The sequence below is a fragment of the Mobula hypostoma genome, chromosome 13, assembly GCF_963921235.1.
Source record: "Mobula hypostoma chromosome 13, sMobHyp1.1, whole genome shotgun sequence".
NCBI lineage: Eukaryota > Metazoa > Chordata > Chondrichthyes > Myliobatiformes > Myliobatidae > Mobula > Mobula hypostoma.
In genome coordinates, this window is record NC_086109.1 from 76,719,548 (window position 1) to 76,791,636 (window position 72,089).

General features: G+C 40.9%; 1 protein-coding gene across 1 annotated transcript; it reads right to left on the reverse strand.

The window, feature by feature from the left end:
- Nucleotides 1-18,917: 18,917 nt before the first annotated feature.
- leo1 (LEO1 homolog, Paf1/RNA polymerase II complex component) lies at nucleotides 18,918-58,018 on the reverse strand. The gene is made up of 12 exons (XM_063066530.1): nucleotides 57,880-58,018; nucleotides 32,799-33,536; nucleotides 30,771-30,878; nucleotides 30,550-30,641; nucleotides 27,900-28,045; nucleotides 26,250-26,334; nucleotides 25,981-26,075; nucleotides 24,655-24,789; nucleotides 23,569-23,704; nucleotides 23,228-23,414; nucleotides 20,915-21,012; nucleotides 18,918-19,156 (listed from the first exon to the last, which is right to left on the reverse strand). The coding sequence occupies exons 1-12, from the start codon at nucleotides 57,935-57,937 to the stop codon at nucleotides 19,055-19,057; spliced, it is 1,980 nt and encodes a 659-aa protein (XP_062922600.1). The 5' UTR covers nucleotides 57,938-58,018; the 3' UTR covers nucleotides 18,918-19,054.
- Between the last annotated feature and the right edge of the window lie 14,071 nt (nucleotides 58,019-72,089).

A 72,089-nucleotide genomic window follows, 5' to 3' on the forward strand; every position in this document is an offset into this window, starting at 1 on the left:
TTAAATCATTAAAGGACAATGGAGAAGGGCAGGGGATTGCAGAGTGGTTTGAACAGTTATGGGTCCTGAAGCGAGGGGCTGTGATGGTTTGCGTGCTTATGGAAAGCCCTATACAATTGGCAAAGAACTTACTCTTCCAGCAGTAAGGGAGTTTCTGAGGATGGTTTTGCACAAGTCACCAGACCAAATAATAAAAGCAATTCTACTCAGTAACAATTCTGTTCAAAGACGAATAAATGATATGTCTGATAATACTGAAGACACATTGTGCAACATACTTACTATAGGACAACAGAATTTTCTGTGCAGTTGGATGAATCAACATTGTCAAGCAACAAATCTTTGTTTCTTGATTGGGTTTGCTTCATAAAAGATAAAAACATGGTCCAAGAGTTGTTAATTGCAAGGGACTAGAAACAGATATGAAGGGGGGAGTCAATATTTCAGGTTGTAGAGCTATTCTTCAAAGAGAAGAACATTCTACTCACCAACATTCTTGCTTGTGAAACAGACAGGGCACCACCAATGACAGGATGCCATAGTGGGGGTTACTAGTCTCTTGGAGAAAGCTGTACCTAACATAATTACCATTCACTGTGTAATTCACAGACAACACCTTGTTGCAAAAAAATCTGTGATCAGCTCCACAAATCATTAAATACTGCTATCACAGTTGTAAACAAAGTCAAGTCACATCCTCTCAATTCTGAACTATTGAATGATGAACAGTTTGAACATTTGCTGTTGCACATAGAAGTCAGATGGCTCTCAAAAGGAAACGATTTGAGATGCATTTATGCACTTTTTGAAAGTACGATAAAATTCTTCGCAGACTCAAATGTTTCTTTCAGTAACCAACACAAGAATATGAGCCATGATATTGCTTATTTGTCACAGTTATTTACAAATTTTAATGAGATCAATCTTAAATTGCAAGGAAATTATGTGAATCTTATCAAAGTCAAATCAGCTGTCTCCACTTTTCTGTCCAAGTTAACTCTACTTAAGTGCAACATTGGCTGTCACGACCTTTTCCAGTTTCCAAGCCTCTCCGAGTTGGAAGAGAAAGAGAGAATACCTGATGATGATTTTCAAATACACTGCACCCACTTGGGTGAGGTGAATAAAAACACGTTAGAGAAATTTCAGGATCTTCTCTTGATCCAAATTCCAGATTGGGTAATAAGTCCATTACTGAAAACTTGTAATGAGGAATTAACAGGAAGGATGGAGGAAGAACTGATCTTGTTACAAAATGACAATAAGCTGAAGCTGAGGTTCACAAAATTATTTAAAGACTTTTGGCTGCAGAAAGAAATCTTTGAACGCTATCCTGCACTGTGGAAAAAGTTCAAGATGTTCCTTATTGCCAACATCATGTTTCATGGAGGACGATTTCAGTGCAGTCGCTCAACTTCTTTCAAAGCAACAAAACAGACTGCAAATTACTGAACATGGGGATCTGAAACCCCTTCTGAGTGCCATTCAGCCTGATGTTGAGAAATTGTATCATTGCACCAAGCCTATCCATCTCATTGAAAGGTGAAAAAGCAATGAAGCAGTGAATAGTTGGACCACTAATGTACAAAAATTGTTGATGAAAATCATTTTAATGTTATTCAATTACTTCATTTGTCACTTTAAATGGATTTGAATATTATTTGCAATTGTTTGCCACTGCTTTGAATTTGCAGATCCTAATTTCTTTCATTATGTATCTGTAAATCAAAATTCTTTATGGTTTTTATCCAATGGCCAGAAAGGGAAAAGGGAGGTACTGGGGATGTGATCTGGGAGCCAAGGGGTTGGTTACCCAAAAAAGTTTGGAAACCACTTACCTACAGCTTTGAATAAAATAGGGCAGCACAGTAACATAGCGGTTAGGCAATCACTTTACAGTGCTAGAGATCACCCATTGGGGTTTGATTCCTGCTATCGTCTGTAAAGAGTTTGCATGTTCTCCCCATAACCACAGTGGTTTACTCTGGGTGTCCCAGTTTCATCCCACATTCCAGAGATATAAAGTTAGGGTTAGTGAGTTGCAGGCATGCTACCTGAGCGTCCGAAGCATGGTGACACTTGTGGGCTGCTCAACGTAATCACTGCTGATTTGATTTGATGCAAACAACGCATTTCACTATACGTTTTGATGTACATGTGACATATTAAGCTAATCCTTAAAATCATTATCTAATCATTATCACAACATTAACTGTTGAGTATTGTGTATAAATTCTGGCCAGATTTCCAGTTTAAAGTCTGCTAGATTGGCTGTTGACCATTTTGAATGCCCTGAGATTATGAAAGGTACTATTATCTATGCAAACCTTGTTCCCTTCCTCCACCCACATACTCCCAACACTTTAGGACAGTATTTGCCACATTTATCTGACATGATCAGACTACCGAGAGATACTAAGAGTTAAACACATTTGAAAGCATTTGCTCTTGCTTTGTAAATGTTTTGTAAATGTATTTCTTAACATTAAACAAATACAAAGATAGCTCTGTATCCTGTCTGTAATGCACTTACAACATAAAGATCTGTAGACTGATAGCTCAGGTTCAGTGGTCATCCAACATGGACTTCATTCATAAAGAAAACGGTGTGTATAAATTGACTCCATTAAAGTGTTATGGAACTGTACTGACTCATAGAATTAATTCAAGAACAATGCAGAATCTGTGCGGGGACAAGGGTGAAGCAAATTATGGTTGGTTCCTATTTTTCTTTTAGTATCACACTGGATAATAATCTAAAGACAACATAAATTCACACATGAAACTAACCCGTTATTCACTGTTGAAAAAAGATGGAAGGGTGGAACTGTAACGGTTTATTTGCACTTGGAATTTCCTGTTGATTCATTGTGGTTTCTGCTGCAGTGGTTTCCTTCACAATTGGGTTACAATTATATAGAATAAAGGAAATATTTCAAAAGGAAATTTCTTCTCAGAATTCCACCAAAAAAAAAGACAGCCAATAAGTAGGCCAATGTGAAAATCTTTAACTTATTCCATCTCAAAGATCTTCACTACAATAATCATTTATTTTCTGAATACATCAAAAATAATTACCACCATGATGAGGACAGGATTTTCAAAGTTACCTGTAACACAATAGAATCCTAGTGTAGTGAGTCAAACAATTTAACAATTGAAGTGATTGTTCATGCTTGTTTTCATTTCCTCTCTGTTACAGCTACTGCAAAGTATTTTTATTAGGTTTGTAAGGAAAGGTGCACAATAGTTGATTGTTATTGCCACAAATTCTTATGCTCTTGACTGTTTTATAGTGTTTCTTAACAGACAAAGCCAGTCAACGATTCCAATAGCTGGCCTATTAATTCCATCTTTGTCAAAATTCTTATTTTAATATAGTTTTAATTTCAGGGATGGAGGCAAGGATGCAAGTTTTTTTCCCAGTTAGTCACAAAGAAAGAAATATATCCTAGCTTCCATCTCTGAGTTGGACTAATTACAACATCAGGGTATACTGGTACAGTGATGGACATCACTGCAGGAGATCTCCAACATTCAACCAGCTTCAGCTGATTCATCAATGACCTGCATTCACATTAAGATCAAAAGGGGGAAATGTTCATTCAGAATTGAACAATGTTCACCTCCCTTCACAACTGATCTTATGATGCAGCTCAGGCTTTCAGGCAGCCAGGTCTGGATAATATTCAGGCTTGGCAAAGTAAATGTAGTATTCTCACCACAGAAGTGCCGGACAGGGACCACCTACAACCAGACAAGATTAATTTGCTTCCAAGTAAACATGGAATTGTGAAGGGACGAGTTCAAATTTAAACAAAGTAGCTGGGGAATTTAAGTTCAGTAAGGGTCATTGTGAACCTAAGACAGTTACTTCACAAAGAAGTTTGGTTCATCAATCCCCTTCACTGTAAGATTTTTACCTTACCTTGTCTGCCTTCTTCACCTACAGATCCACAACAGTGTGGATCACTGAAATGGCCCAGCAAGGCATTCAGTCCTAGTGCTGTGCAATTATTACCCAGTTACACCCATAACCTCTAAAAAAGATTGTTAAAACTTCTTAAATTGTGAATCTTCTTAGTAACCAAGATGGTTTAAAGTTAATACTTCCTTACAGCTGAATACATTATAACAGAGTATAAACTTGCATTGATAAAAATGGGAGAGTGACCTAACGAATCTGGACTAAATTCTTTATTTTTTCATTTACAAGTCATGGACAGTGCTAATATCTATTGTCCATTATTAATTGCACCAGAACTGAGAAGGCCAACCACAGTGATGGATCTGGACACAGAGGCCAGCTAGCATATCAGGTATTAGAAAACCAAATGATTTTATAACAAGCAGGTAGGTTTATGGTTACCAAAGCTGAGACTTTTTCAATTCTCAATTTAGTTAATTACTTGAATCAAAATTCTGCAATTGCCATGGTGGAATTTAATCAAAGGTGCAACTTTCTAGTTGTTAATACACTATTTATTAACTTAATCACAATGCTTCCGTTAATCCATAACAATACTACTGTATTTCCTTTCTCTTTTCTTTTTTTTAAGAAGTTTAAGGTTAAAGTCAGAGTGTCACTGAAGACTAACAAACTTGTACTGAAGTTTGTTCTGTTGGAAGCTATCCTGACTGGTTGCGTCGTGGTCGGTGCAGCAATTCAAATGTGCAGGAATGCAAGAAGCTGCAGAGTAGTGAACTCAATACGGTGCACCCCTCCCCACTATCAGTCACGACACACTGCCTCAGGAAGGCAACAGCATTTTCTCCAGGTGCTCCAGTTTCCTCCCATAGTCCAAAGAAATACAGGTTAGTAGGTTAATTGGTCATTGTAAGTTGCCCTGTGATTAGGCTGGAGTTAAATTGGTGGGTTGCTGGGTGGTGTGGCTCATTAGGCCAGAAGGGTCTGTTCCACTCTGTATCTCTAAATGAAATAAATCAATCAATCAACCAAGGTATTTTCTCACAACTACCATTGGGCAGGAGGTACAGTGTCTGAAGTCCGACACCACAATGCTCAAGAAAGCTACCTCCCTTCAGCCATTCAGTTCTTGAACCAACCTGCATAACCCAACCTTCACTACCCAGTTTAGCAACATAACGGCCACTTTAACCACTTTGCACTAGATTGAGTTTTGTTCTAATTCTGCTTTCTTGTAAAAATGTTTTTTTGTGAATACTCCTCATCCGATGTTATGTGCCAATGATGCCTGTTGCTCAACTTTGATGTTATTCCTTCAAAGCCTACTTCTATTGTCAAGTAACCTGCTTCCATAAAATTATGAAAGCTATCACTACATCCTCATTTAATTTTGAATTATGTATTCAAAGAACATCCTGTGACATCTGGAAAAACTGAAGCAACCTAAAGCTATAGTAGAATTATCATATGCAGTTGCTGATTATCTATTAGAGGCTAAAGTGAGCAAAACCTTGAATGAAAAATTTATTATCCGTGGATGATGTTTTGATTTATTAGAATGGAACTTGTACTCCAAGGAGAAACTGAAGTATTCCCTGGAATCTAGATGGTTAAGAGATGACTGGATTGAAATTTCCAAAAGATCGAAAGGAAACAATAGTTTGGAGAAACTAAAGGTATTTTGACTGGCTGGCTAGTGTAGAAAATGGGGGAGGGCTGAGGAATGATCTAATAATGAAGCTTTTTGAGATGTAACATTTCCATTTACAAAAGCTGGTTAAAGTTTTGAATTATTTTCCACAAACAAAAATTGAAGCTGGACACAAGTACTTAATTTTAAATCTGAGTGATTTGGTTTTGTTAACCAACTAGGTCATAGAATATGGGGCAATGATGGATACTTAAGATTCTCATGAATGGTACAGCAAACTCAAAAAGGTTTCAAAGATCTATAACAAAAAGATAGTTTGAGCCAGAATATTTGAGCAATTTTGCCTTATAATGTTGAATCTTAATTTAAAAAAAACTATTGTTAACACTAAGGAACTAAAGTATGCAACTAGTTCCCTTATCTATGGGTGGGATAGGAAGGAGCTGAATCGAAACAGTATTACCTTACTGGGCAAAAGATGCAGTGTTCTGACTAATCCATACAACACTGCCATCTGGAGGCAATACAACTACTGTCATAGTCCAGACAAAGTTTGATTCTCAAGGTCATTGAAGAACAGATTTCACTAGAAAATGGAGGACATAGCATACAGCAATAACAATTAAAATTCTGCAGTCCCATCTCGTAAAAACTGCATTTGTTTCATAAACCAATGTGAGGAACACAATCCCAGAAAGCTGATTTTAAAAATCAGACAAAATTATACTTCAGTCATTATATTTCTGTGATAAATATTGTATTGATACCAGCTGGAGATGCTTCTGAATTAGTTCTACCTGCCTTCCTTGTTCCTACTATCAGGAACTACCATCTATCTTCTACAATTCTTGTAACAGAAATTGGGAAGGGGAAGAACTTAAGTTTTCTACCTACAAATGAAGCTTGCATAATTCCAGATCCAAATCGAGAGTGGGCTTCCCGGTCTGTACATCCAAACTCACACAGTGGCTGTGTGTACCTCCCTAGAGCACATGGACTCTAATGCTATGTGAAAATGAATGTCTGGGGGATGCTAGTTCTGTTAAAAGTAAGTTTGATTTAAACAAGCCATATAAGAATGGCTAGACTAAGAAAGAAAAATACAATGACCTTTGCAACCAATAAAGTCCTTTTGAATGTAATAGCTGTTGTAAGAAATGCAATAGTGAATCCTATAAAATGATAGAAGGAAATGACTAAACTTTTCTTTTTAATACTAAGATTAATAACGGTACAGTAGCGTAGCAGTTAGCGCATCTCTTCACAACACCAATCTGGGTTCAATTCCCACCGCTGCCTGCAAGTTCTCCCCATGACCACATGTGGGTTTCCTCTGGGTTCTCCAGTCTTCTCCCACATTCCAAAGGCATATGGTTATGGTTAGTAAGTTGTGGGCATGTTACTGTATGTTGGTGCCAGAATTGTGGCAACACTTGCCCAGCACAATCCTCAGTTATTTGACTTGTCAAAGGACACATTTCACTGTGTGTTCCAATGTACGTGTGACAGACAAAGCTAGCCTTTAAAAAGTCTTTAATGGAAAGTCAGCAGAGATAACCCGAGAAAGCAATTAATCAAATGCTGGAAACATGAAACAAAAACAATTGATGGAAGGTCATGGAATGAAAAGGTTAATTCTGCTTCTCTCTCCACATAAGCTGTCTTACTTGTTGAGGACTTTTAGGGCTTTATTTCTACACATGGGATAACTTCCCTACTATTCTTGAATAAAGTGCCATAAGATATTTTATTTATAAATGAGTCAGGAGACGTGGTCATGGATAAACACTTCAACAGCATCCCTTGGAACACTTCAACGCCATCTCAGGACTGTGCTGAAATGTCAGCCTAGTTTTTTAAAAAAATCATCTTTGGAATAGGAATTGGAACAAAGCCCTTTGGTTCAGACGAAAGAATGGTATCGATAGACAAACAATAAATTCTGCAAATCTACTGATTACAGTTATGCTTACATGAGATACCACAGCCCTCTGCAATAAACATTTTGTAAAACCTTTAGCAGGAAGTATTATCTGAAAATTACAACTTTCATTGTAAAAACCTATCCATTATTAAACCAGGCTCACCACTTTGTTAATTCCACATTATTTCACCAAACAGTATCATCTGATGACAGTCATTGCAAATGATTGCTGCTATTTATTCTCTACCCAGGTATTACACTGTATACATAAGCAAGCTTATTGCAGACCTTCTTCTGCCTTGTATGACTGAACATTATGCAAGTGTGGTTTAGCCAGATTCCCTACCCCATGTGACATCACTTTCCAACCAGTTATAGAAAATTCCTCATCGATATACATGGAAACTATACTTAAAATTTCAAAGTACATCACTACATAATTCAAAGGAGTTTCTGTCATTGTACACAGTGGGAAAAACATCATGGGTTTTAACTGAAAACTGACTCAGAGCCTTTTAAAATAACAAGGAAGATGTTGTCGCCACTTGCACAGGAGCATACGAGGGGTGATTGATTAAGTTTGTGGCCTAAGGTAGAAAGAGTCAATTTTAGAAAACCTAGCACATTTATTTTTCAACGTAGTCGCCTCCTACATTTACACACTTAGTCCAGCGGTCGTGGAGCATACGGATCTTGGACCTCCAGAAAGTGTCCACAGCAGGGACAATTGATAAGTTTGTGGCCTAAGGCAGAAGGAGATGAGTTATACAGCTCTCGTTACGTGCACATGCAGTTCAACTCTTTCAGTGTTTATGCAGAAAGTCTGAAGTTAATAACTCATCAGGGATGATTGATAAGTTTGTGGCCTAAGGTAGACGATGAGTTATTAACTTCAGACTTTCTGCATAATCACTGAAAGAGTTGAACTGCACGTGCATGTAACGAGAGCTGTATAACTTATCTCCTTCTACCTTAGGCCACAAACTTATCAACCACCCCTGCTGTGGACACTTTCTGGAGGTCCAAGACCGTACACTCCATGACAGCTCAACTAAGTGTGTAAATGTAGGAGGGTACCATGTTGAAAAACAAATGTGCTAGGTTTTCTGAAATTGACTCCTTCTACCTTAGGCCACGAACTTATTGATTACTCCTTGTCTATTCATCAGTAATAAACCGCAGTCTTTCCAATAGATTTGCCAATAGAATATCAGTGTTTTGAAGCAACTATGGTTTTTAAAAATCAAAAATTTGGCACACACACACATCAGTGCCTCCTTACTGTCCATATTATTTTTCCAATAATTAGACTCTAAATTTTGCTTTCTCAATTTTACAAACTACTAGTACCATTTCCCTGGATGTACTGGAAATGGCCAATGACAAACAGTCCTAAAATCACAGCAGTATTTTTTTTTAAATATACTACATGAAAATTACCAATGATGCATATACACTATATACAGAATATACACTCTGTGACCACTTTATTAGATACACCTGCTTGTTTCTGCAAATATCTAATTAGCCAATCATGTGGCAGCAACTCAAAGCATAAAAGGACAAAACCCTTCAAGTTCAGTTATTATTCAGACCAAATATCAGCACGGGGAAGAAATGAGACTTTGACCATGGAATGATTGTTGGCACCTGACAGGGTGGTTTGAGTATCTCAGAAACTGCTGATCTCCTGGGATTTTCATGCACAACAGTTTCTAGAGTTTACAGAGAATGGTGTGGAAAAAAACAAAATAACATCCGGTGAGTGGCAGTTCTGTGTGTGAAAACATCTGGTTAATGAGATGTTAGAGGAGAATGGCCAAGCTGGTTCAAAATGACACTAACTCAAATAACCACATCAAAAGACCATCTCTGAATGTATAACACATTGAACCTTAAAGTGGATGGGCTACCGCAGCAGAAGACAACACTGGATTCCACGCCTAGCTAATAAAGTGGCCACTGAGTATATATTCCTGGCTAAATATTCAACAAACTAAATTATAAACACCGACAAGCCTATATGGCTGTTGAAACACTGATGTTAACTCTGGCAATCATACAATACAATAAATGATACATTTGTAGTTTCTGCACAAACTCCACTTACAGATAATTCATGGCATAGAAGAGGCATTTCACCCATCACTTCCAACCAGGCTAGTTACTGCCTGGGTCAAGAACCTGCCAGTAAAAGTAACCTCATCCTGTTTGACATCTAGAAAAAAAACTCACGAGGAAGGTTGGAAGGTTCTCTACTTCCACATTTGTTCCACAGATCACATGAAGCTTGCTGATATTTATCCCAATCTATTTTTAAAAGGGAGCTAATGAACTTAGAAATCTCAAGGTCACAGACAGCTGAGGAAAGTAGTCATGAGTGTAATGAGTGTGACCTACAGAACAGAGAATCTTTGTACTTTAATGGGCATGATGACACAGTCTGTTGGCATTCTAGCATGCCCTGTTTCATAAGCTGGTGGAATGCAAATCCTGTGCTTCTTTACAAATACTTTCTCATACATATTTACAGTCTATTATTGTGCCTACTAGGTTGACTGGCACAGTAGGATCTATTGTTACTGTACATTTTTTTAAACAAAGGTAATCAATAAAAAACTGTGTATAACTATACTAAAACTATCCTTTTGTTCTTATTGTAACAATAGAACAAGTAAATGCTGCAACCCCTTTCCAGTTCTGGCATTCAATTGATACCAAGGCATCTACAAAAATCAATGAAAGTAGAACTGAAATAAAACCATATAATGTTACCTGAATCTTTGGTCTATATTATTGTTATATGTCACACGTGAGTATTCAGGTCCAATGAATCTGTCAGTTACATGTCAGAATAATTAGTTTTTTGATACTATTTTTCTATTAAAAAGTAATAAAAATGGCTTGATCTGATTTTTGATTCATTGTTATACTATGATTTGTTTTACAGTAACCGATTTTTAAAATACTCATCAGAATATTCATGGTTTAAGGGTTACAACATACTTCCCAAAAAAGTGAAACCTTAAGCATCTGCCCTCTGTATTTGTTGATAATTTACTCTAACGGATTCAAATTGGGAGACCGGTAGGATGTTTGGGTAATTTCATTATAATCCCTAAAGTAAAGTAGATTAGTTTAGAACATCTTGAAAGTATAATCGGCGAGCTACAGTTATCCAGACTCCACCATTGATGGTCCCAAGCCTGGCTGTGAAAGGAGGAGAGCCGATTATAGGGTTAGCAACTCCATCCCATAAAAGCCCAGTGTTGCAGAAACGGCAACAGAAGCTCCAAAGGCCTCATTTCTGGGAGAGGCAGGATCTTTGACAGGCTTTACCAGGGGAGAATTTGGAAGACTGGCCCAGAGCCAAGGACTCCAGTGAGCTTTTGTCGGCAGGGTAAAGGGTTTAAGAAGATGATTCACCCTGTATGTTTTACCATCCACCAGGAGTCAGGGTGGTTGTGAGGCTCCACCATTATTATCACTACTGCAGGTTCAATTTTATCACAAGCAATTATCAGAGAATCAAATAGGTTCTTCTTTGCCACCATGACAAAACACAATTAAAAAAAACTTTCATTTCCATATGAACCATACATAATATTCACTGCATAGCTCAGACATGTTAAGAAACAAATTTGCCTTCAGTATTATTTGCATAAACAAATTCTTCCTTGACTTAGCGTCAAAGGTACTGTAGGTAACTACACATTTTAAACGAAAGTCAAGGGGACAGCAATTTCAGCACAGATAGAATAATACCAGTTTAACTAGACTAGCTTGATTAAGAACATTGTTAAAAAAAGCACAGTCTGATTACTGAGAGGAACAGCTCATGCCCTGACAGTTCACAGCTGCTCAATCAACTACAAGTACTGGAGGAATATTAGCAACTCAAGAGGCTTGCTGATGGTAAAGCCAAGTCCCTACTGTATCAACTAAAAGCACATTTGTCCAACAACTTTTTAAAGCCTTGCCTGATGTCAAAGCAAAGGTTTACTACCTAGGACTGCAATTAACATTGTGGAAACATCAAAGTGGCACCATCTGAACCAACATGTTTTCTGCCAATCCGTCATCTTCCGCGGTTTGTTCACGGTGTTGTAATTCCTTGCTTAATACCATTCCAAGAGCAATACAAGTACAAGAGTTATATTGCAGTTTAGGAAAGCATATGAAGAGATTGCTGAAATGTTGGTAAACTATTAATGCAATGCTTAGTTAAAAATAATCTCACTTGACCCAATTGCCCCAAAAGTACAGTAAAAAAAAAGATTCATTTGAGGTCACACTAGATGCGTTCTATTCTCCAAAACATCAGAATTTCCATATTTATTTGCAAATCTTGAAGGTTGGTCACCCCTTTCGAATCTACCTTTTAAAACTCCATTACTAATACTGGAATGTGGAGAACATAACCCTGATAAATATGCAGACTTATTGCGTGAAACAACATCATTCGTGCCTAATTAAACATAATTTTCAGTCAAATTTATACTTTGAAAACAGTAAACCTAGTTGAACAAATCTGTTTTATAAACTGCAAATAAAAATAACCAACTTATAGTCATGTCTATCATAAAACACGGTCATTAAGTGAATGATTTAAAGTGAAAAGGTTAAAATCCTCTAAAGTTCATCAACATTTTTGTGCTAATTATATATTTAATGCCATATTCAATAATGGAATCACCTAAATACATACTCTCACAGATGAAAGGAACATGTTTCTACAGATATGAAGTCACATATATGTATCATGAACACAGTACTTTAGTTGCAAACAGGCCTAAAGCACTGTATCATTTCAATCATTTGGATTCCATTCACATTTTATTGCACTTTCATGGAGGCTAGTTGTTTGGATTACCAAATCCAATTACTATAATCTCTTTGGTTACACTTTTGAAATCTCTCACACAATAATCAGTATCAGAATCTGGTTTATTACCACCAGAAATGTTAACTTAGCAGTAGCAGTACAATGCAATATGTAATATGGAAAGAATAAAGTAAATAACCAAATCAATCACAGTAAGTATATATATGCATATTAAATAGATATATAATCTAATATCGATGGTGGCATTCAGACCAGTCAGTGATTGCTCCCAATGGAGGCCACTGTTCAGACCAGGCATGAGTTCTGAGTCACGGAAGGACTGTTCGATTTTCTAAGATTTATGTGATTGGACTGTACTTTATATTGGTCTCCTTCAGTCCTTGGGCGTTTTTTTCTTGAGGCCGATTGGAGGGTGGGTGATCTGTAAATTCTTTGTTTGTGAGTATGGAGGGGGGGAATAGGGGGTTTTGATGCTACTGTTGTTGTTCTTTTTTGCAAGTAAGGGGGTTGGTTGCTTTTTTTCTCTGCAGGGGAGGGGGGCAGGATTGTATTATTGCTGTTTTTTTCCTGTGGGGAGCAGGTCAGGGATTGTTATTGTTGTGTTTTTTTCTATGGGAGGGGTGGGGGATTCTGGGGTCTGCAAGCTTTGATTCTTTTACTTTTTCATGGCTATTTCATGGCTATCTGGAGAAGACAAATACCAGAGTTGTATTGTACATGCATACTTTGACAATAAAATGTACCTTGATTAAAAATAGCACAAAACAGAAATAACATATATAAAAAATGTGAGGTAGTTTTCATGGGTTCAATGTCCATTTAGGAATCGGATGGCAGAGGGGAAGAAGCTGTTCCTGAATCGCTGAGTGTGTGCCTTCAGGCTTCTGTATCTTCTTCCCAACGATAACAACGAGAAGAGGGCATGTCTTGGGTGATGGAGGTCTTTAATAATGGACATTGCCTTTCTGAGACACCGGTACTTGAAGATGTCTTGGATACTATGGAGGCTAGTACCCAAGACGGAGCTAATTTTACAACTTTCTGTAGCTTCTTTTAAGTCCTGTGCAGTAGCCCCCCACACCAGACAGCAATGCACCCTGTCAGAATGCTCTCCACGGTACACCTATAGAAGTTTTGTGAGTATTTTAGGTGACAAATTGAATCTCTTCAAACACCAAATAAAATATAGCCACTGTTTTGCCTTCTTTATAGCTACATCAATATGTTTGATCCTCAGAGGCCTTGACACCCAGGAACTTGAAATTGCTCACTCTCTCCACTTCTGAAACTCTAAGAGGATTGGTTCATAATCCCTTGTCCTACCCTTCCTGAAGTCCACAATCAGCTCTATTGTTTTACTGGCAGTGAGTGCAAGGTTGTTCCTGCGACACCACTCAACTAGCTGGTATATCTCGCTCTTGTACACCATAGAAACCATAGAAAGTACAGCACAGAAACAGGCCTTTTGGCCCTTCTTGGCTGTGCTGAACCATTTTCTGCCTAGTCCCACTGACCTGCACACAGACCATATCCCTCCATACACCTCCCATCCATGCATCTGTCCAATTTATTCTTAAATGTTAAAAAAGAACCCGCATTTACCACCTCGTCTGGCAGCTCATTCCATACTCCCACCACTCTCTGTGTGAAGAAGCCCCCCCAATGTTCCCTTTAAACTTTTCCCCCCTCACCCTAAACCCATGTCCTCTGGTTTTTTTCTCCCCTTGCCTCGGTGGAAAAAGCCTGCTTGCATTCACTCTATCTATACCCATCATAATTTTATACCTCTATCAAATCTCCCCTCATTCTTCTACGCTCCATGGAATAAAGTCTCAACCTATTCAACCTTTCTCTGTAACTGAGTTTCTCAAGTCCCGGCAACATCCTTGTAAACCTTCTCTGCACTCTTTCAACCTTTTTTATATCCTTCCTGTAATTTGGTGACCAAAACTGAACACAATACTCCAGATTCGGCCTCACCAATGCCTTATACAACCTCATCATAACATTCCAGCTCTTATACTCAATACTTCGATTAATAAAGGCCAATGTACCAAAAGCTCTCTTTACGACCCTATCTACCTGTGACGCCACTTTTAGGGAATTTTGTATCTGTATTCCCAGATCCCTCTGTTCCACTGTACTCCTCAGTGCCTTACCATTAACCCTGTATGTTCTACGTTGGTTTGTCCTTCCAACGTGCAATACCTCACACTTGTCAGTATTAAACTCCATCTGCCATTTTTTAGCCCATTTTTCCAGCTGGTCCAAGTCCCTCTGCAGGCTCTGAAAACCTTCTTCACTGTCTACTACACCTCCAATCTTTGTATCATCAGCAAACTTGCTGATCCAATTTACCACATAATCATCCAGATCATTGATATAGATGACAAATAACAATGGACCCAGCAGATCCCTGTGGCACACCACTAGTCACAGGCCTCCACTCAGAGAAGCAATTCTCTACCAACATTCTTTGGCTTCTTCCATCGAGCCAATGTCTAATCCAATTTACCACCTCTCCATGTATACCTAGCGATTGAATTTTCCTAACTAACCTCCCATGCGGGACCTTGTCAAAGGCCTTACTGAAGTCCATGTAGACAATATCCACTACCTTCCCTTCATCCACTTTCCTGGTAACCTCCTCGAAAAACTCCAATAGATTGGTCAAACATGACCAACCACACATAAAGCCATGTTGACTCTCCCTAATAAGTCCCAGTCTATCCAAATGCTTGTAGATTCTGTCTCTTAGTACTCCCTCCAATAACTTACCTACTACCGACGTTAAACTTACTGGCCTATAATTTCCCAGATTACCTTTCGATCCTTTTTTAAACCACGGAACAACATGAGCCACTCTCCAATCCTCCGGCACCTCACCTGTAGACAGCGACATTTAAAATATTTCAGCCAGGGCCCCTGCAATTTCAACACTAGTCTCCTTCAAGGTCCGAGGGAACACCCTGTCAGGTCCCGGGGATTTATCCACTTTAACTTTCCTCAAGACAGCAAGGACCTTCTCCTTTTCGATCTGTACAGTTTCCATGATCTCACTACTTGTTTCCCTTAATTCCACAGACTTCATGCCAGTTTCCTTAGTAAACACAGATGCAAAAAACCTACTTAAGATCTCCCCCATTTCCTTTGGTTCTGCACATAGCCGACCACTCTGATCTTCAAGAGGACCAATGTTATCCCTTACAATCCTATTGCTCTTAATATACCTGTAAATGCTCTTTGGATTATCCTTCACTTTGACTGCCAAGGCAACCTCATGTCTTCTTTTAGCCCTCCTGATTTCTTTCTTAAGTATTTTCTTGCACTTCTTATACTCCTCAAGCACCTTATTTACTCCCTGCTTCCTATACACGTCATACAACTCCCTCTTCTTCTTTATCAGAGTTGCAATATCCCTTGAGAACCAAGGTTCCTTATTCCTATTCACCTTGCCTTTAATCCTGACAGGAACATACAAATTCTGCACTCTCAAAATTTCTGCTTTGAAGGCTTCCCAACTACCAATCACATCCATGCCAGAGAACAACCTGTCCCAATCCACGCTTTTTAGATCCTTTCTCATTTCTTCAAATTTGGCCTTCTTCCATTTAAGAACCTCAACCCTAGGACCAGATCTATCCTTGTCCATGATCAAGTTGAAACTAATGGTGTTATGATCACTGGAACCAAAGTGCTCCCCTACACAGACTTCTGTCACTTGTCCTAACTCGTTTCCTAACAGGAGATCCAATATTGCATCCCCTCTAGTTGGTCCCTCTATATATTGATTTAGAAAACTTTCCTGAACACATTTTACAAACTCTAAACCATCTAGACCCCTAACAGTATGGGAGACCCAATCAATATATGGAAAATTAAAATCCCCTACCACCACAACTTTATGTTTCCTGCAGTTGCCTGCTATCTCTCTGCAGATTTGCACTTCCGATTCTCTTTGACTATTGGGTGGTCTGCAATACAATCCCACTAAAGTGGCCATACCTTTCCTGTTTCTCAGCTCCACCCACAAGGACTCAGTAGACAAGCCCTCTATTCTGTCCTGCCTGAGCACTGCTGTAATATTTTCCCTAACAAGCAATGCAACTCCACCACCTTTCATTCCTCTGCCTCGATCACATCTGAAACAACGGAACCCTGGAATATTAAGCTGCCAGTCCTGCCCCTTCTGTAGCCAAGTTTCACTAATTGCTACAACGTCATAATTCCACGTGTCAATCCACGCCCTCAACTCATCCGCCTTCCCCGCAATACTCCTAGCATTGAAATATATACACCTCAGAAGATTTTTACCACCACTCACAACCTTTCTATTAGTGGATTTGCTTGAACTTTTAACATCATTTATTTTCACCCCAGCCACACTGTCAGCTCTGGTACTGTGGTTCCCATCCCCCTGCAAATCTAGTTTAAAGCCCCCCCAATAGCATTAACAAACCTCCCTGAAAGGATATTGGTCCCCCTGTAGTTCAAGTGTAGCCCGTCTCTCTTGTACAGGTCCCACCTGCTCCAGAAGAGGTCCCAATTATCCTGAAATCTGAAACCCTGCTCCCTACACCAGTTCCTCAGCCACTTGTTCATCCTCCAGAGCATCCTATTCCTACCCTCACTGGCATGTAGCACAGGTAGCAATCCTGAGATTACCACCCTCGAGGTCCTGCTTTTCAACTTCCTACCAAGCTCTCTATACTCACTTTCCAGGACCTCCTCACTCTTCCTTGCTATGTCATTGGTACCGATGTGCACCACGACATCTGGCTGATCACCCTCCCACTTCAGAATGTCATGCAATCGATCAGAGACATCCTTGACCCTGGCACCTGGGAGGCAACAAACCATCCTGGATTCTCTGTCACAACCACAGAACCTCCTATCTGCACCTCTAACTATCGAGTCCCTCTCATTTTCATCCAAAATACTGCCAACAATGGCAGAATTTATAAGCAGATTTATAGATTGCATTTGAGCTATACCAAACCACATAGTCATGGGTATAGTGGGAATAGAGCAGTGGGCCAAGCACACACCCGAGGTGTTGCAGTATTGATAACCAGCAAGGAGGAGATATTATCACCAATCCGCACAGATTGTGGTCTTCCAATTGGGAAGTCAAGAATCTAATTGCAGAGGGAGATACAGAGGCCCAGGTTCTGTAGCTTATCAATCAGGACTGTGGGAATGATGGCATTAAAGCTGAGTTATAGTCAATGAACAGCATCCTGACATGGGTACTGTCCAGGTGATCTAAGGCCATGTGAAGGGTCATTACGTTTGTATATGCCGTAGACCTATTGTGGCGATAGGCATATTACAGTGGGACCAGGTCCTTTGCTGCGGCGGGACTTGATTTTGGCCATGACCAACCTCTCAAAGCATTTCACCACTGTAGATGTAAGTGCTACTGGTCATTAAGGAAGCTCACACTACTCTTCTTAGGCCCTGGTATAATTCTGGCCTTTTTGAAGCAGGTGGGAACTTCCAACCACAGCAGTGAGAGGTCGAAAATGTCCTTAAATACTCCAGCCAGTTGGTAGGCACAAGTTTTCAGAGTCTTACCAGGTACTCTATCGGGCCCTGCTGCCTTGCGAGTGTTCAACCTCCTGAAAGACAGCCTCCGAGAAAGCATCACCGGGTGCAGCAGGAATCTTCACAGCTGTAGTTCTATTCTCCCTTTCAAAGCGGGCATTGAAGGCATTGAGCTCATCTGGTAGTGAAGCATCACTGCCAATCATGCTATTGGGTTTCACACTATAGGAAGTAATGTCCTACAAACCCTGCCAGAGTTAACAGTTGGAATGTTCTTCCAACATATACTATTTTATATTCATTTTTTTAAATCAATGTGATGAGACAGTGGGAGGAAAAAAAATCAGACAAGAGTAGGACAAGACTTGTAAAAATTGTAAGGGATAGTTTTTACTTCAATAACCAAAGACCGAGTAGAAAAGACTGAGGGGAAAGAAAGAATAGAAAACAAGGAAATCTGTAGGGAAAAGCTAAAAACACTGGACAAACTCAGCAATTCAGGCAACATTACAGAGGGAAATGGACAGTTGACACTTTGGGTCAAGTCTGGTTCAGATGAAGGGTCTAGACCCAAAACACTGAATGTCCATTTCCCTCCAGCAGTTTGATTTCTGCTCCAGGTTCCAGCACCCGCAGTCTGTTGGTCCCTAGTTTCCTTAGCAATTTTAGAGAGAATCAGCTGGTAATTTGAATAACTGCAGCATGTATGTATCTATAACTGATAGAGGAAACAAAATCATAACCACATTGAGCATTACGCAGGATAGACCAAGATCTGATCAAACCTCAATTTACCAATTGGCAGAGCAGACTTAAGAAGTGGTTTGATCTCCTCCTGTTCCTACCTCTGATGTCCTTAGGTAAATCTATAAGGAAGCATGGAAGGTACAGTTGATCTGTCATTTGTTTTAACTGGCAGTCCTGACTCGCTTCTAAAATTGTAAGGCATAACCTTTACTTCAATAACCAAAAGAAAGATCATCAAAAATATATTTTTATACAAAAGATTTAATTTTTGTGTCTTGGTACATACATGAACCAACAAATTACAAATTATTACCAAAATTATCCAAAATCAAAAATCAGACAACATAGCTACTTACAAAATAACTGTACAAGTTAATGTCTGCTGACAAAAGCCATTTGACTCAGGCAATCTTACTCATCTTCCTCTTCATCACTAATCACATATTTCTTTGCTCGTTTGTTGGAACCTTTGTCATCATTTTCGGCTTTTCTCTTTCCAGAATTTTCAGTTTCCTAATATTTAGGGAGAGGGGTAGAAAGAGTAGGGTTTGGAAAAAAGATAGATAAAAATGAATCATACAAGCTGCTAAAATATTTATTTGTATTGATAGGTGGTATAAAGTATTTTCTAAGTCATTGATATGAATCATAAAGTACATTACAAGAACAGCAGTGAAACTCTGATAATCCACAACACTGGTGGAACTGTACTGGCAGATTTTCAGAACTATAGGATTATTATAACCAAAGCACACTTTTATTTCACTTTAACATTTTAGACAATGGTATGGTACACGTTCCAGTGAACCTGCTGAGTTTACCAAGAGTAAGAAATGTAGAAACATTTCCAGACTAGTAACAATCCTGCCTAGGTATCTGACCCTCTGGTGCTCTAGACCACAACTCAAGCTCCAGCCTACAGTCCAGATGCTAGCCCTGGCTGTACTCTCAACACCCAACTCTGACTGCACATATCGCTTACTCCAACTCTCAGTCAGGGCTAATGAGCCAGATGCGAAACCATCAGGATTTCCACAGCTTGACTGTATCTAGTAAGAGTGTTTCGATGGTCAAGGATTTTCTTTTGGTACTGCATGTTGAAAGATGAAAGAAACAAAATCCTTAAAAATATATGGTAAAATTGCTTGCTGCCTAATTCAGCCTTGCACTATTTAGCCACTGTACTGATATTCATTACACATGTTGGACACTGTCCCTCTAGGAAATCTCAAAAATTAGTTTGTAGTCCTTGTTAGATACTTAGAAGTATCAACTCAGCTGGCTCCCAGATTTCCAACAAAACAAATAGGGGTACATAGCAGGTAGAAGGCCTTAGATTTTTTTATCTGAATACATCCTTGATACAATTCAATAATGAAATAAGTAACTATTTAATCAATGATTTTGGTTAATTCTGATCACATTTAAATAGTTAAATAATTAACTATTTAATATGATCAAGATGAATTAAAAATTGAACTTCCAGATTAAATAGCAAATTCAGCATTTAATTTTGTTAAAATTATCATAAACAATGGATAATTTCTTTAAGATCCAAATTTAAAATGCTATTAAAACATTACATTTCACAATTTATATCCATTTCATTTCCTACTATCATCTTCTCACCAGCTCCATAACTACACAGAAAGAGATGGCTCAGCCACTTACTGAAAACTAATATTGTCTGTTCAGGCAGAAAACAGCGTCTTATAGAGAAATACTGTATAAAGTACTGAATAAAAAGTAATTCCCCTCCCTCCTTACCAAAATAGATCAATTCTAATTACAACTATCAGAGAACAGGCTCAAAACCTAACCCAGCTTAGCTGTATGAATATTGAATGGTCCACACACAGATTTGTTTTCCATAATGAGTGAGTCTCATTACGTCTTAAAGTACAACTTCAAGTATTCCGCGCAGTACACGATTTTGTATCATATGTGTTGCATTAATAAATAAACTGACAAATATATTAAATGCTTCTTCATGAAGCTTCATCTAAATAAATGTTACACATCAAGTGAGGTCACTTAATACATTTTCATTTAATTTTAACCATTTGGATTTTATCTGCAAAACTCTGAATGGTCTAAATGTAAAACCCTAATCAAAGATGGCAAGCTCTTGATCAATATTTAAAATTAAAAAGCAGTCTTCAATCAATGAAGATGGATAATAATTGCCTTACTCTAAAAAATAAATCTGCAGTAACTATTTATAGTTGCATTTTAAAATTAGAATACCCCATGCCATTTCTCCATACAAACCTCATCACTGTCAAGCTTCTTGGCTTTCAAGAGCCTCTGTGCTTTGTCATCATCAGACCCTTCATCACTGTCTGAGGAATAAATACGGGCGCGCTCCTCTGAAATAGATTGAACACGTCCATATTAAACTAGATATTTATAACACTCATTGATATTTGTAAATATGATGACAAAGAAATGTAACTCCAATAACAAAGTGTAATTTAAAATTTAGTATTTGCTGGCTCGTATTAACAGTATATGAAACAAAACTGAAATTCAACATTATCTAGTACTAATCACAAAAGTGCATTTCTGAATAAACACTTCTACCATGAGGACTGTGCTGTACACCTGGACTACCTCCTATCTTCTCTGCTGTCCCTATTTCTCAATGTTTATCTGAAGTTACCTACTGAATTCCTACACTAAAATCCATTGTTCTGCTTTTTTGATGTGCTTCCTGTTTATCTAAACTGCTATTTCTTTATTTCGGTCATCTCCCCTTCGTTTTTCCTGGATGAAGTTCCATTGCTCACTTTAAACAAGCTGCTTTTACAATGGTTTTGTAAATGAAACTCAATTTGCTTTTTGGTCCATTGTTCATCTTCAAATCTAAATCAAATACCGCCCCTTTGTTGTCTCCCATACTAGACCTTTGGAGCCTTCCTGGAACAAAACTGTCTCTCCACTGACCTGAAAACTACCTCACACCACTGATTGCATCAGCTCTCTGCGACAGTCTAACTGTTGGAAGTATCCTTACCCTTTTCACTTAAATATTTGATCCAAGGTCCCCGTACCCCGTTCAATCTCTAACAGCTGCTTAATCTAACGTCCTCCTGATATTCTCCACAGAGATTAACTTCAAACTGGATATGCCGGAAAACTAGTTATATCAGCCAGGTCACTGAGTTTACATATAACGAGCAAATTTCGCAAGAAGGACTTAGTGGAGAGAAAAGTCTGTAACAAAATGTGCATATGTGAATTGAATGCAATTAACTTGGTTAATAAATTCAATATTCTGTTATTAATATCAGAAATACAGCAACTGACAATCTGTTATGGGACATTAGTAGACTAGGTTAAAATAATGTCACATGAATTTGTCAACTACTCACATGCTGTCATACAGCAGAACTTCACCTTGAGTTCTAAAAACTCGTTTAGTCTTTTGAATTTTTGATAAACATTCACAGCTTAAAACGTTCTTGCTAACATTAATTACCTATTTGTATGCATGCTTGAACAGAACTGCAGTTGAGGTGTGGAAGAACCAGCACATAAATTTGCTTGAAGTACACTAGCACAAGGTGAAGCTGTCTGCTTAGCACACCTCTTTGCAATAATGTCTGTAAACCACTCACTCACAGAATGGTAGTGGGAGCAGGTAATCTGTGGAACTAAGATAGAAATTGTGCATGGGTGGGGTTTGGGAATGGGTTGAAGAAGAGGCAAAAAAGATCTATAGGATATTTCCTGGACTTATGATCTTCCTGGCCCAAGAAAATCCACTGTTCTGAGCTGCCTGCAGACTTAATCTCTTAAATGTATCTGTTTGTTGACTGTACAGCTCCATATGGTGCAGTGCACGCCACCTAGTGGAAACATATTATTGTATCAGGATCCTGTTTTATGTTTTAAGTGAGTCCCAGTTGCTTCAAAGCTTGTCTAAAATTTCAGTGGACTGGATGTTTGTGAGAACAAGGATGGAAGCCGGTGGACGGAAAAATTACGTTTGGATAAGTTTCTTTCTACTGTTTTCCACCACTAGCTTCAATTAATTAAAAAACAATATTACAATTTCAAATTTTTCAAAACAATTGCATTAATTCTAATCTGCTTTTCACATCAATAAAAATGCTAAGTCACTGAACAATAACCAGCCTCTTCCTATAATTAACTTTCTTGTGAAAAATAGGGGTAGGATTCCTACTTCAACAAACATGCTTGTTTGTTTATAACAGTTAGCCACCCACAACTGAAATTAGCCATATACTCCAATGCTTTTCACTCCAATAGCTCCAATGTTGCTATTTTTCAGTTGAGAGATTTTTGATTTCTTTCTCTATTTAAAAATAATCCACCAAAATAAAGCACTGAAATAGGATATAGATTCTGAAATCAAAATGTGATCTGCAACAGTAATTTGGCTTGTACACATTGAGGCACAGAGTAACTACATGGAAACTGATGAAAAGCGTAATAAGCAAAATATTCTGTAAACACAAAGACCATCTTCCCATCTAGAAATGGATTATAGGTATGGAAAGCTTTGCCTCAGAGCTCTGAATGAACATTCTACTACTTAGTTTGAGTTATTGCCCTTACCTCTAATTCCTCCTTTGTACTTGTTTTTGATGGCTGCAAGGCTTATGGTTTCATCACCATCTTCCTCCTCATCATACCGATCAGGTTCCAGATAGGAGGAGCTAAGGCCTCGTTGACTCTGCTTCTCCCTCATTCTACGTTGCTGAGATTCTCTTCTGATAGATGCCCTAAGACGTTCCTCCTCTTTCTGCCAAAAGTAAAAACAATTTCAGTTTTGTAAAGATGCAAATGTGAATTTTAACAATGATAAATCTATTGTTTATCCAATTCCTGCATCTGCCTAAAAAAGCTGGCAACGTCATTTCAAAATCCCTCATCGGTGCATGATCAGCTTTACTTACCTTTATCATTTCAGAACGCTGGGATTCAGGATCTCTGCCGGCTATGGGAAGGATTCGAATCTTTTGGGTCTTTGAACATCTATCTGCCAGAGACAGAGTCATCTTTCTGTGGGTAGCACTATCTGTGGAATGAGGCCTGTGGTACATTAGAACAAAACAGGTTTAGCATAACCCCATTTATCTACCATTTAGAATATTACATTAATTTGAGTGTAATTAAACACCGACTGCCAACTGGATTGCCATCCACTGACTTACAGCTGAGAAGCAGGTTAACAAAGTTAATAATAGATTTGGTTGTAGTTCTTGTAGTGATCTTGCCTCATGAGCTATCTCAGTTCATCCACGAAGACGTGTCAGTGGACAAACATAGAGAACATCAGGCACTATAAAATTTTCCAAAGCGATGAATAGACATTTATGAAGTAATGTGGAGCGGGGGGAGGGGGGCGGGGGGGGCAGGGGGTAAACTGGACAAAGGTTACATTTGCAAAGGTAGTTTGGGAAACTTGGGAAACCTATGGTTTACTTACTTCTGTAAACACTTTTGCTTAGTCATATTAACAAATGAAATCCAACATTACTGTTGTGAACAACACACATAAAAGTTGCTGGTGAACGCAGCAGGCCAGGCAGCATCTCTAGGAAGAGGTGCAGTCGACGTTTCAGGCCGAGACCCTTCGTCAGTACTCTTACTGTTGTGAATCTTAGGATAGCATTAGTGAGTAAAGTGGTTAATTTCATTAGTTAAACAGCCTGAAGAATGACAACATATGATGGTGTCAAACATCACAATTAAAGTTAAATTTACAATGTAATCTTTTTCAGGTTATGGTTGAAAATTGAAGATTCAAGTTTATTTAATTGTTTTCAAATTTTCAAATTCTCCTGTACTGTTAATTTTAGCAGAACAATTTCCATTGCAAGGACAGTTTTAAAAATGTAAGTTTACTTTCAGCAAATACTTCTGTTAAACATTCACTTAATAAATTCATATATGTTACATAATGTTTTTATAGTGGTTTATTAGCATTTAATAGTAATTACAGGTTTTTATCTTTAATTTTTTTAAAGAGATCAACATACCTGAATGTAAGCTTGGTTTTGAAGACTGCTTGACCTTGCAAACCAGTCCCCTGTCTAATAAATAGATGGTTATGGTCCCCTTGAAGTGGAGCCTTGTAGACATCAAAAACTTCATTTCCCAGATGCAAGGACATACTACAATATAAAAAATGATGATACCTTAATTATTTATGCACCAACTGAGATTTACTTCTTTAAATAAAATAAAATTCAATGACCCATGAAATTCTATGTTAAGTACAAAATATTCCAGTGATAGTTCAGTACATCTCCAACTGGATTATACGATTAAAAAATTACATAATATTAAAATCCCAATACACTTTTTTAATAATGTTACATACTTTAATAAATTTTCTAGTAAAGCCAGGGAGATTAAATGGCGTACAAGCAACAGGCATTGGTGATATAAAGGGAGTACAAGAAATGAGGTGTCACTGTGTTTAGAAGAAGAGTGAGAAATGGGGTCCCAGAGCATTTTAGAGAGGATGCAGGAAATGAGAGCACAACTCATGCCATCAGAAGTGCAGGAAGCAACACTCAACGGGTCAGGTGCTATACCACCAGAATTTCCCAACAACTAGGCTGTGTATTATCAGATTTTTACAGTATACCATCTAAAAACTAATATTGAGCCAGATGCTATACCACCAAAATTTCCCAACAATTAGGCTGTGTGTTATCAGATTTTTTACAGTATACCATCTAAAAACTAATATATAAAGTGAGGAATAGTATTTCCAAGCTGCTTTTGCCTCCTTTTAGCTGCTGAATTTGCCAAAACTGAGAAACTCATGTGTAAACCTACACAGCCAATTAAATCAGAGCCTTCCAGTCTCTAAAAAAATAACCAGCTAAGCTATTTTTGAGGAAGCTTTGGTTACCTACCCAGTGTCTTGTGCTGTAGAAATGAGATGTTGTCTGATAGAGGTAGTTGCATATTTCTAGAATTTAGAAATCTCAGCCTATCCCCCTAACTTTGCTGTTAAAATGAAATCATAATCTATTCTTTGAAACTTACTTCTCTCTTCTTGTCTCCTGCTCTTGCTTTCAATTTACAGCAGGCACACATACGTGTGCTTATTTTTTAAACAAGGAAGTTTCACTCAACATTACTGGTACCTATCTATCCAGGTAAAATAAATATACTGTCTATTTAGAATTCTTCAAAGTGTGTAAAATGACAAGAAATAATTGGCAAATTTAAAGCAAGATCCACAGAAGAAAACAGAATTCTTTACTTATATCGACATGATAAAACTGTAAATATTGCAGTTTTTACCTCTTTGTCAGAGGCACTAAATAGGTAAAATAAATGTTACCAACCTTCCATCTGACCATTTTACTATTCGAGCATTACTTTCACGGACATCATTTCCTTCTTCATCCTTGCGTATTCGCCAGCGAATTGTGTTTTCTACCTGTGACCAGGAAACATTTGATTTTAAGGGTTAACATCACAGGTGTGGTCTTGAAGAGGGGACTCAGTCCATTCTCAAACCAACCTTTAAAACTACACACAGCAAATTCATAGCAATCAGCTAAATTTGCTAATTACTTTGCTGTGGAATGTGAGATATGGTGGTAGGTATTACCTTTAGCTTAAGCCTTGTTCTACCCTCTTCATCCAACATCTCTTCATCTTCAAATTCATCTTCATAGTACTGAGGGTCAAATGGTCTTAAAATAAACAGAAAGGTGGATGCTTGTAGATAATAATTTGAAAAATGAGTACTGCCATAGTTATTAAAAGATGCCCTCAAATAAGATAGCAAGAATTATGTATAATAACCTTAATGTATTCTGTGCAAACTAAGAGGGAAAAATTAAATTTATTTCACACATATCCAAGTTAATTTCTAATTCACAGTAAATGCTTCTGAATTTAATTGGTTTTAGCCATCTGTGAATGAGCATGTTAAAATATATTTTTTTTAAAAGTCAAATCAGACCTAAGTCATAACACTACCACAAAACATTCTACTTTGTGTTATCAAGTGAAAAGTGCAAAAGAACATTTAATGTTAAATAATGCCATGTAGTAAAAGGAAATTTTCATTGAACTCACAACTTACTTGTGCCAGCAAATATATTTGTATCATTAGACAAAGGATTGCTATCAAATACAGATTTTACAACCTCTACAAGCATACTGAAATGTTTTTATATGGTATTGAAATAGGTAAGAATGATATTCTGCATATATTCGACATGAAAAAACAATCAACAAGAAAATGTTAATCCATATAGAAAAAGGCCTGGAGTTACATAACAGCCTTCATGGATCAGGAAATCCCAAAACACTACACATTCAAAGAGACTTTGTGGGGTATGGTCATTATTACAAACAGCAAGGCTCTGCAAACACAAATGACCAAATAATATGCTTAGTGACATTTGTATGCTAGGTGCAGTGCCCTTTGAAGATAAATATGAAGGTGGCAATAAAGCTTCATTTTAACTCTGTATTAGAAAAGTGGTGACCCTGACTGTGGAGCACACTTAGTAATGGACTAAAGAGTGATAATGGATTGCATGCTCAAGCGTCTGGATGATAATTTTAACAAAGGACCTGTTGACTCAAAGGGCAAAAAATAAAATAGAAGTTACAGCAACTCTAATTCATACTTTGCATGGCTCCAATTATATCTCCACTTGAGGACTATGTTCAGCTTTGGGCATCAACATACATTAAAGAACTGAAGACCTAGATGCAATTTGAAGAGCCAATCGCTAACAAAGGACTTAAGTAAAAAAGACATTCAGCTTTCAAAAGAAGTAGTAAGAAAAAACCTTGCCAATTTTACATCGCACACTGAATGGATTACTGGAGGAGAGAATGGAATCAAAATTATGTAAGAATCAGTAAATAAAATCTTGGGGCTGGTCGGTCGTGTAGTGGCATCGGTACTGTATTTTGAGGCAGATGGTCCTGAGTTCAAATCCAGCCGGGTCCCAACCTTGGACAGCAGCAGCATCTGCACGGAAGAAAGGCCTGGCAATCTACTTCTGTATCTTGCCATAAAAACCCTATGGAGAACCACGGCATCCGTAGGGTCGCCATGAGTCAACAACACTTAGCAACAAGATAAAACCTTAAGAGAAAAACTCTAAAATATTTTCGGACAACTCAAAATGGGCTAAGCAGGATTCTGCTTGTACATTACAATTGAAAACATGTGAGTTATTGATCCGTAAAATCATTATAGTATTTGAGAAAATGTCAGAATACAAATCTGAAGTACCTGGGTTCCACACTGAGGAAGTTAGGCAGTTTAACAAAATACAGATCATTTCCTAAATCAGTGTTCACTTTGGGAATCTCTACTTCTATCCGTGTTTCTGGAATTGGTTCCTCTTCGGCATGATCCTGATCCATGTCATATTCATCCTGAAGCAAGTACACAATCATTAAAAGATGGGACAGGTGGGGTATGAAAGTATAACTACACAAAATATCAAATGCCAGCACTTAGTGGTAACATTGTCATTATCAGTAAAACAACTAAAATGCTGTTTCCATAATTTCAATTTAAGGAAAAGAATTATTGACTAGTTAACAGTTTAACAAAATCAAATAATAAGGTGCCTTTATTCAATGCCAGGTGAAAAGCCTTGTTTGGCTTTTGTAGTGATAATCTTGATTTCGAGCCCTGTGCTTTAACATTTTACTAATCAAAGAAACTTATTTTCCTCTAAAACTTTCATAACCTTAAATATCCTTTCACAATCAACAGCTATATTTTTAAAAAGGAACTTTCCTTCATAATAAGCAAATGATACAACTTCAGAGAACTATCCTATATAATGAGGTATTCAGAACTTCCCATTTCTCATATTCCTTTATGACAGAGAATGCCATTCAGCTCATCAAATCCATGCCAGCTCCCTGAGCAATCTGATCAAGCCCTCCCCTCCCTTTATTGACATACAGTGCAGAGTAGACCCTTCCAGCCCTTCAAACAGCACTGCTCAGCAATCCAATTTAATCTTAGCCTAATTACAGAACAATTTCGACCATAAGACTACAAGACACAGGAGCAGAATTAGGCCATTCAGCCTATCAAGTCTGTTCCACCATTTCATCATGGTTGATCTTGGATCCCACTCAACCCCACACGCCTGCTTTCTCGCCATATCCTTTGATGCCCTGACCGATCAGGAAACGATCAACTTCCGCCTTAAATATACCCACCGACTTGGCCTCCAGTCTGTGGCAGAGCATTCCACAGATTCACAGTTTACCATGACCAATTAACCTACTGACCGGTACATCTTTGGAACACGGGAAGAAAGTGGAGCACCCGGAGGAAACCCATGCAATCACGGAGAGTACACCCAAACTCCTTACAGGCAGCAGCAGGAATTGAACCTGGGTCGTTGGTACCATGAAGCATCATGCTAACACTATGCTATTCTGGCTGCTACTTCCTACTTGTCTGCCATCTATCTAAATTTCTCTTCATCGACAAATCTCTTCCATAGATGCTGCCTGGCCTGCTGAGTTCCTCCAGCATTTTGCGTGTGTTGCTTGGATTTCCAGCATCTGCAGATTTTCTCTTGTCTGTGATTCAATTAAATGTATCCTTTTTTGCATACAACACATATGCTACCACCCACGCTGGACCACTACAATTTGCCTGCTGACAAAACCAATCAACAAATGATGCCACAGCCACAGCACTACACACTGTCCTCACACACCTGGAGAAGAGGGATGCTTATGTTAGAATTCTGTTCTTTGACTACAGTTCAGCATTCTGTAATATGGTTCTGTCAAAGAACCATAATTCCCCACAGGCCCGACAAGAAGCTCAGAAACCTCAGCCTTCACCCCACCTTGTGCAGCTGGATCCTGGACTACCTGTTGGATTGCCAACAGGTGGTAAGGATAGGCTCTCTTAACACAGAAGCCCCCCAGAGCTGTGTCCTGCACCCCCCCCCACTCACTATAGACCCATGACTCTGTTGCCATGCACAGCTCCAATCTGCTGATCAAATTAGCAGATGGCACGGCACTGATGGGCCTTATTTCCAACAATGATGAGACAGCCTACAGAGCAATCAACGTTCTGACACAGTGGTACCAAGAAAATAACCTCTCCCTCAATGTCGAAAAAACAAAGGAGTTGATCATGGATTACAGGAGGAACAGAGACAGGCAAACCGTTATTGACATCAATGGGACTGTAGTTGAGAGAGTGAGTAGTTTGAAGTTCCTCGGTATACACGTCACTGAGGATCTCACCTGGACTATACATACCGGCTGCCTGGCAAAAAAGGCACAACAGCACCTCTTTCGCCTCAGACAGCTGAAGAGGTTTGGCATGACTTCCCAGATTCTCAGGACTTTCTACAGGGGCACCATTGAGGGCGCCCTTACTGGCTGTTGTCATTGCCTGGTACAGGAACTGCACTACCCTCAATCTCGGGGCACTGCAGAGAGTGGTGCGGACAGCCCAGAGCCTCTGTGGATGTAAACTTTCCTCTACTCAGGACATTTACAGCAGCAGGTGCGTAAAAAGGGCCCGAAGGGTCATCAGGGACTTCAGCCACCCCAACCACACACCGGTTCAGCTGCATCTGTTTGGCAAACAGTACCGCAGCATTAAGGTCAGCACCAACAGGCTTCGCGGCAGCTTCTTTCACCAGGCCATCAGATTTATCAATACACATTGATCTGATTGCTTATCTGACTGTACATCAAACTGACAGTACATACACATACAAAACAATTCTGTATACAATTTTAGTGCTTGGGCAATATCCTCCCACATTTCCCCTCTTTATTTGCTTGTACATTGTGATGGAGACACAACATAAGGATTTCCACTCCCTTGGATACAAGGGAAAAAATAAATAAATAAATAGTTTACATTTTAAAAAATTACTTACTGCGGGTTGGCCTGGAGTGGGAGGTTTCTCACCTTCACTGTCAGATGAAATATCATCTGCACCTCCAAAAAGATCATCTCCATCTATTTTATCTGTAACACAGTCATAGCACCAACACACTCAGGAAAATAATACAATATCACAGCTGGTAATGCCAACCTTCTTTTAAATAAATTGAAAGTGTACGTAGCAGAGAGTGAACGCATGTTGAAGAATGTTACCTTTATCTTTCACATTGCTGTCAGAGTCAGAATCTGAAGCAATTGTTTTCTTCGGCCTGTGTCTAACTACTTCTTCATCACTATCGCTGCCTCTTGCAGATCCTGTAACTGAAATTGAGAACTGTTTAAAAGAACAACCTCTTGATATTGATGCTCATCTTATTGATGCAGTTAGAGCAATGAGTTCATTACAGTAGTGATCACAAGTGCAGGGCTGCTTACAATCAAATTTTGAGAGCACAGTTCTATGAGTTTGTGAATACTGAAAGGTAGTCATGTTTCACCCACTTGAAATTTTGAAAATGTATTTAAAAAATAATACTCCTTAATGTAAGTGATAAATGTAAATTAAGCAGAGAGCAAATTATTTAAATAATTTTGAGCTATAGAATCATAAATATTGCCTCATAGATATGCTTCATTTACAAATTCTTGAAGAACCTTTGATGAGCCAAATGATACAACGAAGCCAGTTGAAAAGAAAAAGATAAAATAATAGCCAGATATTGCAATTGGTGGTGAGCATCATTGCTCATCACGTTCCTCAAAGGCAGACTCTGACCAAAGGCAAGGTTTCTCTTTCACACTACCTGCTGCTGTCAGGAGGCAGTCCAAGAAGACCCCTGCTACCCAGCTGTTGATGATCAGAAAATAACATGATGGAATTCCCACAGGCATAAACTCAAACACCACTTCTAATTAATAAATAAAGATTGGAACAAACACATATAATTAATCCAGAAACAAAGAATTCCTAAAGAAAACTAAAATTCTTTCCATTTTGAAATATTTTGTGAAGAAATCAAAATAAACCTACAAAAGTTTTTTTTGGGGATTATATGATTTATAACACCATTAAGATCTATCATGGCCTGTGTGACTAAGCATTAAAAATGTCAGAGTATTTTAAACATAGAAACATAGAAAATAGGTGCAGGAGTAGGCCATTCGGCCCTTCGAGCCTGCACCGCCATTCAGTATGATCATGGCTGATCATCCAACTCAGAACCCCGCCCCAGCCTTCCCTCCATACCCCCTGACCCCCGTAGCCACAAGGGCCATATCTAACTCCCTCTTAAATATAGCCAATGAACTGGCCTCAACTGTTTCCTGTGGCAGAGAATTCCACAGATTCACCACTCTCTGTGTGAGGAAGCTTTTCCTAATCTCGGTCCTAAAAGGCTTCCCCTTTATCCTCAAACTGTGACCCCTCGTTCTGGACTTCCCCAACATCGGGAACAATCTTCCTGCATCTAGCCTGTCCAATCCCTTTAGGATTTTAGTTAAAGTAGAATGCTGTGACTGTGGCATCGATGCTTGCAAAGAGCAGGCTTGTGGAGATGCTGAGTCACTGACAACAGCTTCAGCATTTCTGCTTTCTTCAAAGTGTGTGTGCAAAGCACAAAGTTTTATGAAGCAAAGACAGGAACTGATGACAGTCGTGTTATTACCATTGGAAAATCTAGGTCAGAAACACCAATTTCTGAGACTACTCAAGTACTGTAAAAGGTAATATTAAAGCTAAATTCTGAGTTGTGGCCAAAACAAACCAAGATTCCAATCTCTTGTGATAGTGGATAGAGATGAAAAGCTGATGACTTCAAAGAACTTGAAACCACAAGAAGAGAACTGCACAGTGCTATAGAAAGGAAGTGGTGATTCTGTTAGAGATTATTAACATGACTCAACAGGACTATCCAGACAGGATATCTTAACTAAAAGTTGTTTTAGACTCAACAAACTTGTCTAATAAGTTTGAGCCATACATATCACCAAAGACAAAGTTCAATTCTGGTTTATACTTATTAAACTACCAGATTCATGTAAGTAAAACAACAAAAGTTGGAGATGCACAACAGGGCAAGCAGCATCTGCGAAGAGAGGAACAAAGTTAATATTTTAGGTGAATGAACAGGGTTCATTGGCCTGAAATGTTAACTCTGTTTGCATAGATGCAACTTGGCCAGCTGAACCTTTTCTTCCTTTTACTATTTCAAATTGCCAAACATTTTTTTTGCTTTTCAATACCTGATTTACGTTCTTGCTCTTCGTCTGAAAGTTGCTGCTCCTCTTCTGAACGATGTGCTTTCTCCTCTTCGTCCGACTGATCACTCCTCTCCCACTTTTCATTCTCAGAGTGCACTTCTTTTTCAGAATCCTCAGCATCTGATTGGTTGCTGGCGGCATCGGAGTGCGAATGGTTACTGATAACGTCTGATCGGGAATGGACACTGCCAGCGTCTGAATGGATAATGCCAGCTTCAGAGTGGGATTGGATGCTGCCGGGTTCTGAATGCACGCTGCCGGCCTCTGAATGTGCGCTGCCGGCCTCTGAATGTGCACTGCCGGCATCTGAATGTGCACTGCCAGCCTCCGAATGCGCACTCTCCGCTTCAGAGTGTGCACTCTCAGCGTCAGAGTGTGCACTCTCAGCGTCAGAAACATTGTTATCATCTTCATTTTCAAACTGATGCTCTTCAGAGTCAGTTTGTTGCTCTGCTTCTGAATGCTGAACATCTTCTTGGTCAGACTGTGCTGAAGCAATGGACTGGTTTTCAGACGCATCTTCACTTCCATTCTGTCGTGATCCTGTTTCATCCTCACTGTCCTCTCCAAACAGCTCTTTATTGCTAGGCTTGGACGTCTCTCTCTCTTCTTCATCCTCATTCCCATCTTCTATTTCACTTTCACTCCTGGAAGGGTTGCTTTCTGAGGCGGCTTGTTCCTGCTCCGAGTCTGAGCCTGATCCAGATCTGGATTCAAAATCTGTGAACATAAAGGAGAAACATTTAATTTCATACAGTTTTCATCAATACATTCATATACCGAGGAATTTCAACTTTAATTTTTCCAATGCAATGGTGTAGGTAAGGAATCATTGATCTTTTTTTTCTGTCAATTTTTCACTTTTGCAAAGCCTGGAAACCAACATTACAAACAATTCAGTCTCAATACAACAGTACACTATCCAAACGCTGTGGATATTGAATATCTAAAATCTAAAACCCAAACATATTAAAAGCATTCTGTAAGTCAGAGAGAGACAGAGTAAGTGTTAATATTTCAGGTCCGTAGCTTCTCATTGTAGCTCACCGACATCAGGGGTCGTCACATGACCTGGACAGATGTGTTTTTTTTTCTTCTTTTTTTTAATATAATTTTTCTTATACCCCTTGCCCATCCTCTGGGCTTTCCCCCCCCCCCCACCTTTCAGATGTGTTTTTAATTGAATTAAAAGAAATACTATTTTCTGGTATTAACCCCCAATTCCTAATTTAAGGAATTGAATCAAGTCACATACAAGTAAGCACAAGCACAAAGCTACATTACATGCCTTTGTAAAGTATTCTTGCAATGTACATCAGTTATTTCATCAACATTGAGTTTACTTATTGGCCAAACTACATCACAACTTCAAGCAGAAAAATTGAAAGCATAAAGCATGTCAACAGGGACAGTTACAGAACCATTACAATTTAGCTTTAAAACAGTGGATTTTTTCTGTGGTAACAGCATCCAACTGTGATCAGGAGGTTATTTTTATTCTGAAGCATTATTTGAGGTTTGCATAGAATAATTTATGATCGAAAGTTAGTTCAATTTGAACAAATTATTTTCCTCCCATTTAACTTGTATCAACTGAACATAAGGCAACTATGTCAAAAGAACAGATTAAATCCTCACTCCCTTCCTTTTATTCACTATTCTGTAGCAAAACTTTTTGTGATACAAATCAATTAACAGTTAATGTAAAACTGTATGGGCGTATACGGTAGGGTTTCTGATTAACATGTATATAAACAAATATAATTTTCAAACATGGCTTTGAAATGAATTCAATCACATCACATTAGAATCAGATTTGAAAAGAACTGACATTGATGTTATGAATAGGACCATGGATCACAAAATAATCCAAGTGGCAGAATAGTGTTGAATGTTTTCTGCAATTTAAATTCATGTCAGGCATATAAAGAAATTGCATAAACACCTGCCTTCCACTTAAATGCCAGAGAACCTCCAATCAAGCGAGCCTGGGATATTTTTGCATTCAACAATGTACGTGTTGAACCTCTGCAGCTAACTTTAAAAATTTAAAAGAAATGAAAACTGTCTCATATCACCAGGACCTGAACTATGAATAAATCATCAGTCTATGAACTGCTGTTTCTGGAACTATGATTTATCATCTTGCTTCATATGTTATTTCAACCATTAAGCACTTTAAATAATAACTAACTCAAACTATTCTGAGATAGTGAGCAACACATTTAATTTTACCCTTTTAAATTAACCTTCCATAATTTCCATAACCTTCCATAAAGCTCAAGTGGGCTAATGGTCAAATTTAGGATTTGGCAATCAGCAATGGTTTCCTCTAAGTTCTATTATCTAAGGTCTCGCCTTTATATTCAAACAGGCTAACAAATTAACCACTGATTTGGTTGGCTACCACACAACCATTTCCTATCCAAAAAAGTGGTCTGTTTACAAAGTAAACACCTAAGAGAATTGCAAAACAGATTCATTAACAGGATGCTTGCGTAACTTCCATAAATTACAACAGAAAAAATGTATCTGATTAGCAAGATAGTTTTCAAATTTGCAACTACAAATTTATTTGGTCTGTTTAACATTGTATTACAAGGTTATCTGAACAGGCAGTCTTAAGGTCCCTTAAGGTTGTTATAGCTGGTGGTGGTAATGGGGACAAGCTCCCACTACCTATTAAATGCTCCCAATTGTGTGAGCTTCAAACAGCCTCTGATGACCAAGTCCAGCTCCTGGCCTTCACGTGTGGTTTAGTTACTAAGCCTGGCAGAACCGTTTCTACAACCAGGAGAAGGGGCAAAAGCACATTATAGAAACATAGAAACATAGAAAATAGGTGCAGGAGTAGGCCATTCGGCCCTTCGAGCCTGCACCGCCATTTATTATGATCATGGCTGATCATCCAACTCAGAACCCCGCCCCAGCCTTCCCTCCATACCCCTTGACCCCTGTAGCCACAAGGGCCATATCTAACTCCCTCTTAAACATAGCCAATGAACTGGCCTCAACAGTTTGCTGTGGCAGAGAATTCCACAGATTCACCACTCTCTGTGTGAAGAAGTTTTTCCTAATCTCGGTCCTAAAAGGCTTCCCCTCTATCCTCAAACTGTGACCCCTCGTTCTGGACTTCCCCAACATCGGGAACAATCTTCCTGCATCTAGCCTGTCCAATCCCTTTAGGATTTTATACATTTCAATCAGATCCCCCCTCAATCTTCTAAATTCCAACGAGTACAAGCCCAATTCATCCAGTCTTTCTTCATATGAAAGTCCTGCCATCCCAGGAATCAATCTGGTGAACCTTCTTTGTACTCCCTCTATGGCAAAGATGTCTTTCCTCAGATTAGGGGACCAAAACTGCACACAATACTCCAGGTGTGGTCTCACCAAGGCCTTGTACAACTGCAGTAGTACCTCCCTGCTCCTGTACTCGAATCCTCTCACTATAAATGCCAGCATACCATTCGCCTTTTTCACCGCCTGCTGTACCTGCATGCCCACTTTCAATGACTGGTGTATAATGATACCCAGGTCTCGTTGCACCTCCCCTTTTCCTAATCGGCCACCATTCAGATAATAATCTGTTTTCCTATTTTTGCCACCAAAGTGGATAACTTCACATTTATCCACATTAAATTGCATCTGCCATGAGTTTGCCCACTCACCCAACCTATCCAAGTCACCCTGCATCCTCTTAGCATCTTCCTCACTGCTAACACTGCCACCCAGCTTCGTGTCATCCGCAAACTTGGAGATGCTGCATTTAATTCCCTCATCCAAGTCATTAATATATATTGTAAACAACTGGGGTCCCAGCACTGAGCCTTGCGGTACCCCACTAGTCACCGCCTGCCATTCTGAAAAGGTCCCGTTTATTCCCACTCTTTGCTTCCTGTCTGCTAACCAATTCTCCACCCACACCAATACCTTACCCCCAATACCGTGTGCTTTAAGTTTGCACACTAATCTCCTGTGTGGGACCTTGTCAAAAGCCTTTTGAAAATCCAAATATACCACATCCACTGGTTCTCCCCTATCCACTCTACTAGTTACATCCTCAAAAAATTCTATGAGATTCGTCAGACATGATTTTCCTTTCACAAATCCATGCTGACTTTGTCTGATCATTTCTCCGCTTTCCAAATGTGCTGTTATCACATCCTTGATAACTGACTCCAGCAGTTTCCCCACCACCGACGTTAGGCTAACCGGTCTATAATTCCCCGGTTTCTCTCTCCCTCCTTTTTTAAAAATTGGGGTTACATTAGCCACCCTCCAATCCTCAGGAACTAGTCCAGAATCTAACGATTTTTGAAAAATTATCACTAATGCATCCACTATTTCTTGGGCTACTTCCTTAAGCACTCTAGGATGCAGAGCATCTGGCCCTGGGGATTTATCTGCCTTCAATCCCTTCAATTTACCTAACACCACTTCCCTACTAACATGTATTTCACTCAGTTCCTCCATATCACTGGACCCTCTGTCCCTTACTATTTCTGGAAGATTATTTATGTCCTCCTTAGTGAAGACAGAACCAAAGTAATTATTCAATTGGTCTGCCATGTCCTTGCTCCCCATAATCAATTCACCTGTTTCTGTCTGCAGGGGACCTACATTTGTCTTTACCAGTCTTTTCCTTTTTACATATCTATAAAAGCTTTTACAGTCCGTTTTTATGTTCTCTGCCAGTTTTCTCTCATAATCTTTTTTCCCTTTCCTAATTAAGCCCTTTGTCCTCCTCTGCTGAACTCTGAATTTCTCCCAGTCCTCAGGTGAGCCACTTTCTCTGGCTAATTTGTATGCTACTTCTTTGGAATTGATACTATCCCTAATTTCTCTTGTCAGCCACGGGTGCACTACCTTCCTTGATTTATTCTTTTGCCAAACTGGGATGAACAATTGTTGTAGTTCATCCATGCAACCTATAAATGCTTGCCATTGCATATCCACCGTCAATCCTTTAAGTGTCATTTGCCAGTCTATCTTAGCTAATTCACGTCTCATACCTTCAAAGTTACCCCTCTTTAAGTTCAGAACCTTTGTTTCTGAATTAACTATGTCACTCTCCATATTAATGAAGAATTCCACCATATTATGGTCACTCTTACCCAAGGGGCCTCTCACGACAAGATCGCTAATTAACCCTTCCTCATTGCTCAAAACCCAGTCCAGAATAGCCTGCTCTCTAGTTGGTTCCTCGACATGTTGGTTCAAAAAACCATCCCGCATACATTCCAAGAAATCCTCTTCCTCAGCACCTTTACCAATTTGGTTCACCCAGTCTACATGTAGATTGAAGTCACCCATTATAACTGCTGTTCCTTTATTGCACACATTTCTAATTTCCTGTTTAATACCATCTCCGACCTCACTACTACTGTTAGGTGGCCTGTACACAACTCCCACCAGCGTCTTCTGCCCCTTAGTGTTACGCAGCTCTACCCATATCGATTCCACATCTTCCCGGCTTATGTCCTTCCTTTCTATTGCGTTAATCTCTTCTTTAACCAGCAACGCCACCCCACCTCCCCTTCCTTCATGTCTATCCCTCCTGTATATTGAATATCCCTGAACGTTGAGCTCCCATCCCTGGTCACCCTGGAGCCATGTCTCTGTGATCCCAACTATATCATAATCATTAATAACAATCTGCACTTTCAATTCATCCACCTTATTACGAATGCTCCTTGCATTGACACATAAAGCCTTCAGGCGCTCTTTTACAACTCTCTTAGCCCTTGTACAATTATGTTGAAAAGTGGCCCTTTTTAATGCTTGCCCTGGATTTGTCGGCCTGCCACTTTTACTTTTCTCCTTTGTACTTTTTGCTTCTATGCTCACTTTACACCCCTCTGTCTCTCTGCACTGGTTCCCATCCCTCTGTTGTGAACTAACCTCCTCACGCCTAGCCTCTTTAATTTGATTCCCACCCCCAACCATTCTAGTTTAAAGTCACCTCAGTAGCCCCCGCTAATCTCCCCGCCAGGATATTGGTCCCCCTAGGATTCAAGTGTAACCCGTCCTTTTTGTACAGGTCACGCCTGCGCCAAAAGAGGTCCCAATGATCCAAAAACTTGAATCCCTGCCCCCTGCTCCAATCCCTCAGCCACGCATTTATCCTCCACCTCATCGCATTCCTACTCTCACTGTCGCGTGGCACAGGCAGTAATCCCGAGATTACTACTTTTGCGGTTCTTTTTCTCAACTCCCTTCCTAGCTCCCTATATTCTCCTTTCAGGACCCCATCCCTTTTCCTACCTATGTCATAGGTACCTATATGTACCACGACCTCTGGCTCCTCACCCTCCCACTTCAGGATATCTTGGACACGATCAGAAATATCCCGGACCCTGGCACCAGGGAGGCAAACTACCATCCGGGTCTCTGGACTGCGTCCACAGAATCGCCTATCTGACCCCCTTACTATCGAGTCCCCTATCACAACTGCCTTCCTCTTCCTTGCCCTACCCTTCTGAGCTACAGGGCCAGACTCTGTACCGGAGGCACGGCCACTGTCGCTTCCCCCGGGTAAGCTGTCCCCCCCAACAGTACTCAAACAGGAGTACCTGTTGTTAAGGGGCACAGCCACCGGGGTACTCCCCATCACCTGCCTTTTCCCCTTCCCCCTCCTAACCGTGACCCACTTCTCTGCCTCCCGTGGCCCCGGCGTGACCACCTGCCTTCCACTCCTCTCTATCACCTCCTCGCTCTCCCTGACCAGACGAAGGTCATCGAGCTGCAGCTCCAGTTCCGTAACGCGGTCCCTTAGGAGCTGCATCTCGATGCACTTGGCGCAGATGTAGACATCCGGGAGGCTTGGAGACTCCAGGGCCTCCCACATCCGACACCGAGAACAGCAAACTGCCCTCACACTCATAATGTCCCTCTCCTCAAATAGCAACAGAAAATGAATGTCAAACCTTCCTCGCCTCGCCCACTTCCGCCTAAGCCCGTTGAGCCGAAGCCCTTAAGTCTTCACTCTGCTCCCGGCTCACTCCGCCGCCCGCAAACTACGCTGCCCGCTCTATGAGGCTTTGTTCCTTTTAAATCTGCCGTGCTGCACTGCCCGACGTCACACGCCTGCGCAGTCCCGCCTCTCAGAAAGCCATTGGAGAAAAAAAATAACGAAAATTTCAAAAATCTCTTCCTCGGCACTCCCACTCAGACTCTCAGACTCCTTCTTCGAATCAAACCCGAAGCAGGATGTCTGCCCTTTTAAATCTGCCGCGCTGCACTGCCCGACGTCACACGCCTGCGCAGTCCCGCCTCTCAGAAAGCCGTTGGAGAAAAAAAATAACGAAAATTTCAAAAATCTCTTTCTCGGCACTCCCACTCAGACTCTCAGACTCCTTCTTCGAATTGGCACCTTAAAACCAGTCACTTGGCAGATGGGGCTCATCAGCCATGGTTGGCAGCTCATCTTGGAGAAGGAAAACTCTGATCTCAAATCTCCACTGCCTTGCAGCTATACCCACTCATGAGGAAGGCTTCGGGAGTAAACCCCAAGGAAAAATCCAGAGCCGGGGTCCTTAAAGCAGTCCTACATTGAGCTCAACACTGACTGATAACTCCTGTGATGCTGCTGGTACCAAACTGTATCAGTCTCTGTTGTTCCTTTGGGTTCACCAGATGTGTGGAGAGGGGGAGTTTGCTACATGGGCACCAGCTTGCTCTCCATGTTGTACCGCACAGGCCTGTGTATCTAGACAGCTAGGATGCAATATCCACAGTCAACTCTCACCAATGGAGACCTCACTCACTCAGTTTTAAGGAGCAAGTTAAAGGACTGCTATCTATTGTTCATTTTGTTTTTGCTTCTGAGATATTGACCCACATATTGTATCAAAAAATTTGCCACTGTGTCAACTAAACGAGAAAAGCTAGAACAACTATCATTTCTTCTGTTACTGAAATCATCCCATTTGAGAATGGGAAGGAATTTTTTTTTCCCTGCTCAAACTCATGAAGAATTCCAGCAATTTCCTTCTACATGACAGCAAAGGTTTTTTTTAAATTTGAGAAACAATCACAAAAAGATGATAGGATCTGGGTCAAAGTATAAACTTGAAACTTTCTAGGCATCATATTCTCACACAATCTGAGAGACTGCATGTTCAAAATTGTGCAAAATGTTCTCATGCTCTGCATGCCACCTTGGCTAACAGAGGAGTACTTACAGTAACAGACTAAGACAACTGCGCTGCTTCAAACAGCACTATATGAGGTCATTCTCGCTCTTCTTGGCCATTAGGCTCTCTGAGTCTATAGCTGGGGAAGTGATGACCACCTCCTGTTAAACTGTTATTAACCTCTGTTTACCACACCCTGCTATCACAGAGACCCTGTGCAATACTACCATCACTTCTTATCTGGATGGTGTGAATGTGCACCATTACTGTATAATATTATGGTAATTCTTGCACTTCCATCAGTGTGAACTTGGAAGTCTTGTAAATCTTGTCATCTTTGACTTGTAAATCTTGTATATCATATTTTTAAGGGAACTTTTTTTTACTCTTTCTTACTTTTCTCCTAATATTTACATATCTGTGCACTTATAATACTACTGTGACACTGTAATTCCCTTTGGGATCAATAAAGTATGTATTTATCTAAAACTCCTTCTACATTAAATCAAATCCCTACCATAAAGATACAGTCATCTTACCAAATTCATTTCAACTGCCTTACGCCTTATTGGCAGTAAATACACAGCAAAACATGTGTCTTTTTATTCATTAATAACCAGAGTTTATAGTATGTTCATTGCCTGCTTTAGTATAGCCAGCTCTCCCTTACAGTAATCTTTTGACCAGCATTCTGCATGGGAACTTACTGAAAACTTCCCTACAGTAACAAAAATATCATATAACAAAAATATCATGATTATTCTTGGGGGCACACTCGTGGGCAACAATAATCAGAGACAAAAAAGTCAAGAAAGCTGACTAGACAAAAATAACCCTTTCTAGACTCCCAAAAATCACTATCAATAATTGAAAGGATTAAGTAGTGTAAAATTTACAAAATTTACCAGAGATGATGTTTACCCTATTAAAAATTGATTCATTCCACACAGGTGAGAGTGTGCAATTGAAATAGAACTTTTTAACCAAAATATTACTGGGTTATGTGGGACCTTACATCATTTATTCTGAACTTTTGGTGTTCTTATTAGCATGAGGAATCAGCCATATAAATCAGACACATTATGGAAAATGTGTTCCCTGTGAACCTGCTGAAATCTTCCAATACAACGATCCTAAGAATTTGTCCTGATATTGACTGGTAAATTTGACAAAATATCATGCCTAATTTTGCATCTATCAGGATGCATACTTGAAAACTTAAGCTTAACCATTGGGCAATTCATAATAATTCTCCGCATTACGTGCCATATTCTATTCCAATATAAAAATTTGACCAGCGGTACTATTACCAGCGCTTTTTTTTTACAGAAACAAGTGATAATAAGCAGTCAAATAATATTACATAAATATATTTAGGTTAGTAATTTGCAGTAGTTTAGAACCTCTAGGACAGGAGTGACACCTAGAGGCCACATTTAAATTCTTACCCTGTTACCTTGAGGTAGTGAATCTCCTTACCAATACAAGAAATAGGAACAAGAGCCTGCCATATGGCTTTTTGAGCCTCCGCCTCCATTCAAGACTGTGGTTAATCTCCTCTCTCAATGCACGTTACTTGCACAATTCCCATTTCCCATTTTTCCTTTAACATCTAGAATTCTGATTGGAATGAACTCAATGACCAAGTCTCCGAGCACAACAGGGTACAGAATTTCAAAGATTCATCACCCTCTGCATAATTAAAATATGTCCTCATCTTAGTCCCAAATGAAATACCCAGTATTCTGCCACCATGATCTCTATTTCTAGACATGGTACAGGATCATCCACTCTGCATCCAGATTGTTGAGCACTGTAAAGAATTTATTTTTCAATCATTATCTCACTCCTATACTCCCAAGTACAGAAATGACACTCCAGTTGTGGTCCCAACAAGATCCTCAGTAATTCCAGTGAGAAATCTTTATTCCTGTATTCAAAATCCCTGATAAGAAAAGCTAACATAACATTTGCCTTTCTGCACCTGCATGTTGAGCTTCACTGACTTGTCTCCCAAACTTACCTATGTCCTCTCGAACTTACAACACTGCTCAAACTCTCACCATTTAAAAAATACTCCCCTCTTCTGATCTGTGCACTGAAGTAGATAACTTCAATTTTTTTCCCACATAGTCATAGTCATACTTTATTGATCCGGGGGGGGGGGGGGGATTGGTTTTCGTTACAGTTGCACCATAAATAATTAAATAGTAATAAAACCATAAATAATTAAATAGTAATATGTAAATTATGCTAGTAAATAAGTCCAGGACCAGCCTATTGGCTCAGGGTGTCTGACCCTCCAAGGGAGGAGTTGTAAAGTTTGATGGCCACAGGCAGGAATGACTTTCTATGACGCTCTGTGTTGCATCTCGGTGGAATGAGTCTCTGGCTGAATGTACTCCTGTACCCACCCAGTACATTATGTAGTGGATGGGAGACATTGTCCAAGATGGCATGCAACTTGGACAGCATCCTCTTTTCAGACACCACCGTCAGAGAGTCCAGTTCCATCCCCACAACATCACTGGCCTTACGAATGAGTTTGTTAATTCTCTTGGTGTCTGCTACCCCCAGCCTGCTGCCCCAGCACACAACAGCAAACATGACCGCACTGGCCACCACAGACTCGTAAAGCATCCTCAGCATCATTTGACAGATGTTAAAGGACTACGGTCTCCTCAGGAAATAGAGACAGCTCTGGCCCTTCTTGTAGACAGCCTCAGTGTTCTTTGAATAGTCCATTATATACTGACATTGCACTGCCATGTTCTTGCCCACTCATCTTCCTTCAAACTCTCAATTCCACCTACTTTTGTAGCATCAGAATAATTGAAAATATCACATTTTGATCAAAGGCCCAAATCAGCAACAAGCATTGACTCCTGAAGTACCACACCATTGACAGCCTGTCTGCTCGAGGAAGGTTTGCTTCTTTGTTTTACATTTGCTAACACTTTCACAATGCACGTCAGTACATTATCCCCAAAAGTACATGCGCTAACCTTTTTGACCAGCATTCTGTGTGGGACCTGACTGAAAGCCTTCTGAAAATCCAAATACACCACTTCCATTGGTTCCACTTAACTCTATTCCATCACACTATGACTCACATTGTCAAAGAACTCCTGTAGATCACTCTAAAATGATTTGCCTTTCATAATTCTCTACTCACTCTGCTGGCTTCAAATTCTTTTCCAACGTGTTCTGTTATTAAATCCATCACTTTAGGGTCTAGGAATGATGTAAATAAGAGTGCAGAAAAGCTTCATGAAATGATACCCAGACATCAACTACAAAGAAAGACTGCAGGCTAGGAATTAATTTCCCTGGCACTAGGAGGCTGAGGAGTGACCTTACAGCGGTTTATAAAATCAGGAGGAACAAACATAAGGTGAATGGCTACAATACTTTTTCCTGGGGTAGGGGAGTCTAATACAGTAGTAACGAACATTGGTTTAAGGTGAGAGGGGGAAGATTTCAAAGGGATCTGAAGCAACATTTTCCCCCACAAAGAGGCTGGTGGCTATCTGGAATGAGCTGCCAGAGGAAGTGGCAGCTATAATTACAGTATTTAAAAGGCGCTTGGACAGGTATGTGGAAAGGTGTAGAGGGACATGAGCCAAAGGCAGAGAAATAGAAAAATGGGATTAGTTCCAGTAGGCAACTTGGTTAGCATGGGTAAGTAGGGCCAGTTTACGTGCTGAATAACTCCATGACTTTATACATTCTGGCAATTTCCTACTATAGTTAGCTCACCGATTTCTTTCTCCCTTATTTCTTAAGTAGTGGTGTCAGAGCCAGGCATTCGTTGTCTATCTGCATTGTGTTCTGTGTCGCACGTTTATTATGGTAGCTAATCACATGGGTGGATGTGGTAAAAGCAAAGAGTTTAGTTACATATTTGTGATTTATTCACGGCAATTTAGAGCTGGGGACCATTGGGTGTCATATTTTTGTTGACCACTTAACTTCATTTAATTACATTTGAAATTGTTTAACTTCGATTCAGTCCATTTAAGTACATTTAATATCACTAATTTTAGTTTCATAAGTTTCATCACTTCAACATTGTATATTTTGCTAGGTGCTAATAAAGGATTGAATACATTTCTTCGACTTTTGGGAACATTATTATTTGATTGATCAGAGGGTGCGTCATACTACCCGTGGGGTCACCAGCAGCAGCACTGATTTGTTCGAGTTGCCGCTATGAGTGGGAACATATTTGCTGCTTTTCAATCTACATGAATCCGTGAAAATTTGATAGATGTCTTTTTAGCAGCTCTTTCAAAACTCCACGACGTCCTCAGGCTGTATTGAAATTTATTACAAATGCTGACACTATTTTATTAATATTAGTCCGTGAGCCAGGACCCCAAATTTGAGCCACTGGTACCATCTGGGGGGAATAATTCTTATAGTGATTTTTGGCAAAGTATACACCTCTAGTGCTACAAAATATGTGATAGCATTGCAGCGGTGGTAGCTTTCTGTGCTGAAGCAGAGATCAGTCACCATTGAGGACCAAGAACTGGAAATATATGTAGCAGGTGCACATGTGGGCCCGCAGCCTCTCCCAACCAAGGAACACTGTGTCCAGGAAACCAAGGAAGCTGCTCTTCTTGCCTGCAAAAAGAACCTGGTGTGGACACTTGCAAGGCAAACAGATCCAGAGAATCAGACAATCCCAAGCTGGACTGGTTTTAATATCAACACCAGGGACCAAGAACCAATCTCACAAGATATTGTTGGGTATCTGCTAACCATCAATTTACCAGCCACAGAGTTGACCACAGTATTTGAAATCCTGAACCAATCAGAGCTAATCAGGAAGGAACTTCATCCAGAACAACTGTGGTAGTCATAGATCAACACTCTATGCAAAAGCCACTGAAATTGCCTGGAAGCACAAACAGCACTTCTCCAACATTCTTCTCAGGATGGGGACATTCCATACTATAAGTAATGCCTTAGCCATCCTAGGAAAGCGATTTCGGGATGCTGGTCTAAAGGATGTATACATAGAGGCTGGAATTGTCGCAGAGGAGTCCATGAATGGAATCCTTGATGGCAAACACTACAATCGTGCTGTCAGGGTTCACAAGTACATTTATGAGGCACTGATGAGACTCACATTGGCAGAGTTCACACCATGGGTTGAGGACAACGTTCCAGAGGAGTGGGATGATCAAATCATTCTTAGACCGTGTGAATGACATGGCCAGTGACTTGAACCAACAGAAGTTGAACAACCTGCTGCAAAGTCCACTCTTAGCTGAGCTGATAACCCTGTGGACAGGATTCTGGACATCATACATTGACATGGTAGAGAACGTGGTACTTGGGCTTCTGTGCGCCTCTCGTGAGGGGGACTGGGAGTTGCACCTCCATGCTATAAGAACCATGACCCCATGGTGCTTTGCCTATGATGAGATGAACTATGCCAGGTACCTGTCCCCTTACTTTGCTGAGATGATGAACCTCCCACAGTAGAATCCTTCTGTGTACGAGGCCTTCAAGACAGGCCAATTCTTAGTGCAGCTGTCAAGTAACAACCCCTTTGGGCAGATCCCTGTGGACCAGGCTGTTGAAGCCACGGTGAACAAAGACACACAGACTCCTGGAGGCACATCATGGTTCAGCCTGAATGCTGGAGCTATCAAGCGTTACTACATAACAGCTGAGCACCGCAGTGCATTCCTGGGACAGTTAAGGGAGATGGTGCAAGGCAACAAATCAGAGCTTTGTTATGTGGAGCTACAGCGGCCAAGAATCCAGAAAGATGAGGAAGCAGTTTCAGCAGTGGTTAGCCTCATACATGAATGGGTCAACCCATTTGCAGAGAAGCGGGACTTCACTAGCATGTCTACGGCAAAGGCAGCCCCCAAGGACATTTGCCTCTGACCTGATGGAGGCATATGAGATTGGTGAGCAATGCTATGCAAGCTTCAAGGATGAGAGACTAGAGGAAGACCCACCAGTAAAGAAATTCCATGACCCAATGAAAACCAACGAGCTGAAAACATTCAGTGATATGTGTAACAGAGAAGTGAAATCAAGTGGGAGGGCGATCATCTTGAAAGCAGACAAGTCTTTGTTTGGACACATCATAGTGATAGTACAAGGGCACAGTCTACGTATGGAGGATATCCGTTCTCATCCCCTTGGACCATTGCCCTGGGCCCTGTCCACACCAGAAGGATCACTGAGAAAGACAAATAAAGCTACTTTAGCCACGACCTTGCAGAAAAATGTAGCAGTAGAAGAGCAACTCCCAGGAAACTCTGCTACAGTGGTTGATGGAATGAACTTGGTCCATAGAGTGAAAGGTGATCAAGTTACTTTCAGAGATGTTGCCACAACAATTCTGGGTATGGCTCTGAGGGAAGGTAGTCAGAGTAGCAGAAAAGATGTTGTGTTCAACACATACAAGGAGAACTCTATCAAGAATAGTGAAAGATCTCTAAGGGGTGAAGAGACCAGTCATGAGTTGCAAGGTATCACAGGCACACAGATGGTGAGGCAGTGAAGGAGCTTCCTGACCAAAGTCAGTAGCAAAAATAGTCTCATTAGCTTTATAGTCCATGAATGGAGGAAGGTAGAACACAGAGCAAAGCTACAGGAGAAGATTCTGTATGCAACTGTGAATGACAAATGTTACAGAATCACATTTCAAGACAGTGAGGAGGTGTCAGCTCTTTAGTGTCAACAAGAAACAGATGGCCACCTACTTCTCCATGCTGCCCATGCCACAAGAGAGGGATACCAATCTGTAGCGATCTGCTCAGAAGACACAGATGTCTTTATCATGTCTTTAGCATTTTGTGACAAGATTGAGGCCCCATTGTTCCAGAAGTGTGGCACTAGAACAAGGCTTGTAGACATCAGGAAGGTTGTTGCCACTTTTGGCATAGAGGTTTGTAGGGCTCTCATCAGGTTGCACGCATATACAAGATGTGACACTGCAAGCGCCTTTGCAGGCAAAGGGAAGACAAGTGCCCTAAAACTTCTGACCAGCAACAGGGAAACTCAGGACACATTCTTAGAGTTGGGTCAGGAATGGGACCTCTCCCCAGAACTGATGGCCAAACTGGAGGCATTTACATGTCTCCTGTATGCCCCAAAAGCGTCACCCACCAATGTCAATGAGCTCTGGTATCACCTTTTCAGTGCCAAAAAAGGTGAAATTGAAAGTCATGAACTCCCACCATGCAAGGACTGCTTAACAAAACATGCACAGCGAGCCAACTACCAGGCTGGTATATGGAGAAGATGTTTGGAGAAGGACCCAGAAGTGCCAAGCCCTGTTGGCAGAGGATGGAAGATGGGGAGAGAAGAGGAAGCTGAATATTTGGTGATGCACTGGATGGAAGGCCAGCCAGCACCCGATGTCGTACTGGATCTACTGGCCTGTAACTGTCCAAATAATGTTCACTCCCAAGCTTCCACTGGTGAAATGGTATCACATATTTTCTAACTCTAGTGATGTATACCTTGCCAAAAATCACCAAGAGCATTATTCCCCTCAGATGGTACCAACCAACCCTATTGACTCACGGACTATATTTCCTTTAGCTTCTCATTCTCACCTCAGTCTTGACTTTCTGATACTCCTGGCAGCTTATTCCTCTCTTCTTCCAAGAGAAGACACACAAAGTAGCTGCCTAATTCCTCCAGTATTTTCTCATTCTCCATTATAAATACTTCCATTTTTGTCTGTGCAACTAACCCTTTCCTTTACACGTCTAGAAGAATTAAAAGCCTGCTTTCATTTTCTCCCCCCAGCTTACTACTTTTACCTGGGTGACAGGGTGGAGTTATGTCTCTACCAAATGAGGTGTGAGGCACTCCTTTCCTCTGCTAGCCTGCAGGTTATATGAAGCCATGAGAGCAGCTGGTGCATATCACAAGCCCTGGTTATGCGACAACTGGCATCAGGCAATCTCTGAAGAGTATTGATAATGGCCGAAGTCTTGTAAAGGCACCACCCAGAAGTCAACAATGGCAAACCACTTTGGTAGAAAATTTTGGTAAGAACAATCACGGTTGTAGATAGACCACGATCAACCACATTATACGACATAGCACATAAATGAACAACATAGAATAGTACAACACATTACAGACCCTTCGGCCCACAATGTTGTGTCGACCCTCAAACCCTGCTTCCCATATAAGCCCCCACCTTAAATTCCTCCATGTACCTGTCTAGTAGTCTCTTAAACTTCACTAGTGTATCTGCCTCCACCACTGACTCAGGCAGTGCATTCCACGCACCAACCACTCTCTGAGTAAAAAACCTTCCTCTAATATCCCCCCTTACCTTAAAGCCATGTCCTCTTGTATTGAGCAGTGGTGCCCTGGGGAAGAGGTGCTGGCTATCCACTCTATCTATTCCTCTTATTATCTTGTACACCTCTATCATGTCTCCTCTCATCCTCCTCTCCAAAGAGTAAAGCCCTAGCTCCCTTAATCTCTGATCATAATCCATACTCTTTAAACCAGGCAGCATCCTGGTAAATCTCCTCTGTACCCTTTCCAATCCTTCCACATCCTTCCTATAGTGAGGCGACCAGAACTGGACACAGTACTCCAAGTGTGGCCTAACCAGAGTTTTATAGAGCTGCATCATTACATCACGACTCTTAAACTCTATCTCTCGACTTATGAAAGCTAACACCCCATAAGCTTTCTTAACTACCCTATCCACCTGTGAGGCAACTTTCAGGGATCTGTAGACATGTACCCCCAGATCCCTCTGTTCCTCCACACTACCAAGTATCCTGCCACTTACTTTGTACTCTGCCAAAGTGTACCACCTCACACTTCTCCGGGTTGAACTCCATCTGCCACTTCTCAGCCCACTTCTGCATCCTATCAATGTCTCCCTGCAATCTTTGACAATCCTCTACACTATCTACAACACCACCAAACTTTGTGCTGTCTGCAAACTTGCCAACCCACCCTTCTACCCCAACATCCAGGTCGTTAATAAAAATCACGAAAAGTAGAGGTCCCAGAACAGATCCTTGTGGGACACCACTAGTCACAATCCTCCGATCTGAATGTACTCCCTCCACCACCACCCTCTGCCTTCTGCATGCAAGCCAATTCTGAATCTACCTGGCCAAATTTCCCTGGATCCCATGCCTTCTGAGTTTCTGAATAAGCCTACCGTGTGGAACCTTGTCAAGTGCCTTACTAAATTACATATAGATCACACATCCACTGCACTACCCTCATTTATATGCCTGTCACCTCCTCAAAGAACTCTATCAGGCTTGTTAGACACGATCTGCCCTTCACAAAGCCATGCTGACTGTCCCTGATCAGACCATGATTCTCTAAATGCCTATAGATCCTATCTCTAAGAATCTTTTCCAACAGCTTTCCCACCACAGACGTAAGGCTCACTGGTCTATATTTACCCGGACTATCCGTACTACCATTTTTGAACAAGGGGACAACATTCGCCTCCCTCCAATCCTCCAGTACCATTCCCGTGGACAACGAGGACATAAAGATCCTAGCCAGAGGCTCAGCAATCTCTTCCCTCACCTCGTGGAGCACCCTGGGGAATATTCCGTCAGGCCCCGGGGACTTATCCACCCTAATGTATTCTAACAAACACCTCCTTTTATCAACTCCTTGGTGTTATGTATTTCTTGAGATACATAAAAGCACAGCAACTGAAGAGCTGTGTTTTTGAAATGATAAAACACTGCTTTCAGGACTCTTATGACATAACATTTTTTTTTGTTGTACGTTTAGATCATGACAGGAGTTTGTGATTGTGTTTCTATTGCTTGCTCAGTTCATAGCAACACAGAAGTTTGCAAATAGGATCGTTTGGTCACCAGGTCATGGTCATTAAGTGAAATAAAGCTGTTCAGAGTAAACCCATGCTGCCACCTCAGTCCGAAATCTTACAGGTTAAAATAAATCATAAATACAAGAAATTCTGCAGATGCTAGAAATTTGGAGCAACACCCACAAAATGCTGAAGGAACTCAGCAGGACAGGCAGCATCTATGAAAGTGAATAGTCTATATTTTGGGCTGATGGTCCTTTATCACGACCGGAAAGGAAGGGGAAGACACCAGAATAAAAAGGTGGGGGGGGGGATGGGAAGGAGGACTAGCTAGAAAGTACAAGTGAGGCCAGGTAGGTGGGAAAGGTAGAGAGCTAGAGAAGGAGGAATCTGATAAGAGAGGAGTGGACCATGGGAGAAATGGAAGGAGGAGGGCACCAGGGAGAGGTGAAAGGCAGGTGAGTACAAGGGGCCAGAGTGGAGAATACAAGAAGAGGGGAGGGAAGAGGAGGAGAAAAGAAAAAAAAGCAAAAAAAAATTACCGGAAAGCGAAATCAATGTTCATGCCTGAGGCTGGAGGTTACCTAGATGGAATACAAAGTGCCGTTCCTTCACTCTGAGAGTGGCCTCATCTCGACAGAAGAGCCCATAAGACCAAGATGTCAGAAGGAACTTATTAAGGGGATAAGAATTAAAATGCTTGGTCACCAGGAAATACACTTTTGGCAGAGGGAGCAGTGGTGCTCAACAAAGCAGTCCCCCAATTTACGTTGGGTCTCACCAATATAGAGGAGGCTGCATCGGGAGTACCGGATACAATAGGCAACAACAACAGAAACAGAGGTGAAGTATTACCTCACCTGGAAGGAGTATTTGGGGCCCTGAATGGAGGTAAGGGAGAAGGTGAATGGGCAGGTATAGCATTTCCGTCGCTTGCCAGCAGGGAAATTAGTGAGGAAGAATGAATCGTCAATGGAATCACAGAGGGAAAGTGGAGAGTGGGGGCCAAGGGAGAAGTAAAGATATGTTTGGTGGTAGGATCCAGTTGAAGATGGCAGAAGTTGCAGATTACACCAAGTTCTTCCAATGTACATCAAAATAAAAAGGAAAGATTGGAGAGGATTTTTTTTTAAACTACAGTTCTTCAGTCCTGACAACTTCAGAAAGCTCTGTAACTTCTAGTAGAGACATAGAAAACCTACAGCACTATACAGGCCCTTCGGCCCACAATGCTGTGCCGAACATGTACTTACTTCAGAAATTACCTATAGTTACCCATAGCCCTCTATTTTTCTAAGCTCCATGCACCTGTCCAGGAGTCTCTTAAAAGACCCTATCATATCCACCTCCACCACTGTCGCCGGTAGCCCATTCCATGCACTCACCATTCTCTGAGTAAAAAACTTAACCCTGATATCTCCTCTGTACCTACTTCTGAACACCTTAAAACTGTTGGCCATTTCAGCCCTGAGAAAAGCCTCTGACTATCCACACAATTAATGCCTCTCATCATCTTATACACCTCTATCAGGTCACCTCTCATCCTCCGTCGCTCCAAGGAGAAAAAGCCGAGTTCACTCAACCTATTCTCATAAGACATGCTCCCCAATCCAGGCAACATCCTTGTAAGTATCCTCTGCACCCTTTCTATGGTTTCCACATCCTTCCTGTAGTGAGATGACCAGAACTGTGCACAGTACTCCAAGTGGGGTCTGACCAGGGTCCTATATAGCTGTAACATTACCTCTCAGCCCCAAACTCAATCCCACGGTTGATGAAGGCCAATGCACTGCTGCTTCGTAACCACAGAGTCAACCTGCGTAGCAGCTTTGAGTGTCTTATGGACTCAGACCTCAAGATCCCTCTGATCCTCCACACTGCCAAGAGTCTTACCATAAATACTATATTCTACCATTATATTTGACCTACCAAAATGAACCACCTCACACTTACCTGGGTCGAACTCCATCTGCCACTTCTCAGCCCAGTTTTGCATCCTATTGATGTCTCGCTCTGACAACCCTCCACACTATCCACAACACCCCCAACCTTTGTGTCATTAGCAAATTTAATAACCCATCCTTCCACTTCCTCATCCAGGTCATTTATAAAAATCACAAAGAGAAGGAGTCCCAGAACAGATCCCTGAGGCACATCACTGGTCACCAACCTCCATGCAGAATATGACCCATCTACAACCATTCTTTGCCTTCCGTGGGCAAGCTAATTCTGAATCGACAAAGCAATGTCCCCTTGGATCTCATGCCTCCTTACTTTCTCAATAAGCCTGGCATGGGGTACCTTCTCAAATGCCTTGCTGAAATCCATATACACTACACCTACTGCTCTACCTTCATCAATATGTTTAGTCACATCCTCAAAGAATTCAGTCAGGCTTGTAAGGCATGACCTGCCTCTTGACAAAGCCAAGCTAACTATTCCTAATCATATTACAGGTTTCCCCCGTTATCTGAAGGTACAGTGTTCCTATGAAACCATTCGTAAGCCGAAATGGTGTAAAGCAAAGAAGCAATTACCATTAATTTATATGGAAAAATTTTTGAGCGTTCCCAGACCCAAAAAATGTAGTAAACGTCGGAATGATATGATAAATGCACAGGCTACATAAAGTAAAAATAATGCATGTACAGTGTATTTTCACTAAACAGAATCAGGAAGATTTAGCCAAAACTGATTTGCAGAAAAAAACAGGCACGTACACACATGCACACACCTGCCCGCGCAAGGCATCATGGTCATGGTAGTCTTTCTCGGGGGTAAACACAAGTTTAAAGCGGGCGTCTTTTTTCATAAAAGCGAAAATCCTCTTTCCGTTAGTGAAAACAGGTACTAATGTAGGTCTTTCATAAAAGCGAAGTGGCATAAAGCGGGGGACACCTGTATGCCTCTTCAATTGTTTATAAATCCTGCCTCTCAGGATCCTTTCCATCAACTTACCAACCACTGAAGTAAGACTCACTGGTCTATTATTTCCTGGGCTATCTCTACTCCCTTTCTTGAATAAGGGAACAATATCCGTAACCCTCCAATCCTCCGGAACTTCTCCCGTCCCCATTGATGATACAAAGATCTCCCCCCCCCCCGCCTCCCACAGTAGCCTGAGGTACATCTCGTCCGGTCCCGGTGACTTATCCAACTTGATGCTTTCCAAAAGCTCCAGCACATCCTCTTTCTTAATATTCACATGCTCAAGCTTTTCAGTCTGCTGGAAGTCATCCCTACAATTGCCATTATCCTTTTCCATAGTGAATACTGAAGCAAAGTATTAATTAAGTACCTCTGCTGTCTCCTCCGGTTCCATACACATTTTTCCACTGTCACACTTGATCGGTCCTATTCTCTCTCGCCTTATCCTCTTGCTCTTCACATACCTGTACAATGCCGTGGGGTTTTCCTTAATCCTGTCCGTCAAGGCCTTCTCATGGCCCCTTCTGGCTCTCCTAATTTCATTCTTAAACTCCTTCCTGATAGCCTTATAATCTTCTAGCTCTCTATCATTACCTAGTTTTTTAAACCTTTTGTAAGCTTTTCTTTTCTTCTTGAGTAGATATACAACAGCCTTTGTACACCACAGTTCCTGTACCCTACTATCCTTTCCCTGTCTCATTGGAACGTACCTATGCAGAATTCCACAAATATCCCCTGAACGTTTGCCACATTTCTGCTGTACATTTCCCTAAGAACACCTGTTCCCAATTTATGCTTCCAAGTTCCTGCCTGATAACCTCATATTGCCCCTTACTCCAATGAAACGTTTCCCTAACTTGTCTGTTCCTATGCCTCTCCAATGCTATGGTGAAGGAGATAGAACTGTGATCACTACCTCCAAAATGCTCTCCCACTGAGAGATCTGACACCTGACCAGGTTCATTTCCCAATACCAGATCAAGTACAGCCTCTTCACTTGTAGGCGTATCTACGTATTGTGTCAAGAAACCTTCCTGAACACACCTAACAAACGCCATCCCAGCTAAACCCCTTGCTCTAGGAAGATGCCAATCAATATTTGGGAAATTAATATCTCCCACGACAACCCTGTTATTATTACACCATTCCAGAATCTGTCTCCCTATCTGCTCTTCAATGTCCCTGCTACTACTGTGTGGTCTATAAAAACAAGAGTTTTTGACCCCTTCCTGTTCCTAACTTCCACCCACAGAGACTCAGTAGACAATCCCTCCATGACTTCCTCCTTTTCTGCAGCCGTGACACTATCTCTGACCAGCAGAGACACGCCCCCACCTTTTTTGCCTCCCTCCCTGTCCTTTCTGAAACATCTAAAGCCTGGCACTCTGGGAAACCATTCCTGCCCCTGAACCATCCAACTTCAGAGCTCCAAGTACTGATTCATGCCCTAAGCTCTTCCGCTTTGTTCATAATACTCCTTGCATTAAAATAGACACATCTCAAACCATCAGTCTGAGCGTATCCCTTCTCTATCATCTTGCCTATCTTACCTCTCGCCCAAGCTTTCTCTACTTGTGAGCCAACTGCCTCCTCCTCCGTCTCTTCATTTTGGTTCCCACCTCCCTGCAATTCCAGTTTAAGCTCTCCCAAATAGCCTTAGCAAACCTCCCAGCCAGGATATTGGACCCCTCGGATTCAAGTGCAACCTGTCCTTTTTGTACAGGTCACACCTACCCCAAAAGAGGTCCCAATGATCCAGAAATCTGAATCCCTACCCCCGCTCCAATCCCTCAGCCACGCATTTATCCTCCACCTCATTCTATTCCTATACTCACTGTCACGTGGCACAGGCAGTAATCCCGAGATTACTACCTTTGAGGTCCTGCTTCTCAACTTCCTTCCCAACTCCCTGTAGCCTGTTTTCAGCACCTCCCCGCTTTTCCTACCTATGTCGTTGGTATCAATATGTACTACGATCTCTGGCTGTTTTCCTACCCACTTCAGGATATCGTAGACACTATCAGAAACATCCCAGACCCTGGCACCTGGGAGGCAAACTACCATCCAAGTTTATTTCCTGCATCCACAGAATCGTCTGTCTGACCCCTTTACTATAGAGTCCCCTATCACTGCTGCCTTCCTCTTCCTTTCCCTACCCGTCTGAGCCACAGGGCCATACTCTGTGCCAGAAGCACGGCCACTGTTGCTTCCCCCAGGTGGGCTGTCTCCCCCAACAGTACTCAAACAGGAGTACTTATTGTTAAGGGGGACAGCCACAGGAGTACTCTCTAGTATCTGACTCCTGCCCTTCCCTCTCCTGACTGCTATCCACTCATCTGTCTCCCGAGGCCCCGGTGTGACTACTGGCCTGTAGTTCCTCTCTATCTCTTCCTCACTGACCAGATGAAGGTCAGCGAGCTGCATCTCTAGTTCTCTAACCCGGTCCCCAAGGAGCTGCAGCTCAACGCACCTGGCGCAGATATGGCCATCCGGGAGGCTGGGAGTCACATCTGACACCCAGTACAGAAGACTGGCCTCACAGACATACTTCCTGTCTCTATTCTACACAGGCAGCCTACCTCGCCTCGACCCGTTATCGCCTAAGTCCTGCTGAGCCAAACCCCTCCTACTCTGTCTCCCTCTACTCCGCTCTACAAAGCTGTCTTCTTTTTAAACTCTCCTCGATGTTCTAACTGGCTGACGTCTATGTGCTTGCGCAGTCGTAATATAAGTAATTACAAGAATATAAGTAATTATATTCTTGTAATAGTTTGATGACAGGAACCATACACAGTATCCCAAATGCGCGTAACCAGTGTTTTAAACTGTACTGTTGTTACATCTTTACTCTTACATGATACCTTAACAAATAATAACATCCCATGTACAGTATTGTGCAAAAGTCTTAAGCTCATATATACTGCTAGGGTGTCTAAGATTTTTGTACAGTACTGTATTTGTCAACATGAAGTGGAGAGCAAGTTTGTAAACTTGGCAGCAGTAAAGGAAATTGGGAATAGCAAGGGTGAAGTACGGCAGAACATGTGGCAGAAAAGGAGTGCTGGGGCTGGGGCCGGGGCCAGCTGGGGAGGTGAGGTGGCATGTGTGCAGATACACACAGCCCTGAGACACCAGGCAAGGCAATTTGATTCCAAACAATTGGTTTATTGATCATTAAGAACGCCCTTCTGGTGCATTCCACTCCCTCCCCTCTTTCCCAACTACGATTCTCCTCTCGCTGCCCCCTTCCCACACTCAGTTCATAATAGAGACCCATGTCAGAATCAGGTTTATCATCACTCACACGTCATGATATTTTTTTGCAGTAGCAGCAGTACAACGTAATACATAAAATTAATACAATACTGTGCAAAAATCTTAGGCACATATACACAGCCAGGGAGCCTAACACTTGCACAATTTTATGTATTGTACTCTATTGTATTTATATACTGCATTCTACTGTACAGTACACAGGACTATACCTTCTACTAGTTGATCTACCTGTCTTGCTCCCTTCAATAATTTACAAATATCTATTTCAAGATCCCGCTGCTTCTCTAAAGCACACAGAACAATGAAGAACAGTAAACTATCTGAACTAATTTCTGTGAAATCCATCCATTCTCAGCATATCAATATGCCCAAGAGCCTCTTAAATGCCAAAAGTGTCCCCGGCAGCTGTTAAATGAAGAGATTGTCCTGCACATCTCCTTTGAACTCCCCCATCCACCCACCTCAAATTCATGTCCTCTACTATGAGACATTTCTACCCTGGGAGAAAGATACTGGCTGGCTATACTACCCAAGTCTCTCATGATTTTATAAACCTCTATTAATCTCCCCTTCACCTGCGGCTTTTCAAAGAAAACAACCCAAGTTTGTCCAACTTCTCCTTGGAGCACATGCCCTCAGATCGAGGCAGTACCCTGGTAAACCTCATCTGCACTGCAGAATGTAGTGCAGAACTCAAATTCATAACTCAGGAACTATTTCATGACCCCGGTGACACTAGATTCTGACCAATATGGTGAGGGAGCGATTGGGCCCCTTCAGTGAGGATATCCCTGGCTTTGAGTTATAAGCAGACTGAGGAGAACCTCCGGTCGCCCTGGCTTCAGGTGCTACAGTCTATCCCGTGAGCACCCGCACTGTGTGAGAAACCCAGGCTGACAGTCGCTACCTTTCTGCTCAGGCTCACTGTCCGCGTCGCTGCCGAATAGATCCGCCATGTCCGCCATGCTGCCGGGTCATAGAGACAAATCGCGTCGCGCTCGACGGAAACCTTTACGGCAAGCGTCGCGGGGCAACGCGAATACGGCACCAGGAGTCAGAGCAGCGCCGAGGTGGCAGGAGCTGAACTACGCCGGGGCAGTAGGGGGCGCCGAAGGCAGCATCTGGGAGCGGGCGGAGGGCGCTGCGGCAGTACCAGAGCGGGGCAGAGGGGGGCGCTGAGGCGGCAACGCGGCATCGCGGCAGGGGGAAAGCTACAGGCAACATTCAGGGTCAGAGGGAGAGTTAGTTACAGTCAGCACTTGGACAGGGGTAGGAGGAAACCAACAGACAACACTTAGACAGGGACAGAGGGAGACCAACAGATAAGACCATATAACCATATAGCAATTACAGCACGGAAACAGGCCATCTCAGCCCTTCTAGTCCTTGCCGAACTCTTACCCTTTCCTAGTCCCACGGACCTGCACTCAGCCCATAACCCTCCATTCCTTTACTGTCCATATATCTATCCAATTTAACTTTAAATGACAACATGGAACCTGCCTCTTAGACAGGGACAGAGGGAGACCAACAGACAACACTGAGACAGGGACAGAGGGAGACCAACAGACAACACTGAGACAGGGACAGAGGGAGACCAACAGACAACACTGAGAAGGGGACAGAGGGAGACTAACAGAGAACACATGGACAGGGTCAATTAGTTACAGGCCATACACAGACACGGACAGAGAGAATTACAGGCACCACACAGACAGAGGGAGAGTTACAGGCTTCCAATTTAAGATGGTGCTACCGAAGGCCTGCAACAGCTTACTGGTAGTTCAAAAGCAAATGAATTTCGTTAAAAACATCACAGTTGACACCTTTTTTGAAGTGAATTGTGGTAAACTGTCACCGCAAACAAGAGTCGAGCAAAAGCAAAGCAAACTGGGAAATGTGCCAAAATGGACGCACTGGAGTTGGAGCCGTGCTGGTTGGGGTGCATGATTCGGAGAGAAGACGGGACAGAGGAATTCCGATCCCTGTCCAACTATCCTGGGTGAGGGGGCGGATTGCTCTAAGCGCCAAGCCAATTTGGAGAGGTCAAGAACAGCTACATCGGTAGTGAAATCTAAGGCCCAGTGAGTTTTGCCGCGGCAGAGCCCAGGTGGAGTGCAAGGTACGATCCGTTGTTCAGACAATTTAAGCATCGGCCCATATAGACTGGGGGAGGGTTGCCAACTTTCTCACTCCCAAATAAGGGACAAAAGTAGCGGTCAAATATGGGACACTTGTGTTTACCCTGAGAAAGACTACCATGACCATGAAGCCTTGTGCGGGCACCTGTGTGCACATGCGTGTACGTGCTGTTTTTTTTTCTATAAATCAGTTTTGACTTAATCTTCTTGATTCTGTTAAGTGAAACTACGCTGTACATACATTATTTCTACTTTATATAGGCTGTGTATTTATCATATCATCCCTGCTTTTACTATATGTCAAGTGTTATCTTAGGTTTTATGTGTTACTTGGTATGATTTGGTAGGTTATTTTTTGGGTCTGGGAACGCTCAAAAATTTTTTCCTATATAAATTAATGGTAATTGTTCTTCGCTTTACGCCATTTCGGCTTACATTACGAACAGTTTCATAGGAACCTTAGCGAGGGAAATATGGGACAAGTGGGGTCCTGTATGGGACAAACCAATTTAGCCCAATATACGAGATGTCCCAGCTAATACAGGACAGTTGGCAACCCTAACTGGGGGGCTCCTCTCTCCTCAGCAATAAGGCTGTGAGACTGCCCCCGGCTGCTGAGCTTCGTGTCTGCGAACTTTAGGGCAATTTGCCCCGCTAATATGACGAACCGATTACCCAGGCTTTGGGCCTACTCCAGGCTGCTCCAGATCTATGGACTCAATTTGGTTTGAATGCTGTTGTTGATGCTCGCTTCTGGTGTTGACATGATTTGTTTTTTTTCTTTGTCTGTCCACATTGGGGGCTGGTCTTTATTTTTAATTGGGCTCTTTCGAGTTTCTTGCTTTGCGGCTGCCTGTAAGCAAACAAATCTCAAGGTTGTGTAATCCTTACATTCTTTGATAATAAATGTACTTTGAATCTTTGACCCAGACAGAGGGAGAGTTACGGACAGCACTCAGACACAGAGGGAAAGTGACAGGCAGCACTCCGACAGAGACAGAGGGAGAATTAGTTACAGGCTGCACTCAGACAAGGACAAGAGGGAGAGTTACAGGCAGTACACGAGCATGGCCAGAATTGGCACAGTGCCCAGGGATGGATGAAGGGGGCACTGCAGGCACCTCCCAACTACAGAGGGACTCCTCCAAACAATGGACAACGAACATGGAGGAGGGAGGCTCCTGTTACGCTACGAGATATGAGATACTCACTTCAAGCATATGGATACGGTGGGGGGAAGGGGGCTGATGTAAGGGTGCTTGAGGAAACAGTGGATTGGAGACAGTTGGTAAACAAGTGAATACTCACCACCATTACATGGATAAACTGTTATTTAAGAAACACCTTGGTTCCCTGTCACACCTCAAACAACAAGCTCAAGCTGTATTACATCCTGATGGGATAAATTTAAATTTCACAACATTTCAAACCCTATTTTCGTTTACTCTGTACTATTATAAGAACATCATCACACAGACCCGTGGTAGATCAAGGAGAAGGTTCACCACTACCTTAAGACAACAATTAATGTTGGGTGATAAACTATGAAATGAATTACTTGGACAGCAGCACAAGCTGTATATGAAGGTACCTCTCCAGACCCCTGGTTATCCAGTTATAAATCTGCATTTCCATGTTTTTGGCTGCCGGACCTATCAGGTAGGAGACTGCTGTGAAACTTTAAAGAATGCTGAATCCACTGGGGAAGTAGGAGGATCATTATCCGCAAGGCTGCTGGAGGCCCGGAGGCCTCTTCTGGGTTTGGTGGCAGGGAGGGAGGGAGGAAAAGGGCTTGTTTTGTTGCTTGCTGCGTTCCGTTTTGTTGTGCTCTGTGTTGCTCCGCCGAGCTTTGTGGCATACTGTGTTGTGACGGATGTGTGAGGGCACTTGCAGGCTGACCACCCCCAGCAAATCCTTAGGATGTGTTGGTTGTTAACGCAAACAATGCATTTCACTGTACTATCTCCTATCATTTCGGATATCCCCCTCCCAATTTCAAATCTCTTACTATCTCTTCTTTCAGTTAGTCCTGACGAAGGGTCTCGGCCCGAAACGTCGACCGTACCGCTTCCTATAGATGCTGCCTGGCCTGCTGCATTCACCAGCAACTTTTATGTGTATTGCATTTCACCGTACATTTGGTATTTTTCTTAATTCTGTTTTGAGATAGGGCACAGTCACAGGCCCTTCTGGCCCAATGAGCCCGCGTTGCAGAAATTAACCCATGTAGCCAAATAACCTACTAGCCAGCACATCTTTAGAATGTGGGAGGAAATCTGAGCACCAGGAGGAAACCCACAGGGTCATGGGGAGTACATGCAAACTCCTTACAAACAGCGGCGGAATTGAACCTGGGGCGCTGGGGCTGTAACAGAATTACACTAACCGCCCCATATGTGTACAAATTATCAGATGTTTGACGTACACCTTATATTTAAATGGATCTGAATGCTGTGAGACTGCTCGTATCTACAGTATATTTTTAGAAGGCAACTTGCATGACAAAAAGGTGATCAACCCAATCATCTAATTTGATGTATAGTCATTTGCAAAAGAGGAATGTAGGAACTGTGAGCTATGCAAATAGTGCACAATCTGTGACTTTAATTTTGCAAATATCCACCAGAGAAAACAAATTTGATACCACACTTTAACAATACTGCTACTCTACTATTAAAGTTTTATGGGGCTTTAACCAAATTAAACAAATTTAACCATGCATTAGTTATAAAGCGTATCTGTTATCAGCCAACCTGCTCCAACTAGCAATATGTAACTGAGTATAGCTAGCTTATGACTGATCAGTGATGTAATTCAATGTACCAAAGACTATCTTAACCAGTAGGTGTCAGAAAAGATGTTACACCATCAGGATCAAACGAAATCAGCATGAAGGTTCTTGTTGAAAAACATATGGAACGTCACTGTGCAATGAATAGGATTAAAATAAATTAAACTTGCAAATAATTCTCCAAAAAATATTTTTTATTTTTAAAACCTTCCGCCCTCGAGCCATGCCGCCCAGCAATCCCCAAATTAATCTGAGCCTAATCGTGGGACAATTTACAATGAACAATTAACCTACCAACCGGTAGGTCTTTGGACTGTGAGAAAGGAAACCCACACAGTCACAGGGAGAACGTACAAGGGAGTGATGGGATTTGAACCTGGGTCGCCTGTACCGTAGAGCGTTGTGTTAACCATGATGCCACCATGGCACAAGACAATCTACTACCAGCTGGCTAAATGAAGGGATAAAACAATTTAAAAGTTAATAAAGTAGCAGGGTATTTAGTCAAAAGAATATAAAACAATAGAGGCTTTTACTAAATCTTTGCTAAGTTTTACAGTGAACTAATGAGAGCTCAAACAGGTAAATGAATAATCAGAAAGGCTAAAGAAAAGGACAATGGGATTAATTTCAAATACAACTACGACAGGTTCAGACAACAATAGTATGCAATAAGTTACACCCCAGAAGGATGTTATATGGTACTTTGTTCACTGCTAGTACATCCCGTGAGATGTAAAATGTATGAGTACAGATTTGAGAATTGTATGGGAGGTCTGCCTATTGGACTCCCAATTTGCTTTTCCTTATGCTACAATAATTGGAAAATCAATGTTGTTCTTCGTTGGTGCCACTGAACCAATCCATATACCCCTTGAGTGAGAACTTGCATCTGTTGAGCTCTGAGGAAAATTAATCGCGTCTCGGTGTAAGTGAGGTCCTTTAAAGACATGTGTAAGTGGGAAATGATGTGAAGTAACTATAGAAGAGTTACCAGGGTCAAAGTCAGTTCAGGTTTATTGTCATGTGCACAGGTGCAATGAGAAACCTGCTTGCAGTAGCATCGAAGGCACATAGCATCAGATACACTACATCCACAAGAAAATCATAAATTTTACACTTTTTACAAGAAAGAACAAAAAATATGTCAATTGTAATGCAAAGTGATGATAGTGTTACAACCAGGAAAATCACCTTTGTATTAAGATATTTAAAATAATCAATATCTTACATTTCCTCTGTCAAAACTCTGAGAATCTTTTTTTTTTAGGTTTTCATAAAATTGCCGCTCTTTTTTCTGAACAGCAGGAGTCTACTCAACCTGTCCTCATTGCACAGCCAGCTAGTGCAAGGAGCCATCTTGTGAACCTTCATTGTACTATTTCTCAAGTAGCGTCCCCTTCCGATCAGTAAGGAAATAATAGTGATCGTAATCCTCCTTTGCACTTCTGTATTAACTCACGTTTCACAGTGCAGTGGTTTTGGAAGCATATGGAATGGTGCTGACTGAATTACCAGTATTTAACTAATGTTATGTATTTAATATTTCAGTGGGATGATAGGGTAAAGTGATGCCAGGTCATGATGTTAGATTGTAGAAGTATCCATTTTTGTTGCTGGTGGTCCATAGCGTCTCATGGACACCAGCTTTGAGCAGACAATTCTGTTCTGCAAATACATACTTTTCAATAAAAGGATTGGAAGAAAGCCTGAACCAATTATTTTGATTTGATTTCTGGCCATGGTGATTTCCTAGTTGTTGCTTTCACTTCTTTAAAGAGATCTTATTTCTTAATTTTCTTTTCACCTCTGAAAATTGAATGCAGGTGCATCTGGATGCTTAATATTACCATGTAGCGGTTCCAAGTTACTCTAATAAAGTTCAAGACAGAGTAAGGTTTTATCTACTCTGCTCCAGATGCACTTCAAATATAAATATTTTTCTTTTCCTTTGCATTTGATTAAGATTACTATTTCATACCAAGACTATAAACACTTGAGATTGTAAACATTGTAAGTCACGTGGCTTGGCATTCAATTTGGCATTTTGTCAGATTAACCGAGCCCGAATTCAATCTATTGGATATCAAATACAAAGTAGTTAATTGGTGATATAACTTGTGGATCCACTTTAAAAACTGCAAACTTTAGATTTGTTTTATTGTTCCTCTAACATTATCTAGGGAATTAATCTGACTCAGAATGCTATCTGAGTTCTAGGACTTTATTCCTTGGAGCGTAGAAGAATGAGGGGAGATTTGATAAAGGTTTACAAAATTATGAAGGGTATAGACAGAGTAAATGTGAATAGGCTCTTTCCACTTAGATTAGGAGAGAGAAGTACAAGAGGACATGGCTTTAGGGTGAAAGGGGAAAGGTTTAGGGGGAACATTAGAGGGAACTTCTTCACTCAGAGAGTGGTAGGAGTGTGGAACGAGCTGCCATCTGACGTAGTCAAGGGGACGAGTGGAATAATGTTTCGGCACAGACTAGAAGAGCCGAATGGCCTGTTTTCTGTGCTGTAGTGTTCTATGGTTCTATTATTTGAGTAATATTGTAAATATATTGTTAAATTAAGTTGTTATGGTGATAACATATCCTCCTCGCTGACGATCAACACTGGCGCACCTCAGAGGTCTGTGCTTAGCCCACTGCTCTACTGTCTATATATGCATGACTGTGTAGCTCAAATACCATCTATAAATTTGCTGATGATGCAATCATTGTTGGTAGAATCTCAGGTGGTGACAAGAGGGTGTACAGGAGTGAGATATGCCAACTAGTGGAGTGGTGCTGCAGCAACAACCTGGCACTCAACGTCAGTAAGATGAAAGAGTTGATTGTGGACTTCAGGAAGGATAAGACAAGGGAACACATACCAATCCTCACAGAGGGATCAGAAGTGGAGAGAGTGAGCAGCTTCAAGTGTCAAGATCTCTGAGGATCTAACCTGATTCTTTGTTTGTTTACATAATTCATTACAGGTTTTAATGTAAAAGTACATGAATGGCATATGTCATCACATCAACATGTCATATGAACATACCTCACTGAAGTAAAATTAAATGCACATGAGCTATCCCCTAGCTCCCATGTTTTTTTTCAATTAGTTTTATGTTTTGGAGCTACCAACCTGTTTAATTTTACTTCAGTGAGGTGCACTTACATGACAGTTGAGATATAAACAAGAGTGTAGCAAATTACTCTTTGGAGAAGGGAGAGAGGGAGACGTTTGAGTTTAATAAAACCACAGTCCATTTTTTTTTTGCAAGGGGTAAGAGACAGTCAAGTTTAAAGAAAGGCTCCAACCAAACCAGCCGAAATGAGCTTAGCTGATGTCGTGGAAGTAATTCAGGGACATTTAGAACCAAAACCATTGTTGGTTACAGAACGCTTTGGGGTTCATAAGTGGAATCAAAAGGAAGAGCAGCTCATTTCAGTGTATGTGGCTAAATTGAAGAAATTGTCCGAGCATTGTCTGTTCAATGATGGGCTTAATGTTGCACTGACAGATTGTATAGTTTGTGGAATCTTACAAGAGAGTATTCAAATTAGGCTCCTAACTGAAGCACAGCTGACATTTAAAAGAGCAGCAGAAATCACTGTTTCAATGGAAACAGCAGCCAGAAATGCAATTGAGTTGCAGTCAGGAATGAAAGTGAGTGTGAACAAAATTGCAACATCTAAACAGAAACCTGCCTGGCTGAACAAACTGTGTTACCATTGTGTCAGGTGCTCACATACACCAGACCAATGCAGATTTAAAGACAAAACTTGCAGAAAATGCAACAAAAGTAGAACACATAGAAAGAGCATGTTGGGCAGACAAGAATGAATGGACTGCACAGAGAAGAGAAAAAGATATGTCGCAGTTTCAAAAAGAGCACTAGTCTGCATGCTGTTGATGAAAAATCCGATAACAATGAGAGTGACGCAGGACTGTATAGCCTTGAGATTTGGCCTTGGCTTTTGCATCTACTTTTACAAGCAGCTTTTTGTCTTACATTTGAAGAACATGCAATAACCTATTTGCACACAGAGAGATTCTGGTTCTTTATACTCACAAAACCCAGAGGCGTGCAACTTCCCTGAAGCTCTTTGAACTCTCTTCCAGCTTAAGACCAAGCTACATTTCACCAGTAATTGCCAGTTTAACATATCAGAAGCTTTTTCAGATATGTTGCCAATAAAAACTGTTGTAGTCAGACCACTGCTTTTGTCACTTTCATGCTTCTTCTGAGTGGCATGGCCCTTCCTTGGTTCCATATGCTCACCAATCAGAGGCACACAGAGGTTGGCATCAACACCTGTTTGTCCTCTGTGGGTAACCGTTCATGATGTACAACATGGAGACAGTTACGTCATCATCCAGTTGTTTTCTTAATTTGCTTTCATATGGTTTCATTGCAGAGAATGTAGCATGAAAATGGTGGATGGACCTCCAATGAAGTTGTAGTTATTTCACCCAGCCACGAACCCAAGACGGCTATCAACCTGTTGAAAGATAGCGAAACATTTGAACCAAAACAAAACACAGTTGAATTAAAAGGAAAAAACAGCCCAGCACGTGCAGAGACAGTCCTGTTAAAAAAGAAAGCAGCGCAGCGCATGTTCTTCAGAAGGGAAGACATGATTGAGCTTTTTTTAAAGTCAGAAAACGGAACATTTCACGGGTTTATAAGGAGTGAGTACTGGGTGATAATAATTATTACAAAAAGAGTAGAAATGGCTGGCTAGGTCAGAAAGGTAGATACGTTTGATTACCCAACAGATAACAAGACTTTACATACTGAACAAATTGAGCAGTATTTTGAAGCCAATGAAGTAGCCAATGAGGAACAAGTACCAATTTTGCTGAGTGCATTCGGTTTAAAGTTTGCTTCGAAGTTCAACTGCTCCAACAAAACCAGCTGAAATGAGCTTTGCTGAGATCATGAAAGTAATGCAGGAACATTTAGAACCAGAGCTGTTGTTGATTGCAGAATATTTCATGTTTCATAAGCAGAATCAAAAGTAATTCATTCCAGCACATGTGGCTGAATTGAAGAGACTGTCTGAGCATTGTCAGTTCGGTAATAGGTTTATTGATGGACTGAGAGATTGTGAAATCTTACAACAAAGCATTCAAAACCAGTTCCTAACTGAAGCACAACTGACACTTAAAAGAGCACTTGAAATTGCTATTTCTATGGAAACTGCAGGCCGAGATGCGATTAAGTTACAGTGATGAATAAAAGTGAGCGTGAACAAAATTGCAAGGTCTAAGCAGAAACCAGCCAGGCTGAAGAAAGTTGTGGTACCATTGAGGCAGGGTCTCATATACACTACGGACACTTGACCAATGCAGGTTTAAAGGCAAAATTTGCAGAAAATACAACAAAAGAGGACACATAGAAAGAACATGTCAGGCAGACAAAAATAAATGGACTGCACAGAGAAGAGAAAAAGATAAAAAGTCAAGTTACATTTTCAAAAAGAGCACCAATATAAATGTTGGTGATGAAAAATCTGATAATGATGAGAGTCATGCAGGACTGGGTAAAATTGAGATTTGCAATGTGAAAACTAACAATAGACAAGCAATACGGCTTACAGCAGAAGAGAACAGCAAATTAATTAAAATGGGATTAGACATTGGCTCGGCTGTTTGAGTCATTCCACAAAAAGAGTCTGAAGGGCATTTCAAAGATGCTGAACTGATGCCTGCAGACATCCAACTAAGAACTTATGCTGGAGAAAAGATGGCTGCTGTGGGAATGACATTCGTAACATGGAAATACAACCAACCAACAAGCTACATTGGCCTTGTATGTGGCATAAACAGGAGGAGGACCAGCATTGTGGGGTCATGAGTGGCTGAGACAGCTACAACTTGATTGGAGATCCATCCACCATTTATATGCCGCATCCCCTGCAAAAGAGTCAACTAAAAGTGAATTAAGAAAGGTACTGGATGATGCCACAGCATTGTTCAAAGATGGTGTTGGAAAACTCAGACATATCAAAGGTAAGATTCCACACCCAGGTTTTACAAAGCCCGTCCAGTTCCTTATACCATCCGTGATAAAGCAGCCAGTGAGCTAGATTGCATGGAGGTTGAAGGAATTCTTTCCAAGTTTGAGTGGAGCCCATGGGCAAAGCCAGTGGTCCCACTGGCCAAGAAGGATGGGTCTGTCAGGATCTGTGGTGATTTTAAGGCCGATCGACTCAGTACTGAAAGTAAATCAATATTCTCTGCCCAGGATAGAGGATATCTTTGCAAACTTTTCTGGGAGGAAACACTTCAGCAAATTGGGCATAGCTGAGGCCAAACTAAAGATGGATGATGGAAGAGTTCAGTGTTTCTCACCATAAATACTCACAAATAGCTTTCTTGATATAATAGGCATATTTTTGGAGTAGCATCTGCACCTGCACTTTGGCAGAAAGCCATGGACCAGGTGCTGCAAGTTACCTGGATGACATCATTGTTACCAGTGAGGATGACAAGGAATAGCTTCAATATCTCAATACAGTGTTAAAAAGTTAGAATATCATGGGCTCAGAGCACAGCACAACAAGTGTGAATTCTTTAAACCAAGTGTCACTTACTGTAGCCACATCATTGACACACAAGGATGTGCTGAGAAAGTTCAAGCAGTGGTGGATGCCCCGAGGCCAAAGGATGTGTCACTGTTGCAGTCCTTTTTATGATTTGTCGATTACTATAACACAGTAACCCAACCTCTTTTAGCTCCATGCTCCCCTGAAGTATCTTCATACTTGCCAATGGCCCCCTAAAGCACCTTCATACTTGCAAACAGACATCAGACCAATGCAGATTTAAAAGCAAAACTTGCAGAAAATGCAACAAAGTAGGACACATGGAAAGAGCACGTTGAGCAGACGTGACACAATATACTTTCCAGCACTCCCCAAAGTGTAAAGGTGTATCTACCATATGCTAACATGAGAAAAATGATTCTGCTTTAAATTTTTATTTTTTTTTAAACCTAGCTTGCACAATACCTCTGTACTGTACAGCAGCTTTGATATCAATGTGATCCTTGAGCTTGATGGTTTTTAGCAAGAGTTGAAATATCTGGTTCAAGTTGTGACAGCAAATGCTCTAAGTCCCCAGACGTAACAATGTCCAAGCGGCTTCTGTTCTTTGTGAGTTTGTGGTTCACTGCACTTAACCCTCTCTCAACAAGGCAGGAGGGTGGAAATGCAATGAAGAGCAGTTTTGCTCTTCTCCAAAGACCATGAAACTTTGTATGACAGAGTAGCCACATACCTTAAAAGCCAACATTTTTGAAAAGCATTTTTGCTTCTTAGTCATTCTGAATTTTGACATTTTTTTCTTGCAAGCTTTCTTCCTGTTCTTCCACCTTGCAAAGAAGTAGGTCAATTACCCAGTCCAGAATTTCCAGATAGTTCAAATTCTTGAATCGGTTCTGAAAATCCTTCTTCAGTGACTGCAGGTGTAAGCAGTACTCTTGCAAATCACCGTCTGTGCCATACTTCCCATGCAGGGAAACTAAGAGAACATTCTTCTCCCAATGACTTGCTTATATATTTCCAATTTTCCAACAAAAATGGACACTGCACTTTCTGACTCAATTAAATTGAAATTCTCACCCTACAATTCCATATTTAGAATGTTAATTTGGTCATACAGATCAGCTAGGTTTGCTACATCTCCAGGTAGAAGTCCAATCTTGTTTCCCAAGCTCTTGGTTGACTTTGAGCAAAATGTCAACCACAATGTCAAGAGGATCAAAGAAATGTTTTCAGCATCAGCCTTTTGACAGCCAATGCACTTCAGTGTGAAGAAGCAAGCGTTCAGACTCTTCATCGTTATCTTGGCATAACTGGTGAAACATTCTGCTATTTAATGGATGAGCTTTAATTTTGTTGATAGCTTTAATTTTGTTTATTGCAAGTGTCACGCTTGAAAAAAGCCACTGGCTGAGATTTTTGGCTGCGAGAAGTTGATGATGAATTACTCAATGGATTGCAAACTGACTTGGAATTTCTTTTTTCATAAATGCCACCAAACCTGGATGGCGACCTGTCATATATGGTGCTCCAACTGTTGTACAGAAAATCATGTTCTTAATACTTTTATCCTCAAAATACATTCTGAGCTAGTTGTAGATTGATTCTCCATTGATATTTTGTTTTTAACTTTTTACAAAAGAGAATCTCTTCGTAAACTTTTCCACTTTTGATAAACTGTACATATGCCATTAGCACCGCCTTGTTGCCTCGCACAGTTGACTCATCCAGTTGTATCTCAACTTCTGTTTTTTCAAAGCTCTGTGCATAGTTAATACTTAATGTCTTCACTCATTTCATCAATACGACAAGCTACAGAGTTATTACTCGGTGGAATTGATTTTAAGATACTGGTATCCATTTTGAGAACAGTGGTGAGTACTTCTGATACAGCAGGCATTATTAATCTTTCAGTTGTATGAGATTTTCCACAGTTTGCTATTGTTTTAGAAATGTTATAAGAAGCAATGAGACCACTATCAAGGTCATTTCTAGCTTTCTTGGCAAATGACTGGAGTGTGCAACACTTTTCAAATGCTTCTTTCATCTTCTGGAACTGAGTAATACCCATAAGTAGCCTTTTCAGGGTGTCTTTTACTGAAATGTTCCTGCAGCCTTGATGGTTTAATGGCTTCATTAGACAGTACAGTATTACAAATAAGACACATAGGGCGTTGCTGAACTGACGGGGATGGAATAAACCATACTCCAGGTATGTAAGATTGTATTGGTACACTTTCTGTTGTTTCTGTTTCTTAGCAGAATTAGAACTTAAGGCTTCACCGCCTTCAGACTCATAAAGATTGCGCCGTACATATTTATCCATCATTAATGGGGCTTAATTAAAATAAAATATTAACACAAACTGGGAATGCCTATCGGATGTTGATGATGGCAGCGAGTTGACATGGATGGAACGATGGTAGCGGCATGCAGAGGAACGGCGAGGCGAAGATGAAGACGATCACAATAGCGAAAATTACATTGACAAGGTTTCAGATTGGAATCTGAATATTAGTGGGTATAGAGCTGGTGTTTGGCAAGCTACCTTTACAGTATTCCAGTTAGTGCGATTGACCAATCACGTGAGGGCTCATAATCCCCAAAGGTGGTTCTTGATTGCACATACAAAGCCGAGGTCGCTTTGAACACCTCAAGAGGAATCCTCGGGGTTGGCAGGTTCACTGATTGGCTCTATTTCACCGTTTGGTTGTGGCCAGCGCTGTATCATTGCACAACCTGTTTTCCGCAGATTTGTAGAGAAAGTTGAGAGGGCGTATTAGACTTCCCAACTGTTAAATTGTATGAACTCGTTCTATGCTGCAAGTCAAGGGGGACTGTTAGGCACCCTGGTTGCTAATTTATGCATTCCCAATAATGTCTGTTCAGATGAAGTTACTGAATTTCGGAGGTGTTGTGACAACAAGTGCTCACTTCCTGCTGAGCTATGGTTTTTCTTGTGTTCCAGTGCCTCATCCTTTTTTTGCAAGTGCCTGTTCTACTAATTGTCAGAGTGTTGTGCATTTAATATTTCAGTAATATTTTAGTAATTTTGTAAATATATTGTTTGATTAAGCTTTCTTTGTTTACATCATTCATTATGGGTTACATGTAATAGTAATGTATGTGTACGGCATATGTCATCACTCCAACACTTCATAAAGTAAAACTAAATGTCCACGAGTTATCCCTAGCTCCAGCGTTTTTCTTTCAATTAGTTTTATGTTTTGCAGTTAAAGAACACAACAGCTATTATTATATTTGCAGAGATAACTTAAAGAGCAGATGAAATAGAAGCAGGTGTAGGTCACCTGGCCCGTTGAGCCTGCTGTGCTCTGCCACTCAATAAGATCATGGCTGTGGACTCTGCTCCACCTACTTGACTTTTCCCCATAACTCTTAATTCCCCTGTGAAACAAAAATCTATCTAAATATGCCTTAAATTATTTAATGAGGTAACCTCTACCATTTCCTGGGCAGAGAATTACACAGATTCACTACTCTCTGGGAAAAGCAGTTTCCTCTCTTCTCCATCCTAAATCTATTCCCCCGAATCTTGTGGCTATGTGCCTTAGTTCTGGTCTAATTCACCAATGGAAACAACTTTCCTGCCTCTTGATTATTTATCTCTTTCATGACTTGATA

Bases quoted from the DNA above. Each gene is read 5' to 3' on its own strand.
- leo1 (XM_063066530.1), bottom strand. From the start codon at position 57,937: ATGGCGGACATGGCGGATCTATTCGGCAGCGACGCGGACAGTGAGCCT. The intron at 30,879-32,798 runs GTATTGAAAAGC...TCTCAATTTCAG, and splicing joins AGAGCAAGAACGTAAATCAG to TTACAGGATCTGCAAGAGGC. The intron at 21,013-23,227 runs GTAAGGGCAATA...AATCTATTTCAG, and splicing joins GTACAAAGGAGGAATTAGAG to AGGAGCGCGCCCGTATTTAT.